Source organism: Oryctolagus cuniculus, chromosome 20, assembly GCF_051225735.1.
Source record: "Oryctolagus cuniculus isolate XC-2025 breed Fujian yellow rabbit chromosome 20, ASM5122573v1, whole genome shotgun sequence".
Classification (NCBI taxonomy): Eukaryota; Metazoa; Chordata; class Mammalia; order Lagomorpha; family Leporidae; genus Oryctolagus; species Oryctolagus cuniculus.
Genome location: NC_142886.1, coordinates 45,014,152 through 45,084,151, shown reverse-complemented (window position 1 = coordinate 45,084,151; position 70,000 = coordinate 45,014,152). Strand labels below are relative to the sequence as shown.

At 56.5% G+C, this 70,000-nt stretch overlaps 1 protein-coding gene across 1 annotated transcript; it reads right to left on the bottom strand.

Moving 5' to 3' along the window:
* Window positions 1-19,216: 19,216 nt before the first annotated feature.
* On the bottom strand, window positions 19,217-49,597 carry C20H14orf132 (chromosome 20 C14orf132 homolog). Its single transcript, XM_008249376.5, has 2 exons — window positions 49,209-49,597; window positions 19,217-24,800 (listed from the first exon to the last, which is right to left on the bottom strand). Exons 1-2 carry the CDS (start codon window positions 49,233-49,235, stop codon window positions 24,576-24,578), a joined length of 252 nt encoding a protein of 83 aa, XP_008247598.1. The 5' UTR covers window positions 49,236-49,597; the 3' UTR covers window positions 19,217-24,575.
* Between the last annotated feature and the right edge of the window lie 20,403 nt (window positions 49,598-70,000).

Here is a 70,000-nt window from a genome sequence, read left to right as displayed (position 1 = left end):
AGCTGGCCTGGAAGAGGGGCAACCGGGACAGAATCCGGCACCCCGACCAGGACTAGGACCCGGTGTGCCGGTGCCGCAAGGCGGAGGATTAGCCTAGTGAGCCGCGGCGCGGGCCAAACATCTGTGCCATTTTACACAGCTGCCTACAAAGGGTAGGTAAAACTACAAAGTAATTTTACATTACATGCCCGTGGGTGCCAGTGGCTCCTGATCCTTGCTAACACTTATTATTATCAAGTTTTGAGTTTTAGCCACTTTAACACATGTGAAGTGGTGTCTCCTGGTGCTCTCAGTAGGAATTTCCTGAATGACTAATTGTGCCAAATATTTCTTCGTGGCGAACCAGCCACTGATACATCTTCTTTTGAGAAGTCTCTGTCCGAGACTGTTGCTAGTCTCCTTTAACACTGGGTCGTAGAGCCTCCGTATAACGAGGTTTGAAGAGTTCTTTGCATATTTGGAATACAGATCCTCTGTCAGACAGGTGTGCTGAGAATATTTTCTCCTTGTCTGGAGCTGCTTTTCTTATCTTTTCTACAGATTGATAGGCAGAGTGATACAGAGAAGGAGGTGGGGAGACACAGATCTCCCACCCCGTGGTCCCCTCCCCAATGGCCACGGTGGCCAGGGCTGGGCCAGGCTGAAGCCCCATGCAGGTCTCCCCCACGGGTGGCGGGGGCCACCTTCTGCTGCTTTCCCAGGCATATTCGTAGGGAGCTGGGTCAGACGCGGGAGCCGGGACTCTCACCAGTGCTCCGACACAGTGCTGCCAGCTTCGCCCGGCACACCACAGCCTGGCCCTGTTTTCCCATGTTCTTCACGGAGTTTCTTCAGTGGTAGATGCTTTGAATTTTTATGAAGCCCAATTCATTTTTTTTAATTTTGTGGTTGTTGTTTTTTAAAATTTTGTGTTTTAATTTTTTTCCTATAAAGAAATCATAAAAAGATCCTTTTCTGCTTTCTGCTGGAAGTTAGGGTTTCAGGCCTATGATTCGTTTCAGATAGATCCTGTGTGTGCTCTGGGCAGAGGCTGGGTTCGCTTAGTTGTTGCCACTGCTTGACAGGGTTGTTGTTCCGCGTTGGCTTGTTGGGAATCACTTGACTCTCGGAGCACTGCACTAAATGCATGCGAACACTAAGGACAAGATACATTTTTCACTGGACAGGATTTTGAAATCCGTGCGTAGTTTGTCCATGATGCGCATTTTTCCTGAAATTTTGAAGCCTGCTCCTAGGCATGGATTTCAAAAACTTTTAATTCCCTTTCCCTGAACTTTCTGATTTACTCTCGTAGTGCGGTTCAGTGCTGTTCTCTACCGAGTGCGTGTCCTGGAGCTACTGCGGGAAGGACACGCGGTGGCTTCACATGGCAGAAACTTTTCTCAGGGTGTGGGCGGGGCCGGAGCTCAGGCTCAGGGTGTGGGCGGGGCCGGAGCTCAGGCTCAGGGTGTGGGCGGGGCCGGAGCTCGGGCTCAGGGTGTGGGCGGGGCCAGAGCTCAGGCTCAGGGTGTGGGCGGGGCCGCGCTCTCCCCGAAGTCCCCAGGGCAGGATCCTGCTGGGTGTCCAATGGCTTGGGGCTGCCCCACTCCAGTTTCTGCGCTGTCTTCACACGGCCTGTCCTGTTGCATCTCGCTGCCCACTTGTCTTTCTGTAAGAACACCGGTCACTGGGGTTAGGGTCTGGGTTCTTCCAGGATGGTCTCACCTTGAGGGTCTTAACTTGTTGGCGTGGACAAAGATCTTACTTCTCAGTGAAGTCACACTCTGAGATTCCAGGTAGACATGAAGGTTTGGGGAGGGAGAAGCCTGTTCAACTTGCTGTATTGCTACATTTCATTGATCTACTTACTCACCCCAAATTCCAATTCCGGTCTGTCCTACTTCACATTGTGTCTTGATAACAAGGAGCGCCAGTTCTCAATTTTCCTCTTTGTGGCCATCTGGGGAGTGACCCAGTGGATGGAAGACCCCCCACCTTCTCTCTGCCTCTGACTCTCTGTAACTCTGCCTTTCAAATAAATAAATAAAATTTTAAAAAATGTCTTGGCAATGCTGTATCCTCACATTCCTATATAAACTCTAGGCCAAGCTTGTTAATTTCCCCCCAGAATTCTGATAGAATTTTCTCGACTCTGACTCAAATCTGTAGATGGATTCTGTTACTGGCAACCTTAACCATAGCGTCTCCTAACCCACAGTGGCCTTTCCTGGATCTTCCCTGTGCAAGTAGGATCCTGAAGCAATGGCCTCTGTGTCCGGCTCCGCCACGGAACCCGAGGTCTACCATGTTGCGGCAGGCACGTCCGTTTCTGCTGCCGCAGTCGTCCGCTGCGCGGTCCTGCCCCGTCGTGTCTGGTCACCAGCTGACAGCACGCAGGTTGGCTGCAGTTTCCAACTTCCGTGGGTGATGCTGCCGTGAGAGTTCGTGTGCAAGGTCGCCCTGAGCGCACGCCTGAGCTGCTCTGGGGCGGAACTGCCGAGCTGTTGGGTGGTCCTCGGTGTCACTCGTGAGGAACGGCCAAGCTGTTCTCAGAGAGGCTTTGACTGAGTGAACATTTAATCCAAGTTGATTTCCTGGGATACCCCACACTCGGATATGAGGCAGTAGGCTGTTCTACAAATGGTTGGTTTGACCTGCTCACGCCTTCCTGAGGAGTTAGTACCTGCGTAGGTGAGTGGCAGTAGTTTGTACTTTTCTGGACGTGGTTATGTTTATTTTGGACTCATGGTAACTCTGGTCTTGTCATGCAAGTTAGGAAATATTCCTTCTTTATTTATTGTCTGAAAGAGTTTGTGCAATCTTGGCATTTTTGTTTTAAGATTTATTTTTACTTGAAATGCAGAGTGACAGAGAGGGAGAGAAAGTGAGAGAGAGAGAGAGAGGAGAGAGAGAGAGAGAGAGAGAGAGACCTTCCTTCCACTGATTCATTCCCAAGTGGCTGTCATGATCGGGGCTTGGCCAGGCCAAAGCCAGGAGCCAGGAGCTCCATCAGGGCCTCCCGGGCGGCAGCAGGGGCAGGCACTCGGCCACCTTTCAAGGCCTTTCCAGGCACACTGAGTGGGAGCTGGGTCAGAAGTAGAGCAGCTGGGCCTGCCGCCGGCACTCCGCTACAGGGGTGGGGCCTCAAGCCGCAGCTTAACCTGCAGCCCCGTGTCATGGGCCCTGGAAGGCTTTCACAGCTAACTGCGCTTCCTTAGTAGACAGGGCCCTTTGGGTTGTTTATGTAGCTGTGGAACGGTTTTAAATCCTAGAAAGTTTCTTTGAAAGACAAAGAGAGAGAGGGAGAGAATCTCCTATCTGCTGGTTCACCACCCGAAGGCCCCCAGCAGCCGGGACTGGGTCAGGCCAAAGCCATGAGCCCAGAACTCCACCTGGCCGGGACCGAAGTGCCGGAGCCATCATTGCTGTCTCGCGGGCGAGCACTGTCTGGAAGCTGCATTAGAGATGACACCAAGACTCAGGCCCGGCACTCTGGGGTGGGATGCAGGCTCCCCAGGTGGCATCTTGACCGCCCACCCTGTCCACCAGTGTTGAGAAGTTACCGATAAGTTACTGAGTTTGTTAGCATTAAGTCTTTGCAGATAACTTCTGTTTTCTTTAAATGCTTGTGATGCTTGGCTGGTTGGAACTCTGATATCCCCAAGCACCCACTTTGGGTGTTTTCATTCTGCCCTCAACCCCGTAGCGGCTACTACCAGGGAGCACCGAGCGGTCTCACCCTGCACACAGCTGGCCCAGCCCTCAGCAAAGGACTCGGGAGGACCTGAAACACAACCCCTGCCTTCCCTCTGCCCGGCTCCCTGCGCTCTGTCTCCCCAGAAGCTTCCAGCCACGACGCCCTCCCGGAAGCCTGACTCCTCTCCCGAGATCACTGGCTGTGTGGGCGGTGCTGAGACTCCTGCTGGCTGCGTCACTGTTGGGAAACTGTCCTTGGGAAGGGATGGGGCTGTAATGGGGCACAGGCTGTGAGTCTCCCTTCCTTTGGAGCGAGCATTCTTGGCCCTGCTGGATGCCCAGTGCCGAAAAGCAGCTGCCTCCTGTGTTTAGTTCACTTTTATGGTTGTTTATGGCTGGAGGATTAGCTGGGCACAGTGACTCCACCATGGCTCGAAGGCAAAATCCATATTTAAACTTTAACCTTTTGATCATGAATCTTTAAAAAAATCCTTTTAGGCAGTCATTGTAACTCTTTAATGAATCGATATTCCGGCACTCCTTTGATGCACTATGTTTTATTAAACTCTCCCCATCATGAACACCCTGCCTGTGGTCAGGAATTAGCCAATGTGAACAAAGGCTGTGTCTGAGCGTGTCACATTTGGCTTCTGTTCAGTTACATCTATGGAATCACCTCCCCAACGTGGAATCTGCAAGCCCCAGTAGGACCAGCTTCGGGGTCCTACTTACACGCATGACCCTATTTTACACATATGACCACGTTTTACATGTGTGACCACATTTTACACGTATGACCAGATTGCCTCTGGAAGACCTTGATGCAGACCACTGCTGAAAGTCGACTTCAAGAGTTGTCTCACTTTTCCATGTTTAGTCTACATTATACTGGTGTCTCGTGAAAATAAACATCTGGTCCCTCTAACTCTGTGATGTTTTCTGAGAACTTAAGTTTGGCGATGGGTAACAGACCTTAGGATTTCAGTTTTTCGCTTGCGTCTTATTTCAGTTCTGCCCATGTCTGCTGTGTCTTCTCTTAGCAAGTGCAGTGCCTTCCTCTAATGCTCTGAGAATCCCGAACGTGTCTGTCTTACGTCTTGTCTGTTTTGTGCAGGCTTCGCAAAACACTTTTGCTTCTAGATGGCAAGACCCTATTGCTTGGCGTGTTGACTCTCTTGCTTAGCGTTGTTGTTTTTTTCATATAGTTATGACATTTGGTTCACAAACTCAAAGCCAACTTCAGGCTTTTTGGGGGCGAGACTTGTGTTTGATTTTGTTTCTCCTTCCTGGTTGTGTAGCATCGCTTCCCCCGGTGCTTCCCATGGCCGTCGGAGGGGCCGTAGATCTGTAAGCACGTTTCGGAGCTCCTGCTGTCTGATGATGCCAAGGGCATTTTTTGTTCTCCCTGCCCCCCTCCCTCTGGAACTCCGAAGTTTCTAATAATGCTGTGAGGTTACAGGCACAGGCAATTTTTTCCAGCTCATTCTATGAATTGTATTCCCACCCTGACTTGGGCCAAATCCCAAGTCTTTTCCCCCTGGGGCTGTTAGCAGCTGAATGTTGTTTGCGTGCACAACCTAATTCAAGCCTGTGCTGCCCTTTTGTTCTGATGTGGAATGATTTGAGTGGATTCAACTCAACAAACATTTATTGTGGTCTGCTCTGTTTCGTTGTGGGACTGAGGATCAACAGACAGCAATAAAGCATTCTTAAGGCATGCCAAGCGCCCCTAATAAGGGAAGTAAGGGTGGCTGATTAATCCTCCCAAAATGGCACTTTGAAAATCCCTGGGGGCCTTCAGAAACCTGCTGCTTGTTAGCACTTTGCAGACCTCTTTCTCCCAGCTTCCTATTCTAGCCACACCCACATCCTCGCACCACAGTCAGTTCCTCCCTCTGTTCAGGGAGACTTTGCTTGGAGCTGGTGCAGGCTGTTGGACATCCTGGTCTTCGGGTGAGGACTTCAACATGGACATAATTCAGCCCTCAACAAGGTAGCACCTGAGCCATGAGGATGGTGACCTATGACCTTGGAGACAGAGTAGAGCAGGGGCCACCATCTCCACCTCGTGGAGCTCAATGAGCCATGTGGGCTGTAGCAGTGCTATGACATCTCACGTCATATTCTTTGACCACAGATACACTTTATTTGATTATTGTCTACATTTTAAAAAACTGAAACAGAGGTTCTTTCTCTCAATTTTCTTGCAACAAGATTCTCATTTGGCCTATCTTTTGGTTTTAGATTTTTGATGGCAGCCTTAGCACATGAAACTATTCATCGGAAGAAAACAAGCAAGGTGGGTGCTGTGGCACCTGCAGTGTGAACATCCCATATGGACGCCAGTTCGAGTCTTGGCTGCTCCACTTCCCATCCCTGCTTCTAATGCTCCTGGGAGAGCAGCAGAAGATGGCTCAAGTAGGTGGCCCCCTGCCAACCGCATGGGAGACCTGGATGGAGTTCCAGGCTTCTGGCTCTAGCCTGGCCCAGCCCTGGGTGTTGTGTTTTGGAGAGTGAATCAGAGGATGGAAGATAACTCTCTCATTTTTTCCCTCTCTCTCTCATTCCACCTTTCGAATTAATAAAGAACTACATACCAAAACAAAGCAAAACAAGTGCAGGTACCTGAGAGGCATCTGATGCCCAGCCTCACTTTGGGGTTTGGGAGGAGAGCGGCGGGGACCACAGAGGACCAGGAGCACCAGGGTGGATAGAGTGTCAGCCACTAGTCGGATTTCATAGGGTGCCACCAAGTGGCAGGGCTGACCCCACGCTGCTGGATTTCTGATATTTCAAAGGAATCAGGAGCCCCGTTTTCAAAATGGACATCATCTCCTCTTAACACATTGGCAACTGTTGCAGAACCATGTGAAAGTCAAAGGAACGCACCTCCAGGGTGTGTGTGTGGCGGGGGGAGGGACCGCCACCAGCTTCTGACCTTGGGAATGAAGGGAGGCGAGGAGACGCCCTTGAGAGTACAAGGGTCTTCACTCACTCTATGAAAAATGAGAATCACGCACGGATTTCAAACTGTTCTACCCTACAACACACTTCCACTTCTATTTTCCACGAATGTTTTGAGGTATCTCTGCATGAGTGTGACGGCGAGCACCACTCAGAGTGCACAAAAGCCCTGCCTTTGACACATCAATTAGAATTTTTCAACGTTTCATGAACGAGCTACCAGCCACGGCTGGACGCTCAGCCATCAGAGGCAAGGCTAGGAGGGAGAGCCTCGCCCCCCAGCTGTGTGCCAACAGACACGGTGCGCTCCTGGGCGGAAACAGGAAGCTCCCCACTCGCTTACGGAGGTTTTTTGCTCAAATTGCTCGCCCTGAATCTAATCAAGCCTCCAGACCTAATTTCCAGTTTACAGGAAATTCAAAGGTTAGAGGAGCCCATAAGGAATAATAAGGATGTGCCCAGAATGCAGGAAATCCTACAGGACAAACAGCCTGAGTTTTTCAGCCTAGAAAGAAGGGGAGGGACTAGTACCTATTAAAGGGGAGGTGAAGACAGGAACCAAGCCTGGATCATTGCCGGTCCTGATCCAATCAATCGTTCAAATTAGAAATGTTTGCTTTTTTCCATTGTGTTTGGAAGGTAGAGAGAGAGAGAGAGAAAGAGAGAGAGGGAGGGAGAGAGAGAGAGAGAGAGAGAATGAGAATGAGATCTTCCATCTGTTGAGTCACTCTCCAAATGCCCACAACAGCCAGGGCTGGCGCCAGTCTGAATTAGCGGCAGAAAAGCCCAGACTCAAACCAGGTGCTCCGATTTGAGACACTGGAGTCTCAAGCAGGCACTTGACTGCACACCTGACCCTAAAAGGGACACTGTTGAGACAGTTTGTGCGTTAGCAGGTGCTAAGGAATCTCTGGATTTCATTACTCATGATAATAATTTTGGGTTCATGTATTTTTAAAGATCAATAATGTTGGAAGTAGCAACTACAATATTTAAGGGTGAAAGGATATGATATCTGGGATTGGCTTTAAAACATTCGGGAAGAAATTTTAAAAAGTGAGAGGTAGGATGGATGAAATAAAACTAACACCATGTTGATAACTGTTGGGACCTATGATGGACACAGGGGGAGGGGACTGTCATTGTCTTATTCTCTCTACTTTATGCTTACGAACTGAGTGTTCCTAATCCCCAAATCCAAGATCCAAACTGCTTGAAAATCTGAAAGTTCTGAGTGGCAATGTGATGATGTAAGCAGAAGTCTGACACCTGACCTCACGACACAGGCAGCCGTCAAAAAGCAGGTGCGCTAAAACCGCCGTGTAGTCATCTTCAGGCCACTTGTACGAAGCAGACATGGAGTATAAGTGAGCTCTGTGTTCACACTTGGGTCCCCTTCCCAAGGGATCTCAGTACATACAGGCAAACTTACCAACTCTGAAAAAATCCCAAATCTGAAACCTTTCTGACTCAAGTTTTTCAGATAGGAATACTCAATTTGTATTTTTAGAATTCCCCCAATTAAATTGGCAGGAAGCTCAAAGCAGGGCGGGGCATTAGAGAGGTGGGGGACGTCCCTCCCCTCCCCGACCCGCCGGGTCCCTCCCCATTGGCTCTCTGCTCTGGCAAGCAGCGGTGACCTGCTACATTCTAACCTTCCATTCCTTCTTCCAGCAAACACCAGTTAACCACCCACTGTGTGGAACAGTTGGATGAGGTGCTAAGTAAACAAAAAAAGTCATTTCATGAAAATAAGTTTCTCTGTCTTAATTTTCTGGAAACGAGCTGGCCTTGTGTTCCTGAGTCCTTGGGGGCTCCCAGTCCGGTGGCCAGGCCCCCAGCGAGGACATGAGCCGCTGGAAGGCAGGTGCCTCATCTTGTCCTTGTGAGCTCCGAGTTGGGGCAGTTGAGAAAGAGCTGGGCTGTCCCGGCGCAGTGCTGGACACCTGTCTGCACTGCTAAACCTCTGGACGTTGTATTGTGGATTTTTTGCATGGATTCATTCAAATTTTTAAGAAACAGTGCAATTGGGGGCACAGTAGGCTAAGCTGCTGGCATCAGACTGGCATCCGTATCAGAGCATTGGATCAAGTCCCAGCTGTGCTGCTTCTGATCCAGCTCCCTGCTTATGCGCCTGGGAAAGCAGCAGAGAATGACCCGCATACCTGGGCCCTGCCACCTACCTGGGAGATCCTGGCTGCTGATTGGTCTTCCCCTCTCCCACTTTCTGTACTACTCTGCTTTTCCAAATAACTGAGTAAATCTTTTAAAAATATACAAAAGGGATCAGTGTTATGGTTTAACAGGTAAAGCCACAGCCTGCATTGTTGACATACATTTGGGCACTGGTTTGTGTCCTGGCTGCTCTGCTTCTGATCTTGCTCCCTACTAATGGCCTGGGGAAAGCAGCAGAAGATGGCCCAAGTGCTTGGGCCCCTGCCACCCATGTGGGAGACCCGGATGAAGCTCCTGGCTCCTGGCTTCAGATGGGCGCAGCTCCAGCTGTTGGGGCTATTTGGGGGGAGTGAACCATCTGATGGAAGACCTCTCTCTCTCTCTCTCTCTGCCTCTCTATATCTCTGCCTTTCAAAAACATAAATAAATCCTTTAAAAATTATTTTCCTTTATTTGAAAGGCAGAGCGAAAGAGAGAGAGAGAGAGAGAGAGAGAGAGAGATCTCACATCTCTACTGGTTCATTTCCTTAAATGCCCACAACAGCCAGGAACTCCACCCAGGTTACCCACGTGGGTAGCTGGGTCACAAGTACTTGAGCCATCACCGGCTGCTTCCCAGGCTCCATGTAAGCAGAAAGCTGGACCGGGGAGTGGAGCTGGGACGTGAACCAAGCACCTTGATGTGGTTATGGGAGTCCCAAGTGGCGTCTTAACCACTCTGCCAAATACCCACCTCCTTTTTCAAAAATTCGAAGCAAGGATAATTCATGGTGCTTCACACTCCCACTGCAACTGCTCTGTCTCACACACACCCTGAGGCCACACCTGGACGGCTGAACCTGTTTCGCACAATTCAGCCAGAGACCATGGGGGTAGTTACAGACACGGGGCCAAGCTGGTTTGGGGCTTCCTTATCCAAAAGCTACAAAGGCAAGCAGGAGAGGATCACAGGGCACGAGAGAGAGAGAGAGAGAGAGAGAGAGAGAGAGAGAGAGAGGAGGGGAGGGGAGGAGGGGAGGGGAGGGGAGGGGAGGGGAGGGGAGGAGAGGAGAGGAGAGGAGAGGAGAGGAGAGGAGAGGAGAGGAGAGGAGAGGAGAGGAGAGGAGAGGAGAGGAGAGGAGAGGAGAGGAGAGATGCATGCACAGCTCTCGTCCCTGGCCGGCAGTCGCTTCTCCACGATGGTCTTGAGTGAGTCACGGCAGAGGGGCTCCCGAGAGAGGCGAGCGGTGGCCGTCTGTGAAGGCCTGTGCAGGGCTCCCTGGCAGCCGCAGGGAGTGGTGCCCACTGTGCAGGGAGCTGCCTGGGGATCGCCGGCGCTGCAGCCTCTGCTCCATCTGCAAAGGAAAGCAAACAGCAAGGCTGGCGTGTGAAGCGCACACAGTGGCCACCAACCTGGCCTTGTCGAGAGGGGGCCGTGGTGTTTGCGATCATACACAGCGCATTTCAGAAGGCTGTGGAGGGGCCGGTGGAGGGACGCAGAGGGTTAAGTCGCCGCCTGTGAGTGCAGGTTCAAGTCCTGGCTGCTCTGCTTCTGATCCAGCTCCTTGTTAATGGACCTGGAAGGCAGTGGATGACAGCCCAAGGGTTTGGGCCTCTCCCACCCTTGGGGGAGACTCTGATGAAGCTCCTGTCTCAGCTTCATCCTGACTCAGCCCTGACCATCAAAGGCATTTAGGGAGTGAACCAGCTGATGGAAGGTCTCTCTCTCTCTCTTTCTCTCTTTCCTCTCTCTTCCCTCCCTCCTCCCCCGTTTCTCCCTCTCTCTCTATAACTTGGCCTTTCAAATAAATAAATCTTTTTATTTGTAAAACAGCTTGTGGGGGCCCGTGCTGTGGCGCAGTGGGTTAAATCCCCGGCCTGAGGCAGTGGAATCCCATATGGGCGCTGGTTCTAGTCCCAGCTGCTCCACTTCCAATCCAGCTCTCTGCTGTGGCCTGGGAAAGCAGTAGAGGATGGCCCAGAAGAAGCTCCTGGCTCCTGGCTTTGGATCGGCGCAGCAGCGGCCATTGTGGCCATTTGGGGAATGAACCAGTGGACAGAAGACCTCTCTCTCTGTCTCCCTCTCACTGTCTGTAACTCTACCTCTCAAATAAATAAAATATTTAAAAAACACCCAGCTTGTGGAAAATGGAACTACAAGAGTTTATTTTGGTGCTCCCTAAATCTTTGAAATCCATGCAGCTTTCTCAGATACACACTTTCCATGAATTTTTTGAAGCCCCCACATATACATGGATTTCAACATTTTTGGCCTCAAACTGACTTTTCATTCCATTGAACTTGATCCAATGAGAAAGCAGATTCTGGGCCGAGCGTCACGTGGGGAGGGCCGAGGTTGGGCAGAACCCTGAGGGAATAAGAAGGGAGGGGTCCAAGTCCCATGGGAGCTCTGGGCGCTGGGGGCGCTGTCTCGGTGCCTGCTGGGTGAGGAGGCACCACCCCTGTTAGTCTATGAGCTGGGGGCGTCCTGGACCTGGGAAAGTCCTGGAGATCTGCAGCGAGTTGCTCACCCTGAGGCTGGGTCACGGGGTGAGAAACACTGCAGCCCAGAGGGGTGGGGGGCAGAGCCAGCCGGGGGAAGCAGGTGCGGGTGACAGCGCCCCCACTGGGTTTATTGCTGCAGGCGGCAGCCCGGCCGCGGTGACCGCTGCTCTCACCGTGGCTGCACTTGCTCCCCACGACCCGGCAGTGTGTGAATCCCGGCCTCGCTGCAGCTGCCCGGCTCTGGGGACTCTGGAGAGGCGGGGATGCAATCACTGGAATCCCCACTGTGGCTCTCTTTGGCCTCCCGCCCTTCCTCCAGGGTCAAAGGTCACCTCTTATCTCGAGAGACCTACACTGATTACCTGACTGTTCTGAAACTAGAAGCCCGAGATCGGTCTCACTGGCTCCAACCATGATGGAGCAGAGTCGGGTCCTTCTCAGGGCCTGGGGGAGAACCGATTTCCTCGCCATTCTCAGCTTCCAGGGACCCTCCCCTGGGCTCAGGGCCCCTTCCTGGCTCTCTCTGACCTCTGCTCCCATCAGCCCCTCGCTGACTCTGCCCTCCCGCCTTCCCCGGTCACCGCACTGTGCCCAGGCCCGCCTTCTCCGGCCCCTCAGCTGCACCCCACCTGCGGAGCCCCTTTGGCCAGGGACGGTGTCGCATTCATAGATGTGATGTCTTTGGAGAGTCTATCACGGCACCGCCTGGGGAGCCGCAGGCAGTGAAGACGGTGTGCTGGGACTCGGGCATGTGGGGCTGCCTTCCTGTGCCTGCCGCCGTATACACAGCCACCTCCTCCTAAGCTCCCTGCGGGCTGCTGGCCCCACGGACACCCAGGAGGAGAGCCGGGGGAGAGAGGCTGGGGGAGGGGCCGGCCAGCCGACCCAGCCGCCCTTCAGGAATGGCCAACTCTCGGACTGACCGTCTCGGGCCAGGTTGGCAAACGCTTCCCGTAAAAGCCCAGACAAGGAAGCAGATCTGGCTGTGCCGCCTTGTGGGCGCTGTCACAGTCACTCAGCAGTTACTGCTCTTGCTAAGCCGCTACAGGTGAGCCCTGGGCAGGTGGGCGTGGCTGCGTCCCAACAAGACTTTGTTTACAAAAGGAGGCAACAGCCCTTGGACCCTTGTCCTAGGGCGTTCGGCTTTCTCTCGGCTCCTCCGGGACAGCGACCAAGGAGTCAGGTGCTCCCTGATAGACCTTAGGGAGGAACAAGGAGCTGCCCTAACTCTTCCAACAGGAGGCACGGGTTCTGATGGGAGGCGGGGGTGCCCCAGGGCAGTGAGTCCCCCACGTGGTGACGACTCCAGAGTGTGAGCAGTGTCGCGTGCGAGGCCCCGGCTGACCCCTTCTCCTGGAACCCACAGGACAGCGAGGTGAACCCTGAACAGTCCCACTGCCCTCGCCACATGCCCCAGCGCTCAGAGCCAGATCAGGTCAATCCACCCTGTACCTCTTCTAAAACCACCCTTCTCTAAAACCGAGGTTGTAACCTCAACACCTCCAGGCACCAGGAGAACAGATCAGAGCCCCGGTTCAAGTCCCAGCGGCTCTCTTTCCCATCCAGCTCCCTGCTAATGCACCCGGGAAGGCAGCAAAAGATGGCGCAAGTACTTGGGCTCCTGCCACCCATGTGGGAGAGCAGGATGGAGTTCCCGGCTGCTGGCTTCAGCCTGGCTCAGACCTGGCTGCTGTGGCCACCTGGGGAATGAACGGGCAGACAGGAGAGCTCTTTTCCCACACCCCTCCTCTTTGCACTGCCTTTCAAATACATAAAGAAATGAACCTGGAAACAAAGCAAACAGAAACAGCAATCCACAGAGACCTGCCATGGGGCTGGCTTGCAGGAGGGAGATTCTGGGGTCCTGAGTACTGAACGTGGTGTAGGAGGGGGCTGCCAGATCCCCCTGGACCCCGTGCCTCCCTGGAGGGCATCAGAGAGGAGAGGCAGGGTCCCCCTCATTCGGTGCCAGCCCCCAAGCCCCGCTGCAGCCATCTTGAGCCCCCACCCCAGGGCTAGGCAGCCACTGTGTGTCTCTTCCCATATTGTCCACAGCAAAACAATGCAAGAAACCGGAGAAATCCAGGTTTTACGCTGCTGTTGCTGTTGGCAACTAATTACAAGGACCCTTGCGGCCGCGTGCAGGCCGAGGGGCTTCTGGGTGTCCTGGGAACGTCGGCCTTGCTGACCCATCCCAGGTTTACGGGTTTCTGCGACGGCTGTGAGGATTCGTGCATCTGCACATGTGTGATGTGCGCGTCTTCCTCTTGCTGTGTGCCTTCAGCAAAAGACTTTAGCCACATGAACCAAGTGGCCTGAGAGTCGGATTTGGGCAGGGGCGGGGGCCACCGGTTGGGCCCTGGGCTCTGAGGTCAGTGTGGCATTTAACTGTGGGGGAGGGGGAAGCGGTTACAGGAGTTGCCCTTGTATTTCCTCTCTGGGACCTCCTGGTTTGGGGGCTACTTCCTGTGTGGGAACTGGACCTCCTGCAAGGCTCAGTGTGTGTATGGGGGGGGGCACAGCAAAGCTTCTGTTGGCTCTTCTGCAGCCCCCAGCGGCATCAGCTGGGCAAGGGGCCGCAGTGGGGACACCGGCCAACAGGCCTCCGGGGCTGGGGCTGGTCGCATCCCCGGCACCACACTGCCCCCTGCTGGTCCATCTCACGGTATTTTCCACTCCACAGTCCCCAAGCCTGCCATTCGCAGAGCCCTGCCGGGTCACTGTCAGGACTGAACAAAGCATCCTGGTTGGGAATGGGCTCCAGAGAGGCAGCAGGTGAGCATGTGCACAGCTGCGCCCAAGCACACAGCCCCTCCTTGGAGGAAGAGTCCGTGCCCTTGTCAAAGCCTCCTTGCAAGGTGGCCCCAGCCCTGCAGGGCCCTCCTGGTGCTCCTGGCCCAGGGGTAAAAGGGAGCCAGGGGCTCAGGGCTCCAAGTGCCCCCATCAAGGATCCCGCCTCTGACTCGGCTTCCAGCAGCTGCTCATGCCCAGACTCCCAAGGGACATTGGTCACACCACATTTTCACCGTCACCCAGAAGTGCTCCTGCCCCCTCCCCTCTCCCCAAAGCAAAAGAGGCCCTAAGCACCCTGGGAGGAGGGGGCTTGAGTGGGAATAAGGAAGCCTTGGCCAGGAGCTTTGTGTGTGGATAACAGCTGGTGTCCCCAAGGCCCCATGTGTCAGGGCTTGGTCCCCAGAGTCTGCTGCTCGTGGCCTAAAGGATGGAACTTACTCCAATCACGGTGTCTGACAGCAGGGCCGGGGCAGCCATTAGCTTGGATCGGGCCCCGTGACTGAACCGTGGCTGCTCCGTACAGGGAGGATGTGCAAACTCCCTGCCTGCCTCTGCTTCCTGGCTCACCGAGTGACCCCCCCCCCCACCCCCCGTGCATGTGGGCTGCCGTCCACGCAAATGGTGTGGCCAGATCTTGGACTGGGAACCTCCAGAACCTTGAGCCCCAGGGACACTTTCCCTTTATAAGGAGCTGCTCTCAGGCACTTGGTTGTAGCAAGCTAAGCTGCCTAACACAGAGCACTGGGGCCGAGCACCAGGGGCGTCACCATTAACCACAGCTCGGGGTGTGGAGGGGTCTTTGGAACTGGTTTGCTGGAAAATGGTGGCAGAGTTTGGAGGGGCAGAGCGTCAGGGGTGAGTCTGAAGAGGGGGACCCAGGAGGTGCGAATGCTGGTGGGCAAAGTCTTCCATGCACATACCACGTCCCGGTGTGCCCGCTCAGCCAGTGCCTCTGTTCCGCTTGCACCTGCTTGGCTCACGTTGTCCCTGACCCAGTCACCGGACTCTGGAGGGTTGGGGACACCACGGCTGACCAGGGCAGAGCCAGGCATGAGCCCACCCTTCACACATCACCACGGTCATAGCACCTTCGGCCACCGAGCCTGCGTGGGCAGTTCCAGGCCGAGGGGTGTGGCTCCCCCAAAGAATATTGGCTGCTACATCAGAGGGCCAAAAAGCCCAGCACGTGTCCTCCTGGTAAGCTGGCAGCTGAACCCGGCTCCTGCAGGAGATGGGGTCCCCGGCACTGCAGGTCTGCCCTCCCCAGGGAGAAGAAGCAGAGAGCAGCCCGGGGGCTGGGCCCTGAGCGTCTCCAGGCCAGGAAGCAGGCTGTGTTCCTGTCTGTCCAGCTGAGAAAGAAAGAAAGAAAGAAAGAAAGAAAGAAAGAAAGAAAGAAAGAAAGAAAGAAAGAAGAAGGAAGGAAGGAAGGAAGGAAGGAAGGAAGGAAGGAAGGAAGGAAGGAAGGAAGGAAGGAAGGAGAGAGAGAGGAAGGAAGGAAGAAGGAAGGAAGGAGAGAGAGAGAAAGAGAGAGAAAGAAAGAAAGAAAGAAAGAAAGAAAGAAAGAAAGAAAGAAAGAAAGAAAGAAAGAAAGAGAGAAAGAAAGGAAGAGAAAGAAAGAAGCTGTTTCCAAAGACGCTTCCGGGACCAGGCAACATTTTGTAAGAACTGGATGCAAAATTCTCCCTCTAGCGCCTGAGGGTGGCCAGCCCCATCGGTCACCTCTCCGACTGTCACCCTCACGGGAAACACTGCCACCTGGCATCCTCTGCTCCCCGCCCCCCACTGCACCCACTTCGCGTCACCCTGGAACTTGCGCCCCCCCATGCGTGGGCGTTCTGTTTCCTGTCGACTGTCGCCATCAGAGGCGGGGGTGGGAGGAGCTTCCTTTCATTCCCTGTATCTGGGGTCCAGAGGCGGGCCTTGGTGTGGCAGTTGAGATGCTCACATCCCATTTCCAAACACCAGGCTCGAGTCTCGGCTCCACCCCTGATCCGGCTTCCTGCTGGTGTGCACCAGGGAGGCAGCAGGTGAGGCCGGCCATTGGTGCGGGAGATGCAGACAGAGTTCTGGGCTCCTGGCTTTGGCCGGGCCCAGCCGGGGCTGCCGTGAGCATTTGGAGAGGGAGCCAGTGGGTGAAAGATCTCTGTCTCTCTCTTTCTCTGTTGCTCTTCCAAATAAACAAACATACATAAATGAAAACTTAAAAAAAAAAAAAAAGCAACACCTTGGCATCCAGAACAGCACCTGGCTGGTGGGCAGGGCTCAGTCACTGCTTACTGGACAACAAGCGGATGCCCTTCTGGCCGGGGGAGGTGCTCAGGGCCCCCCACGCAGGCGCTGTCGTCCCTGCTGGTGAAGAGTGGGTTCCCTGCCCCCGGTGCTGGCGTTTGGGCGACGGTTGGGCGGGGGGCTTGTGTGTGCCTGGCTTGCAGATGCCAGGGCGGCCCCATGCAAGTGTTGGGTGCCTGGGTCATTAATGCCACCTGTGCTGTTTGGGAAAACGGCCGCGGCAGCCAGGCCTGCACAAATCCGAATGGTGGGGCCGACCCGGCTGCTCTGTTAGAAGCCAGCGCTTGGCAGAAGCCCCAGCAATGAGCCAGCAACGGAAAATCCCCGGAGAGGGTTGAAGACCATGGGAAGTGAGTGGGCAGCTGTGTAAACAGGCCAGCCCCGCCACAGCCACCTGCCCGCCTCTGCCCCCAGCCCACGGGCGGCTGAGGACTGAGCCATCCCAGAAGGCCCCCGGGGAGCCTGATTTTCACCCAGCCCCTCTCATTCACTTACTCCCTCTTAGTTGGAAGAGGGCCCCGTGCCACCCCTGGCCAGGCACCGTGAGCAGGGAGGGCTTTGCCCTGTGGGGTGCACAGCTAGAGGGGAGGCAGGCTTGTCCCCTGGGAGCACCCCAGCAACACTCCAGACAAAAGAGGGTGCCGGGGGTGTCTGAACAGCCTTCCTTCACATACCCGGCATCCCAGCCCGACATTCTGCCTGGACCCCGTGTCTGTGTCTCCCATCCCAAAGCCACGAGCCACAGCCACAGGGAACAAACAGCATACAAGCGGCTGCAGATACAAACCAAACCACAATTGTAAGAAAAAGAGAAGACACTGATTCTAATGGCGTGAGATTCCAGGAAGCTTTAGCTACAGGAATGGAAATCCAATGCATGGTTGTCTGGGAACAACTGGGGGGGGGGGGGGGACCTGGGACGGGCGTGAGGTCGCTTTGCAGAGGGGCGCTGTTCACACTGGGGTGACACGGGACGGGGCTGTGAGGTCGCTTTGCAGAGGGGCGCTGTTCACACTGGGGTGACACGGGACGGCCGTGAGGTCGCTTTGCAGAGGGGTGCTGTTCACGCTGGGTTGTGATGATGCCATTGACGCATGGTCAATGACACTCGCCCACTTACGTTCTCTGGTTCCACGCCAGAGTTCCGTGCACATCTCACGGGGCGACTAGAGGGGATTTCCCGGCGTGCACTGCGCTGGCTGCAGCTCAGCATTGAGCATTGGCCTGGGGTCGCCGTCGTCTTTTCTGGAAGCTCCTGGCCGCAGCCTTCTCCTGTTTTACGACAATGCTCGTCCACCTCCGGCACCGGCACGTGGCCGTCTTCACCGGTACAGGATGGGGGGGCGGGGCAAGGGCGTGGCCATGGTTGGGCGGAAGCGCCAACCGCTGCGCAAGGGAAGACAGTGAAGGGGCGGGCTTGGGAGGCGCGATCGAGGGGTCTCTTCCCGGTTCCCTTGTGGTCGCCCTCCGCCGGACACCGTGCCCCCCTCGACTCTGAGCACCAGCCCAACTAGGGGCAGCTGGCGACAGCCGTGGCCCACCGAGGCTCCCTACACTGACATTCGAGGCCCCTCCCGCTGGCTTTATCCCCACTAGGCCTTGACCTCCAGGCCTGCGCTCCCAGCCTCTGCAGTCTCCAGGCACAGCTGAGTCTTGCCTCCTCCAGGCAGTCCTCCAGTGATGCTTTTGGCTTTGCTTGCTGCCTAGGGAGCCCCATACAGCCCGAGACAAAAAGCACAGCTCCTTCTTCACAAGCCCCTCCCCGCCCCCCAGCCTCGGTGGTCCCCCTACCTGTCGTGCAGCTGTCAGACTGGGGTTGCTCAGGCTGTGGTCTCCCCATATCCAGGGGGCTAGCCTAGGCTCCTCAGGGTTCCAAAGTCACCCACAGAGGACGCAGCAATCCCTCCAGATGCCTAAGCCCAGGACTGACCCGGAATCAGGGTCCCAGCCCTTGGCCTCGGCAGGAACCTCTGCACGCCTCTGTCTCCTCATTTGCAAAGTGGAGGCAATCACAGTGCCTCCTGCATCGAGTTGCTGCGTGTAATTTGCAGGTAAAGAGCTCGGAACCAGGGCCGGCGCTGTGGCGTAGGGGTAAAGCCACCGCCTGTGATGTTGGCATCACATATCGGCGCCGGTTCGAGTCCCGGCTGCTCCACCTCTGAACCAGCTCCCTTCTAATGCGCCTGGGAAAGCAGCAGAGGACGGCCCAAGTGCTTGGGCCCCTGCAGCCACGTGGGAGACCCAGAAGAAGCTCCTGTCCCCAGGTGCTCACTGTCATTAGGGAATGCATGCCGCAGCTGCAGACTGTTGGGTGCTGGCTCTGAACTGTGCCAGGTGCTGGGGATAAAACACTGCTTACAAGGCAGATTTTGGGCCTGGCTAAGATGCCAGTTCAGAGACTTGCAGGTGGGTTTGACCCCAGCTTCTGGGACCAGGCCCCAGCTTCCTGCTAATACAGAGCCCGAGAGCAGCAGTGATGGCTCCAGTCACCGAGTCCCTGCCCCCCTAGGTGAGACCGGGATCGCACTCCTGGCTTCGGCTCCTGGGCAGTGAACCAGGGCTAGGTGTGCCCTCTCTCTCTCTGCCTCGCAAATAACACATTTTTTTAAAAATTGAAAAGTTGAGTAAGCAAACTTCACACTCCGATGGCTCAGATGGCGGGCAGAGCAGGTGGGCAGAGGGTGGAGCTCCTGGGAGGGTCAACACAGGTGTGCCGACTGCATGCGTCCGGGAGGGGACCCCTGCCTCAGAGGGGACGGACTCCCAAGCAGAGAGCCTTAAAGATCGCACCGTTCACACGGGGCACCCATGGGGACAAGATGCGGAGCAGGCAACGTTTCTTTCTTTTTTTTATTTGTAATTATCCTAATAGAAAACAACATCCGCTTCACCAATACTAACAAAGATTTCACAGCCACATTTTTACATCTTTGAAAGTTGGGTAATTTTAATCAAAAGAGTGCATGGAAATCTTACATTAAGAAAGAGCCTTTTCCCTGTAGTAAAAGTCAGTGACCTCACGGCAACCCCAGGCGCTGGAGTAGCAAAGGACGAGAACAGTTAAAATTCGTGTCCAGGCGGCAGTAAAGTGCTCACATGTACAAGTCGAGTACAAAAACACGAGTAAGACGCAGACATGGCCGACCAGACATGGCCGATCCTCTGGCCGGGAGACGTCGCCATCGGCAGACGCAAGCTGCAGGATAAATACGGCTTCTTCGGTCCAAGTTTAAAGCAGCCACACACTCTCGGGGCCGCGGTAAAGGGTCAGAAATAAGAGGAGATGCGGCTCCTCCCAGGGTGGTCAGCAGCCCCATCCCCTGCACCACCCCATCCCTAAGCTCTGCCAGGCCACGCCTCTCAGAGGCCCCAGGGAGGGTCAGGTCCCGGAGGGCCCAGAGAGACAAAGCCACTGCTGGGACACACACAGCCTCAGCCTCCCAGCACCCACTAGGGCTCTCTCCCCCCAGCCTGGGGACCCCGTGAAAGCCCACGGCTTGGGAATGGTTGCTCGGTTTCCAAAGCACCAGCCCCACTCGCGGGCACTCCAGACAGCTGCCCTCAGCCGGAAAGATCTGAACCTGGGGCAGCGCCCACGGCCGCTGCGGCTGCTCAGAAGAGCTTTGATGTAGGAGGGAGGAGGGGGTTGGAAAACTCCCGCGGATTTGGAATCAGGGTGGGTCTGGTCTGGTGGAGGGGTCCCGAGCTTGGCACAGCTGCCATCTTGAGGCTGGGTGATTCTCCATCATGGGGGGCTGTGGTTGCTATCAACCTCATGGCCTCTACCCACAGGATGCTAGGATCCGGCCCCTCCTGCCCCAAGTTGCGACGACCAAAACCATCTCTGCCCCAGGGGGGGAGCAAAACTGTCCACAGCAGAGGACAGCTAGCTCTGCGGAGTCACCAGACATGCTGCAGGCGGGATCCTCGGGCTCGAGACCCCGCTGCCCCCTGCCAGACCCCTGGCCAAGCTCCAGGACTGCTTGGTGCCTCAGTTTCCTCCAGCGCGCCCTTCCTCCCAGCCGGCAGCGGCCGGATCAGAAGCATCCGCATTGACGACCGCGCTTGAACTCGGATGAGCGATTCTCTGGTTCATTGACGCTGGCAGAGAGACTGCTGGTGCGCGGGGGCTCAGCCACGCGGCGGGGTCCTCGGTGCACGGGGGCCCTGGGATCCCCTAAGCGCTCTACAGATGTGCCGGGCAGGACAGGTCTCAGACCTCCTCAGGGAGGCCGGAAGCCAGCTTGGAAAAGGAGCCAAGACAGAGGATGAACAGAAGCGTGTTTGGAGGGGCCGTCGCCACCGCGGGGGTCCCAAGGCCAGCATCTGCCGTGGCGGCTGTCCCCGCCCCCAGCTCTTATCTCCTGATAGGAAAACAGGTGGCGTTCACGGTGGCTCAGGACTTCACTCCTGTCCATGCGGTCGATTCTCTGTACCTCCGCCCGTTCTGCGGTGCTTACGACGGCACCATCTTCTCACGCTGGGTCCTTCTTTCTTCTGTGATAACCACACTTTACATGGCTTTCTCCTCCATCTCCCCCCATCCCGGCCCATCCCCTAAAGAAAGACGTTAAGCGCCCACTCCAGTCCCGGACGGCTGCACCAGGAGGTGGGGCGGTGCTGTCAACCTGGCCCCCAGCTTCACAGAGAGGCCGCCCCCCACCCTGTTCTTCCTGCCATCTCGGGACCCAGCCCCCACCCCACCCTCCCCCCATCGCTCTCAGAGTGACCATGGTCAGGGCTGGGCAGGAGAGGTTGCGACAGGTGCATACGGGCCATCCAGAGCCCCTTGGCCCCCTCAGGCCACTCCCTGGGCTCCCTGTCCCAGCAGCTGAGCCCACCCCCAGGACTTGCTTTTGGGACAGCAGCAAAGGGAGCTAGCGACAGCTGGCTGGGAACCCACTTCCATCCCAGGGCTGAGCTGCTCATGAGGGGGTCCCTCTGCTTCCTGGAGCCACGCATGCCCTGGGACATGGAGCCCTGGGCCCGATGCCTGGAACTCACCAGCTCGCCACTATCTCTGGGTGCCCTCGGCTTCTCTCCCCGGGGAAGCCCTGGGGAGTGCTTACCGCTGTGAGCATCCGTGGCTCTAGGCAGGATGCGTGCAGTGCCACCAGCCACTTTCCACGCTCACTGTAATGGGCAACCTGGCCACAGGCTCCCCGGGGCCAAACCTCAGCCCTAGCCCCAGAGGCCCCCACCCCACCCCACCACGGAGAGACACAGGGCAACCAGGTGACTCGTGGAGCCAACAAGCCTGGGTCGGAACTGCAGCTCCTGGGAGCTGTGGGCTCTTGGGCACATGGCCTGGCCTGAGTTTTCTCAACAAACAGGACGCCTCACTGTGTGCTCACTCCTGCCCCCTACAGGCGATCTGAGAATTACATGTGATAAGATCCAGCACACAACACCAGGAACAGTGACAATAATTCCTGACGATATTATCACACTGCTGAGGCAGGGGGCACCAGGCAGCAGTGCCAGCCGCAGGCTGCTGTGGCTGAGGGTCTCCAGGCTCTGGACTAACGAGACCCGTCGGGCACGCAGGCCTTCGGTTGAAACAGGCTGGCCCATGGCCTGGTGCACGCCCAGCTGCGTGGTGCTGGCCCTCCTCTCCATGCCCCTCCCAGCCAGCTGGGGGTCCTGTCGGGGGAGGGCACAGTGGGAGAGGAGCTGCACTCATTCTTAACCTTGACTTCATGGAAAGGGGGAGGGGCAGCAGTGACAGCCCAGGGCAGGAGGGGGCGCTGGCCCTGCCAGGCGTCCAGGCGAGGCGTCTCGGAGGCCTTGTGTGACAGCAGCACACTCCCGCCCCGCGGGTGGGCAGGAGCCCAGGCTGGGACCCTCCTGGCTCACAGAGGAGAAATGCAGGGGTGCGCAGGGGCAAGCACGAGAACATTCCAGAACGTGAAGGGGGGGGCAGGCCCCTTCCTTCCTCAGCACTGACTCAGCAGGTCACAGGGGCTCTGAGCCTGACGCACAGGGAGAAACCAGAATGGGGCCCCTGGCTGTGGTTCCAGACAGGAGGGTCCCTGTCCCTGGCTGTAGCCGGCTGACACAGCAGGGCTGTCCCCCGCCCTGACTCAGCACTTCCGGGACCCCCTCCACATGGGGCCCCTAGGGGGGCTCCTGGCTCTGAGGAAACTGGTCTCTCAGGGCTGCACCGGGCAGAACCGCAGGCCTCGGGGGTCCGCGTGCAGGGGCAGGGGCTGAGGGCGCCGGAGCACGCGGGCAGGCACCGAGGCCGGGCCTCTCCATCTCTCACTCCTGCACTGGACTCCGACACGCACAGCCCTCCTCACCGTTAGGGTGGAAAAGCAGATAAGGAGACTACAGCAGACCAAGACCAGGTGGCCCCGAGCAAGCCTTGGCCATCTGCGTGAGGCAGTGCCCCCGGCCTCCAGCACGCCTGGCCGTCCACGGCTCTGCCGCTGGGAAGCGACAGACAGCAGCTGGACTGGGGTTGGACGCCGGAGCCCCTTCCAGACCCGGACACTTCCTCTCCTCTCCCTCCACCACGGCTGGCAGACACCACTCTCCCAACACCATCCCCCCGGGCCGCCTGCAGAACGGGGCCGCCACCCAACTCTGCACGGGGCTGCAGGCTCCCCTGTGATGCTGGGGCAGGAGGTGAAGAATCAGGGAACTGGAGTGACCCCCACCAGGCAGCAAGCATCCCCCGGCCTCTGCCCTGGCCCCGGCTTCTCCACGGAGGCGTCCATGCAAGAAAGGCCCAGCTGGGGTTTGGAGGTGGGGCCTGCGGGGAAGCAGCCAGGGCGCACCTGCATGAGCCCCGGCGCGCTCCATCGCTAACCCCCAGGCAGCCTCCTGCCCTGGCCAGGATCCAGGTGTCCGGGCAGCTGGCCCCACGTCCCTTGTCCCTGCTGCAGCCCTCGGGCTGGTTCTCCCCAGCTCTCTCGGCCTCTGTTGGAACAGAAGCGTTTGTAGATGGATGTGGGACCGCAGGGTCAGACGTGGCCAACGAGGGCTGGCGGCCCAGGCGGCAATACCGTCATTAGGGCAGCTCCAGAGACTGCAGCCACCTCGGTCATCAGGGACACGCGTGTCTCCTGAGAGCACAGTGCCAAGCCCGGCTTTCCTGTCCCTGCCCCGGACACACAGGAGGGCCTCTGCACCCGCCTTTTAGGTTCCTCGCCACAGAGGCAGATGTGTGCATCTCTTAAACGGCGTGGGCAGGAGCAAGGAGGCAGACGGGGGCTGCAGGTGCACGGCTCTCAGGGGCCTTCCCCTCCTCGTCTGCCCTCTTGGGGTGGAAGCCGTGGCTGCCTCCCAGTCCCGTCCCCCCACCCTGCATCTCAACTCAGGACCCCCAGCATGGATTTGTCAGAAATTGAGGGAGCTGGCTCAGGGGAGACGCTCACACCCGCGGGAGTGTGCACGGCTGCACCCCGAGGCTGGAATCCAGGCGCGTGAACGAACTGCCCACCTCGCACCAGCTTCAAGGCCCCCTGTGGCTGCAGAGGCCCCAGCTTGCCCCCGGGCATGCTCCGCCAGGCCGAGGGAGTGCTGGGTGCACAGTTAGGAAACATGCTGGCCCGGGCCACAGCAGAGCCTGTCCCCCTCCCCTCTCCATGCCCTCCGCGGACACGCGTCTGCTTCATCTCTAAAACCCCATGATGGTCGTGACACTGAGTAGGGCAGGGGGAAGCCCTGGCAGCCCCGGATTTCCTCTTGCCTTAGCCTGCAGCTCCTGACGGGCTTGGGTCGTGTGAGAGGCCAGGCGTCTGGGGACAAAGGTACCATTTCTAAGTGGAACTGGGACAGTCAAGACGGCCATGAACAATGCCAAGGGGCAGATGGCGAATCCAAGACCAGGGTGCGAGCTCAGGATTCTGAGGGCCGCCCTGCCCCGGCCCCCACACAGTGGGTCTGAGAAGTCTGCACCGACCCAGCCTCGTCTGTCCTGCAGGACCCCGGCCTCGTGGCCTGGGGATGCTGCGGCAAAGCTTCCCTGACCACCTGCTCCTTGCAGCCCCTGCCCGGTCAGACCTCTGGGAGCCCGAAGCCCAGGTCCCCATGTTTTCTGAACCAGCTCGGCCACAGCAGGGACTCTTTGAAACCAGAGAAATTCCGGACGCCTGGAGACCGCTGCACCCAACGGGGCTGTGCGTGCATGGCCGGAACGCTCAGCCCTGGCATCAGGAAGTGCCAGGCGCAGCCACGGCCGCACTCCGTCAGAAGGTGAAGGCGTACACCACGCCCACCACCACGATGTTGCCCAGCGTGGCGATGATGGCGATCCACAGCAGGACGGCGTCGTTGGAGGACCGCGGGGGCTCGTCCGGCTGGCCCTGGCCGTTGGCGGCCGCGTGGACGTTGGCCGAGGAGTTGAACAGGGAGTACTCGGTGCTGAAGTCCTCATTGGGTGAGTCCATGAACGCCCCTCCCATCATGGGCAGCTGGGAAGGAAGACAGAGAAGATGAGCCCCGGACCCGCCGGCCTCTCCCGGCCACCTCACAACGTGGCTTTGTCGCAACACATTTGACAAAGCATTTCTGTGGATAAACGGCAGGATCCACAGCTGTCTCTTGAAGGGGACGCTGTCATCCTTGTGCCCACCTTGAGCTGGCTGGTAGCTCATGGACACGCACAGCCCCCGCCCCACCCCGCCAGGCCCTGTCCAATGCCCTGATGGCTTTGGGACTCCAAACATAACTCACACTGCTCAGCACGGGGTGCGTGGGGCATCAGCACCGTGGGCTTGCTGACAGAGCCTCTGAGTGCGTGAGTGTGCGTGAGAGGAGACGACGCAGACGTGTGGCTCCCCAAACTCAGCACATTGCCCAGCGTTCCATCGCAACAGCTGCACAGAATCCACTCACGGAGGCGGGCCGTACTCTACCCATTTCCCTAGGGTTGGAGGCTTAGGAACCAGCCCCCCTCCATCATAAACAGGTCTCCGTGCACACCGTTTGGATTTGTGTCTCCGGGTGTACACACCTCTTACAGCGGATCTCCGGGTACACAATTCCCGAGCACCTTACAGCTCCTGGCGCACAGAGAGCTCAGACTCCCCCTTCCCTGGGGGGTTCCGACTCCCCTCCACCCCCCGCCAGAGCCGCACACGTGAGGATGCTGGCTTGCTGCATCTTGGGATTGGAACTGTGACAAGGTGGGGCGTTCTAAAAATTTAAAACCTCAAGCCAGTAAAAGTAAGGTAAAGGCGTGCGGGTTGTGTTGATTGAACATCAAGGAGACAGTCGGTACCGGTACCGGAGGGCATCAGATGCGGGACACCTGGCGCCAGCCACTGACGTCAGGAGGGGATAGGTGTTGATTGCTGATTGGCTGACTGCTCCCTCCTGCTCACCTTGCCCGCACGATTAACTGCGGATAACAGAATGTGGTTTTGTCTTTAAAACTCCCCCCACACCCCGCCCTGACTACTGCAACTCGCTGCCGTCTTCCCCGGACTTGCTCTGTGGGAAAGTTAGTGGCCAGCCGGCTAATGAAGACTCCTAATTGGACCTCAAAGTCTCGCTGGGTTTTAATCGGTGCCCCGGCAACAGATCTTCCTGTATCTGCTGCCAGCACTCCCGCGTGGACGGGGAGGGGGCAGTGACCCAGGACCCAGCATCCAGAAGGCCCCTCCCTACTCCCCGCCCAGCAGCCCAAGTTCCCGCGAGAACACGGGTGTGCAGGAAGCCCCAGGGCTGGCGCTGGCCCTTGTGTGGCCCATAACAGATGTTTGTCCTGCCTGGGACCTGGGTGTGGGAGCATGGCGCAGCCAACGCCCTCGATGGGTGTGCATCTGCCAAGACCTGCAGCCATCAGCCGGAGCCCTGCGGCGGGCAGGCGGAGAGCTGGAGACAGGAAACCGCGCTCTTCCCGGCCTCAGCGTCCCACCGAGGGCATGACAGAGCGCTCACGAGAAAGGCCATCCTGAAAAAGCTGCGGATCGAGGTCAAGAGGCTTTTCTGCTCAACTTATCTCCTTCGAAAAGATTTATTTATTTGAAAGGCAGAAGGAGGGAGGGAGGGAGGGAGGAGAGAGAGAGAATCTCCTTCCCGCTGGTTCACTCCCCAAATGCCTGAAACAGCCAGGTCTGGGTCAGAAACTCCCTCTAGGTCTCTCGCGTGTGTGGTGGGAACCCAAGTGCGAGGGCCAGCTTCTACCAACTAACTCCCGGGTGCGTCAGCGCGAGCCTGGATCAGAGTGGAGGAGGAGACTCGAGCTGGCACTCCTCTCTGGGATAAGGCCACCCCAAGCGGCAGCTTAACCTGCCCAACTGTAGCATCTGCTCCCAAACTTATCTTCTCATCCCATTTTCCCCGTGAACTTAAAAAAGCTTGTTTTTACGTCTTTGAAAGGTGTGACAATAGAGTGGGAGAGGGAGTGGGAGAAGAGGGAAGGGGAGAGCTCTGTCCACTTGTCCACTCCCCAAATGCCCACAACAGTCAGGGCTGAGACAGGTTGAAGCCAGGAGCCAGGAGCTTCCTCCAGGTCTGCTAAGTGGGTGGCAGGGACCCATGTATTTGAGCCACTCTCTGCTGCCTTCCAGGGTGCATGCAACAGGAAGCTGGATTGGAAGCAGAGGTGGGGCTCAGTGCCAGTCACTCCGATTGGGGATCAGGCCCTCCAATCAGTGGCTTAACCCACTTTGCCACCACACCTGCCCCTCCATGAACGTGCCCTCATATACCCATTGCAGAGATGGGTAAGCAGTGATTACGGCCACAGCACCGATGCGTGGTGGAGCCAGGTGTGTCTGGATGGAGTGTGGATGCATCCTACCCTCACATAGCCTCCCTGGCTCCAGGGTCAGACTCCATGCTGGGCCCTGGAGCACAGGGAGGTGCACAAGGGTGCTTGATGGCTACTGTGAGGTGGTCCCAGGCTTCATCCACGCTGAGAAGTCAACAAGCGGCCCCTGATCACCTGGCTCAGCTGAGAAGGGCGACCTGAGATGGGCTTGTGCTCCGAGGAGCAGTTATGTTCCAGGGTGTAGTGACTGAAAGTGGCCACGAGGGGGCGCTGGGCCCCATGCCTTGCTGGGGGCTGCTGGCGACTGGGCGGTGCTCATAGCATGCAAATCCCTCCAGTGGCACATTTATACAGGTACATATTATAACACACCATGTGAATATAAATAGACTGACAAACACAAATGAGACTGTAACAACAGTTCACACAGGCTGAGAGCCCCGAATCCAAAATGCTCCCACATCTGAATGGAGCACCAATGTGATGCCACGCGTGGAAACTTCCACACTTGACTTCGTGTGACCAACTGCAGGCAAAGTGCAGGTGCACTAGGCATGATCCTACAGGGGGCAAGGCGTCTGGCCCAGGAGTGAAGATGCCGGTTAGGATGCACATCCCTGCACTGGAGTACCAGGGTCAGCGCCTCGTGTCCGCTCCTGACTCCAGCTTCCCGCTGATAGGGACCCTGGAGGCTGCGGTGATGGCTCAGGAGCTGGGTCCCTGCATCCACATGGGAGACCTGGACTGAGGTCACCTGGCCCAGCCCTGGCCATTCCAGGCAATCAGAGTGACCGGCACTGAGCCCCACCTCTGCTTCCAATCCAGCTTCCTGTTGCATGCACCCTGGAAGGCAGCAGAGAGTGGCTCAAATACATGGGTCCCTGCCACCCACTTAGCAGACCTGGAGGAAGCTCCTGGCTCCTGGCTTCAACCTGTCTCAGCCCTGACTGTTGTGGGCATTTGGGGAGTGAACCATTAGATGGGAGCTCTGTGTGTCTCTGTCTCTCAAGCAAGTAGAGAGTAATTGCATAAAGCGACCTTCAACTACATGTCCAAGGTGTCCATAAAGCGAAAAGAATTCTGGGTTTGGACTTGGGTCCCCGCCCCTGCTGTCTCACAGTGTGTGGGAATCCTGCTCCCAAGCGTCTCAGGTAAGGGATATTCGACCTAGCAATACTACACGAGAGGTACAATCGAAAGCCGAACCTCGCACTCATTTTGCCCACAAGCTGGTGGAGCGAGTCAGATGGAGTGCCCCCTCCCTGACCCGGGGCCTGCAGGGCCATGTCCACCCACGCAGCCTCCGCCTGCCCCCAGGGAGCAGAGCTGCTCCGAGGAGGAGTGGGCCAGCCCCCGGGGCCCCTCTGTCACTGCGGGGGGTGGGGTGCAGCTCACAGAAGCCTCCCCCGTGTCAGAGCAGGGTCAGAGGACATCTCTATCGCAAAGCCTCCAGACGAGGGCTGGGCGGGTGTTTCTTGCACAGTGAGGAGGGGAAGGAGAGAGAAGGGACGTTGTTCGTGGGGTTCTGTGTGGTGGGCTTGCTGCCGACACCCGGGGCCCCCTTGGGTCCAGGCTTGGGTCCAGGCCGGCCCGCATGGCCGGCGGCCTCCTGGCCCAGCCGCAGGTGGGATGCGAGGCTTCTGGGCGGTGGGTTTTGCGGGTGACCTCTGAGCGGCAGAAGCATCCGCATTGCTCCCTGTGGGCTTGAAGCTGCCGCCTGGCTCTGGGCCCCAGACTTGGGTTCTGGCCCTGCTCCAGCCCACCCCTCTCTGGACCTTGCTTACTGGGGAGCCTGGTGCTCAGAAGTCCTTGCTAAATGCAGAGAGGCCGGAATCCGTTACAGGGGGGCCTCCAGGGAGAGCCTGCGAGGCCGGGACTGTCAGAGAAGCCCTTGGATAAAATCCCCAGGGAAAACACAGGCTGCCCAGTTAAACCGCAGCAGCCACGGCGTTCCCAGAGTAAGTATATCCCATCCCTGCACTGGACGGAGCAGGCTACGGGCTGCTCACAGCCCACCAAGAGTTCAAGTTAAACCTGGCGCCCTCCATTTTCCTCCTCCACACCTGACAACTTCATGCAGGACCTACCTCCCACCTGAGAAATGCCGCTGTTTCAGAATTTGTGCGGGCTCCAGGCCTTGTTTTTTTTTTTTTTTTTTTTTTTTTTTTTTTTTTTTTTTTTACAGGCAGAGTGGATAGTGAGAGAGAGAGACAGAGAGAAAGGTCTTCCTTTGCCGTTGGTTCACCCTCCAATGGCCGCCACGGCTGGCGCGCTGTGACTGGCGCACCGTGCTGATCCCAAGGCAGGAGCCAGGTGCTTCTCCTGGTCTCCCATGGGGTGCAGGGCCCAAGCACTTGGGCCATCCTCCACTGCACTCTCTGGCCACAGCAGAGAGCTGGCCTGGAAGAGGGCAATCGGGACAGAATCCGGCGCCCCGACCGGGACTAGAACCCGGTGTGCCCGCGCCGCTAGGTGGAGGATTAGCCTAGTGAGCCGTGGCGCCGGCCGGGCCTTGGGTTTTAGCTCTTCTGAGAACACCATCTGTGGCCCCTGCCATCTGGGTGACCTAGTTTATCAGGAATTCCAGAGAAGCCTCCAGCCAGAGCCCAAATGTGGTAACTTCTCTCACAGACAAATTCTTGGAGGGTCTCTATGGCCTAAATATAAAGAATGGATCAACGCAGAGTGCCAGCCATCCATTGGATAGTCATTCAACAAACGCCGAAGGCCCACTCTGCAGCAGGAGGTGTTAGACAGACCCTGGGGAAGCCAGGGGGTTCCCAATGACCTCTGGCCTTGAAGAGCTTGACCTTTACAAAGCTACAGACTAAGACACACAGTCATAGAGTGGTATCGCGTGCCCCTAAACGCAGGATGAAGGCGGCAGGATCGCTGTGGTGCAGGCAGGCATTCACGCAGGACAGAGTGGGGGTCATCACGTGGGCTGAAGAGGCAAGCGTAGGATGAGGCCCCGGCCTGGCTGCCAGTGTGCAATGCACACACGTGGTCCTCGGAGGCACCACACTCACCGGCTGCCCGGCTGCCAGTGTGCAATCACACACGCGGTCCTCAGAGGTGCTGTGCTCGCTGGCCCTGCTGCGTGGAGCCGAGTTGCCCAGGGCGGGGAGCTGGACCTGCCACCTCCCCAGGTCTCACCACACAGGGCTCTCCCCATCTTCTTTTTCCATTTTTTGGATCTGTTTAGTCATTTAAAATTTATTTGAAGGCAGAGGAGATGGAGGGAGATACCTCTCATCTGCTGGCTCTTTCCCCAAATGCCTGCATCAGCCAGGGCGGGGCCAGGTTGAAGCTGGGAGCTGAAACTCCATCTTTGTCCCCCATGTGGGTGGCAGGGACCCAACTACTTGAGCCGACACCTGCTGCCTCCCACAGTGCGCATCAGCAGGAAGCTGGATCAGAAGCAGAGCAGGTGCTCTTACACGAGATACAGGCGTCCCGAGTGCCATCCGACTATGTGCAAACACCCAGATCTGGCTGATTTGATGTGAGTTCCACCAGGGACACGAGGGAAGGAAGGGAGAAACGGTGGGCCCTGCACCGCATCTGAAGCCCACAGAGCGGAGGACCAGGCACGAGCCAGATTGGCTTCCGAGCTCCTGTCTCCTCCCTGTGGATTCAGGTCGGTCCAGGCTCCTAGGAGGCAGCGTGAATGGTGTCCAGGGTCTCCCAGCCTGGGGAGGGCAGTGCTGTGTGGCCGTGAAGGAGTGCACAGCACCTGCTGTCGGTTTCCCGCAGGAGGAGGTAGCGCTGGTTCTGGCCCAGCTGTGCCTCCTGGCTGGGCCGCTTCCATTCCCGAGTCGCTTCCTGTCTAAGTGTGAGGATTCTAACCCTGCACCCAGGGGACCAATACACAAAAGTAAAAATAAAAAAGTAAAAACAAACAAACAAACAAACAAACAAAAAAACGGAAGGCCTGCTGGTGCCGGCCAGATGGAGCAAGCCTGTAACAGATCATAACTAAGAACCCCACAGAATTCCACCAACTCTGACAGACAAGCAGCAGGTGGATCAGGAGACCTGTGGAGCCGGCTGAAGCCCCAAAAGTCATCCTACCTGCCCACAGTGCGGCCCCAGCCCTCACTGCCCCTGCTGCGGCCCCAGCTCCCACTGCCCCCACATGGTCACACAGGCCCCCATGGGCCGTCTGCCCCCTCGGAGACCGGGGAAAGCCATGGTGTGATTCAGTTGGCGCCAGAAGGCCTAGGGACCAGGGGAGCCGATGGTGCCTATCCCAGTCCAAGAACAGGACAAGACCCAGGTCTTACCTCTAGCAGGTGGGCAGCAAGAGCCAAGTCCCTCTCTCCTCCACCTTGTCATTCTATTCAGGCCCTGGACAGAGAGCAGGTGGCCCGCCCACGGCAGCGAGGGCAATTCACCTGCTTTACTGAGTCCAAATGCTAACCTCATCCAGAAACAGTCACGGATGCCCCGGAAACAGTGCCGAATCGAGTCACCCCCGGCGCAGTCAGGTGGATGGATCACCAGGTCTGCTAGTGCTTGGCTCAGTGCCTGCGCACAGAACGCACGGCAGGAGGCGCAGCGCCCGTGGACACAAAGTTGCTTTTCTTTGGAAGCCTGGTGCACAGGCTCTGGCTGCTGGCTGGGGCTGCGCCATCCCCACCAGTGCCAGCAGAGCCTACCGGCGGTGGGCCCTCCATCGTACGCGTGCTCATCCTGATGGACCCTGCTTTGATCTTGTCTGGAAGGGAGAAGTCCCTTCCTGCTCCCTGGGAGGGCACCTGCCGGTGGCTTCCGCCTCGTTCTGCAGCTGGGGAGGCTGCCAGCTGGAGTGAACACCACGGAGGCTGGCCTGAGAGTCCCCCAGGCCCAGGTTCTGGGCATCTCACCCAAGATCACTCAAATCCCACTCCTGGGAGTGGCGTCCAGGCCCCCTCCCTGTCCCCAGTCCCCCCCGAAGGCTGAGCCAGCCCTGTCATGCTTTGGGCGTAGCCCTGCAGAGAGCTGGGCTCAACTTGGCTCTGCTGTTGGAAGAAGGCGATTCTGCCCTTCCATGGAAATGCGCAGCCCCCTCCCCCCACACAAACACAGCCCCAGGCCCCCTCGTAAGCTGCCCTTCTGGGCTCAAGCTCCTGTGCTGGAGAGCCCGCCTTACAAAATGAGGTGAATGCAGGCCAAAGAAAAGCCGGTGTTCAGCGTCAGGCATGTGTGGGCGCTCCGTGCTTCTCCTGGGCACCACTGGCAGTCTGCTGAGGTGGGTGCTGCCATCATCATCCTCGTTTCCAGGCAGGGAAACTGAGGCACACGTGGGAAGGAAGCGCATCACCCCACAGCGCATGCCAGAGCCACAGCACGTGGCCACGTCTGCATGCCAGCATCGCAGTGGACCGAGAGAGCATTTGTGTGGGCAGGGAAGGCGGGTGGCATCGCCACGGCAGCCTAGATGCGCCCGGGCAGGAGGACACCGGGACGCCCACACACAGGGAGACTCCTGGAGCCATCACACGTGGTTACAGCACATCGCACATAGCCCAGTTCACGGTGACTTGATCTTTGACACCGTGAGCTCGTCTGGGATGGGAGCAAAGTCTGGGTTCTCTTTGGTCCCAGTGCCCAGCAAGACAGATGTTCAGCACATTTCCTATTTTAGAAAGTTTGCTCAATTACTTGCCGTGAGCAAGCCGTTTCTGCAGCAGATACACACGGGGTGGGGGCAGCTCTCCGCTGTGTGCCCCACACGCCCGGACCCACAGGACTCGGGAAAAGACGAATATTGTTGGAAAGCCTGAGAGCATTCCAGAATCAGAGGGAAAAGCAAGTTCACCCTGCTGGAAACCGTTGCCGTAGTAACAGCCGACGCAGCAGGAGAGAACGCGGTCGCTGCAGAGCGTGGCTGTGATCAGCGATGATAAACGGACATTTGCCCAGCGGGGAAGACAGGCACGCAGGGGGGTGGGCTGGGCAGACCACGGGCCACAGTGAGACCTTGGGGGGTCTTGGGGGCCCAGAGCCCCAGCTTGGTTTTAGAGGAGTCTGGCGGAGACCCTCTGGAGATGACTCCACGCCCCCCACTGCCCCAGTGAGCTCCCCCACATGCCGTGGCTTCCTGTGCGAAGGCGGCCACGCCTTTGAGGGTTCCACCCCTGGGAGCTCCTGCCGTCCTCACTGGTGGCAGCAGTTAAGCAAACACAAGACAACAGGAGTGGGCCGGCGCCGCGTCTCAATAGGCTCAGCGTCACTCACGGTCATTCTGGTGCCACAACAGGGTCAGAAGCCGGAGAAAGATGGCGTCCAGGCCCCACCCCCACCCCCCACCCCAGCACGTGGGAGGAGCAGGAGAAGGAGGCGACCAGCTCAGCAGAGTGGGCCTGGGCCCTGGGCAGGATCCCGGCAGGGAGGAAGCCAAATGCCAGGAAAACGACTTGGCTGTGCCTCAGAAAGGATGCCAAGGTCAGGAAGGACTTTTTTTTAAAACAAAGTCTTGCTTATTTGTTGGAAGGTAGAGACAGAGAGAGGGACAGATCTTCCATCGACAGGCCCCTCCCTCCATGCCCACCCCAGCAGGTGCTGGGCCAGGCCAAGGCCGGGGGCCTGGAAATCAACCCAGGTCTCCTCGGGTATTCACTGGCAGGAAACTGACTGGGAAGCAGGGGAGCCAAGACTCGACCCAGGACTCCGGTGAGGGATGCAGGCGTCCCAAGCGTGGGGTGGGGGTGGGGGAGCTGCACCAGGGACAGAGAGGGTGGAGCCAGGAGCTGGAAGAGCAGAGACCATGACCCACAGCGGCAGCTTTGAATCCCACGTGACTGATGGCCCTGCCTCACCACCTCCTGGACCTTCTGCAAGCATCCGGTAAGAAGCTCTTTCCTGGCAGGGGGTAAAGGTCATATTTTTGTGTGCTGACACCACCCCCGCGTGACTCAGGAGGAACTGCACTGTCTCTTTGATCGTGCATGCTTTGCATACAGCAGGCACTCAATAAATGCTCCCTGGCTCGTTTGGGTAAAACGAAGCCCTGGTGGAGAGGAAATTCTCTCGGAAGCTCGCTTGTCTGCCTCTCGAGAGTCTGCAGGGGCATCCCCAGATGAACGTGCTTGCCAGCCCGGGTGTAGACGGAGCTGGGCTCCCCGCGGGAAAGCCTGGTCCAGCCGCACCTGGAGAGGATCTGGGGCTCTCCCGGGGGAGTCTGAGAGCGCGGCAGGACGCTGTGGCTGCCCGGGCTGCCGGGAGGCATTTTCCCCGGGAAGAAGACGCCTCCTTGGCAGCTGAAAGCTGGCGCCTCCCTGGCCCAGAGGCGCCCCCAGGAGGCTGTGATCACAGCCTTGGCCCTTGTGGAGGGGTTGGGGGGGGCGGGGGAGGAGGGAAAAGAGCAGAGCTCCCTGCCTGGGTCTGTTCACTCTCGATTCACCAGCAGCAACTGCGGCTGGCGACATTCAGCGTGTGGTTCGTGGAGGGCAGGAGGCGCCAGGCTCCGTCCCCTGCCGGGGGGGCGGACACAGTCGCGTTGCGTCACTCCCAGCCCCTGCCCCTTACTTGACCTGGGGGAGCACAGCCCAGCCCCGGACTGTGGGCATGTTGGGAGGAGACCCAGTGAGTGGGCAGGGAACGCAGCCTGCAGCTCTGACTCCACACGGGCGGAGGGCCAGGTCAGCTGGAGGGAGGCTCCACCCTCAGCTCTGGTCACCTCCTCATTTGAGCGAGGCGTTGGAACAGAGCTCCCTTGAGGACTGGCGAGCGGGCTGCAGATTTACCCTAAGAGTTCATTGCCTTGAATCTTACTCAGCCAAAGGCATCATTGGTCACAGGCAGGTTACCTGGTGCCTAATAAGGAAGCTACCCATGTGTGCACGTACCTCAAGGGGACTCTCAGGGACTCCCACCTCCCGCGGTGGCCCACATGCCCATCCCACACGCTCTGTCCTGGTAGTCACACACGCTAATCACTGGAACAAGTAGCTCCCATGTGAACTTGTGCATTGAAACGGGGAGATGAGCTACACGTGTGCCGACCTTGACGCATGCAGAGGTGCATGGGGAGGAGCTGGGCCACCTGCTACCAAGGGGTTGCGTGACATTTCCCAGGTAGCCATAGGTGAGCAGACAGTAGGGGCCGTAGGCTGTCACCTTTCACGGGAAGTGACGGGGTGTCAGGACAAGGCACCTCCAGGCTCCAGGGAGGGCAGGAACTTCAGTGTTGCTCCGCACTGTTGCGGGGCCCAGGACAGGGCCTACTCCACACTCGGTGCCTGTTTGGGGAGATGAATGGAGCAGAGAAAGCGCTCATTCCAGGGACAGGTCCCACGGCCCCACGCATTTTACAGAGCAAGAGTAGGAGTGAGCTAAGAAGGGAAGGGAAGGGAAGGGGCGCCACGCCCTGGCAGAGCGCTTCAGCCTTCCAGCAGGGATCCCAGAGCCCTTCCGAGCCTCGATGGCCTCCCACCACAGTGACCGATCGTCCCAGCGACCTCGGAACTGTCCTGGTTTCAGCACCGAAAGTCTGAAGTCGTGCAAAGTCCCTCAGAGCTGCAAGGGCCACAAGCAACGCCCCACGAGCCATCGGCCGCAAGACCTCGAGCGAGCGTCCACCTCTCTGGGCTCCGTCTCCTCACTGGCCACCTCGCAGGTTCACACCACGGGACTGGTCCCAGGATGAAAAAAATGCAGCTGGGAAAGCCCAGAGCGCTGAGCCCCGCACGTGGCGCACCCTCTGCACGGGAGGAGCCGGGAGCTGGCAGCGCTGGGGCTGGGAAGTTTCAGGGACGGGACGCGGGGCGCAGCTGGGGCTGCTGGGTCATGAGCTGGTGGCTCTGGGCAAAGCCGGAGCACAGACCCAGGGCTGCTCAGCAAGGTGGCACGAGACCTGACTTCGATCCAGTCTTCTCCTGCTTCCACTGAGCTCTGCCCGCCCCTGAATCCCTCATTAAATATTCATCAGCTCCGGCCCTGGGCTGGGGGGAGTAATCCTGACATAAACAGTACAGTAGCCTTGGCCTTCCGGGGGCCTTGGATGAGAGGACGGCTCCGGGGAAAGCGGGCAGGGCACCAGGACTGAGGGGCAGGCTCCAGGGAACGCGGGCAGGGCGCCAGGACTGAGGGGCAGGGACGACTCCTCTCCCAGAGGAGCAAGCTTCCCTCCTCCAGCCTTGGGCACCAGCCTGTCTGAGCCCTGGGACAGCCACGTCCGCCGGAGGCCACTCTGCCCACACAGGCTCCAGGGAGGGCCGGGCCAGACACGGCCGCTCAAATCGGTTTCGTCCTAACACTTTGCGATCCATCAGCTGTCGCTGCTGGACCATGAGCTCTTGGCTCAGACCCAGTGTGGACCCCAGCTTAGCCGCCTCCCACCTGGGTGGCTCTGGGAAGACCCCAGGCTCTGAGCCTCAGAGCCCCGCTCTGTACAGTGGGTGTGCTGGCAGACCTGCACTTCCAGGGTGGGTGTGCAGGACCCCCGCCCCGGCTGCGGCAGGCCTGCCTCACTGTTCACGTGAGAGGGTGCCGCTCCATGCACCACGTGTGTTGGTGCCACGTGGGTGACGCTGACGAAGATGACGGAAGGCCGTGATCGCTTCTTTTTGGTCTCTCCACACTCCCAACACAGCCTGTCTGCAGGGCCAGCCGTGCCTGACTGATGTGGCTATGGGGACACACAGCAGGTGCAGTGGGACCCCCCCATGGTGGGGGGGGCGGGAGGCAGGGCTGGCAGGAAGTCGAAGAAGGGTGAGGAGATGCAGGAGGTACTGCTACAACTTGGCAAAGAGGGGGTGCAGGAGGCCCTGGAGAGCTCACTCGTCACCTCCATGCTGCTGGAAGGCGGCTCTCAGTGCATTTCCAATCAGCTGGCAGAGCTTCCTGTGGGGAGAGAGACAGGGGTCCCCGCGGGGTCCTAGCTGGGGGCTGAGTGGGGGGCTGGAGCCAGCTGCTCCCCACCCCTCGCCTCCATCCTTTCCTGAGTGAGGCATCCCAGGGGCCAGGGGCCTGGCAGGGAGGGACCCCTTGGGGAACCCTGCCCTGATCCCGGAGCTGCCCGTTTCTGGCGGCCAGCACAGAGCCTACCCCGGCTCCCAGATGTGCGCTGTCACGGAGCACTTGGAAGAAACCCAAGCAGCCAAGACAGGCGGCAAAGGAACCCAGCAGGTGCGTGCATGACTTGGCTTTCTAACTGCCACCTGCAGCTCACCTGTGAGGCCTGTCGGCATCCCGAAGACAGGAAGCAGTGTTGGAGCAAGGATCCAGAGCCGGGACACGGGGGCCGTGTTCCCAAGGGATGCGTCACATTCCTTTTCCCAGGAGGGGCGGAAAGATGGTTGTTCAGAACACAGGCTTGGGGTGGGTGGTTTGCATCTGGCTAGGAGGCCCATGGCTCGTTCAGAGCACCTGGCTCAAGTCCTGGCTCCGGCTCCTGACTCCAGCCTCCTGCTCATGCCAACCCCGGGAGGTGCCAGGGACGGCTCAAGCAGTTGGGCCCCTGCCACCCCCGTGGGAGACCTGCGCTATGTTCCCGGCTCTCGGCTTTGGCCCCCTGGCCATTGTGGGCATTTGAGGAGTGAACCAGGAGATGAAAGTGCTCTCGCTTGCTCGCTCGCTCGCTCGCTCTCTAATAAAACAACAATAAGAACAGCAACACAGGCTGAAGAAAATCTGCTTCGAGACAAGGTGCAGCAAGAGGGACCGGATTCACTCTCCCAACTGAAAACAAAATCAAATATTGGAACACGTTTTTCAATACTATGGAATCAGGCAATAAAGGGCAATGACCTTCAAGAGCCGGGATATAGACAAGGTGAGCCTTACACCCAGCCGCTTTACTGCCTGGAGAAGGCTTCCGGGCTGTGCTGCAGGGAGCCAGGCAGGCTCACACATGTGGCCCAGGACTGACAAGCACGTGTGTGCACAGACAGCACACCCGCTCTCGGCCCAGGACTGACCAGCACGCGTGTGCACAGACAGCACACCCGCTCTCGGCCCAGGACTGACCAGCACGCGTGTGCACAGGCAGCACTCCCACACGTGGCCCAGGACTGAACAGCACGTGTGTGCACAGGCACCGCTCCCACACATGGCCCAGGACTGACCAGCACACGTGTGTGCAGAGGCAGGAAGAGAGTCACCCAGGGCACCACAGAGAGCAGTGCCTGGCACCCATACAGGGCAGAAACAGGGCCGGTCTCCACCAGCCACTTGGAAAATCTCGGCTCCCAGGACACTGGGTAGCATACGTAGAACAGCCTCGCCTCCGTGGAGGGAGCAATAAACCCTAGACTAAACATAGCTCTGGTCTTGCCTGATAAAAGCAACACCTGACCACACACACACACACACACACACGCTCACCCGGGCAGCTGAAAACAAAGCCCGAGAATGTGTACAGGAATACAGAAACAGCTCGCATCGAACAAGGTGCAACTCCCACGCCGGGCATCAGTCCAGAATCATGACGCACGCAGAACAGCAAGAAAACATGAACACTGGAGGAGACAAGACAATCAGTCAAAACCACCCAGAGCTGATAGATTTAGAATTAGCAGATAAACGTTGAAACAGCTGTAGCCATTCCAAAAAGCTAGAGGAAGCACTGAACATGTTAAGAAGAGAATGGAAGACTTTTTTTTAAAGACTCAAAATCTTCTAGAGGGGCCAGTGCTGTGGCGTAGCAGGGAAAGCCACCGCCTGCAGTGCCAGCGTCCCATATGGGCACCGGTTTGAGTCCCAGCTGCTCCACTTCCAATCCAGCTCTCTGCTGTGGCCTGGGAAAGCAGCAGAAGATGGCCCAAGTCCTTGGGGCCCTGTACCCACGTAGGAGACCCTGAACAAGCTACTGGCTTTGGATCAGCCCAGCTCTGGCCATTGCGGCCATTTGGGGAGTGAATCAAAGGACAGAAGACCTTTCTCTCTTCTGCCTCTCTCTAACTCTGCCTTTCAAATAAATAAAATAAATCTTAAAAAAATCTTCTAGAGATGAAAGCTACAATGTCTGAAACGAAAAACACGCTGGCTGGAATTATTAGCAGACTAGATATTGCAGAGATTAACAGCTCTGAATTGGAATAATGAACAATAATAACTATGCAAATGAAACATTAACAGAAAAAAAGATTTTAAAAAATGAACAGAGCATCAGTGGGCTGTGAGGCAGCCTCAGGCGGCCTATATGTACAAACAGAATCACCAAAGAACAAAGAGGGAACAGAAAAAACTGTGTGTGGAATTTCCAATCATGTTGCAAAATATAAACCCAGAATGCAAGAAACTCCGCAAATCCCAAATCCAAGACACATGGCGCTAAGGGAGCTCAGACTCAGATTACTCAAAGCCAGTGACAAGGAGGAAACCTTGGACAGTCAGAGGGGACCGGCAGTGTGGCATAAGTAGGCTAAGCTGCAGCCTGCGATGCTGACATCTCTATGTGCAACAGTTCAAGTCCTGGCTGCTCCACTGCCAATCCAGCTCCCTGACAGTGACCTGGGGAAAGCAGCAGAAGATGGATCAAGTGCTTGGGCCCCTGTCACACAGCTGGGAGATCTGGATGAAGCTCCCGGCTCCTGAATACGGTCCAGCCTTGGCCGCTTTAGCCACTTGGGGAGTGAACCAGCAGATAGAATACCTCTCTCTCTCTCTCTCTCTCTCTCTCTCTGTCTTTCAAGTAAATGCGATTTTTTAAAATAATAGATTGGAGGGGCCAGTGCTGTGGTGTAGTGAATAAGGCCACCACCTGCAGTGCTGGCATCCCATATGGGCACCCGTTTGAGTCCTGGCTGCTCCATTTCTGATCCAGGTCTCTGCTGTGGCCTGGGAAAGCAGTGGAAGATGGCCCGTGTCCTTGGGCCCCTGCACCCACATGGGAGACCCGGAAGAAGCTCCTGGCTCTTGGCTTTGGATTGGCTCAGCTCCAGTCGTTGCGGCCAACTCAGGAGTGAATCAGCGGATGGAAGACCTCTCTCTCTCTCTCTCTCTCTCTCTCTGCTTCTCCTTCTCTCTCTGTGTAACTCTGACTTTCAAATAAATAAAATAAAATTTTAAAATAAAATAAAGTAATAGATTGGAGAGGCACTGTGAGTTTGATTCCCAAATATGTGCTTTGGGCAAGTAATTTTGTCTCCTTAAGCCTCAGTTTCTTAACCTGTAAAATGGATCTGCAAAATGATAAACTAAAGCAACAACAGTCCAGTATGCGATTTGTAACATACTAGGGCGCTTTAAAACATGTGTGGGAAACAAAGAAAGGTGAGGTTACTCTGGTATAAAAGATCCTGATATCTCTCTGTTTTTTCATCCACTCCCCTGAACGTTTAAAGATCCCTCATATGCATGGATTTCAAAACCTTTTGGGACCAAAATAAACTTGGCTTTTAATGCCATCGTCGCTGGCTTTTTCAAGTGCCCCTGTGCGGAGAAGTGAGACGTGTGACAACAGGAGCAGGAAACCGAGTGGGGAGACCCAGCAGCCTGCCGCGACCTCCCCGCTGCAGGTCAAGTGCGTGTCTGCCCCTGGAGCCAGCGCAGACGCTAAACATATTATTATCTCAATAACAGAACATAATATTATCTCAATAATAGAAGAGTTATGTGTGATAAGCTAACAGAGGGGCCAGTAGGGGGACACTGTCGCAATCCAAAAGAAGGCCAAGACGAGCAGAGAACAGATGAGGAAAACAGGAGACAGCTCCAGGAGCTACCGCGGGCCGTTTACATCCAACCGCCCCTCTGAGCACACGCGTCCAGTGCACACGACATGAGCTCTGCATTGAAGAGCAGACGGGCAGAGTGGATTTTAAAAATAGGCTCTGCACCGTCTGTCCAGACAAGAGCCGGCTCTGCAGCACTTTCGGCAGCTTTACTCTCGAATGGCAACCCGTGAAAGCAACCAAGATGTTCTGTGCTCAGCGAACGGATACATAAACCGTGGCCCACCCAGAAGACTGAGCGCCGAAAACAAATGAGCGACGGAGCCACGCACGAAGAGACGCAGAGGAAACCCAAGTGCACACGGCTAAGGGCAGGAAGCCAGTATGAAACGGCTGTCAGCGGTTTGAGTCCAACCACAGAGCAAAGGGTAAAACCATAGGGATGGCGGACAGGTCAGCGGTCGCCAGTGACTGCGGGGGAGGAGCGATAAGCAGGTGCCAGACCCTGAAAATACACACGTGAGGCCCCCGCATTACAGGGCTGCCCAACCCAGAGCGCGGCCACCACCACGGGTGAGCCCCACAGGGCCGCGTGGGTGCAGGCTCCTCAGCGGAGGCAAAAAGTACTGCACGGTGAGGGATGCTGATGATGGGCAGCCTGCCTTCCTGAGAAATCACGGTGCCTTCCTGCCCGTGTTTCTGTGACTTTAAACTTATCTGAGGGGCTAGTGCCCCGGCGCAGTAGGTTAAGCCTCTGCCTGTGGTACCAACATCCCATATGGGCACTGGATCGAGTCCTGGCTGCTCCACTTCCAATCCAGCTCCCCGCTAATGCGCCTGGGAAAGCAGCAGAGGATGGCCCAAGTGCTCGGGACCCTGCACCCACGTGGAGATCCAGAAGAAGCTCCGGGCTGCTGGCTTCCGCCTGGCCCAGCCCTGGCTATGGTGGCCATCTGGGGGGCTGAACCTGTGGATGGAATATCTCTCTCCTCCTCTCGCTGTGACTCTGCTCTCAAATAAATAAAAAATAAATATTTTTTTAAAAAGAAGCTGCGGGAGACACCCACATGCGTATCAGAGCGCCTGGGTTTCAGTTCACGGTCCCCTTCTGACTCCAACTTCCTGCTCATCCACACACGCAGGAGAATCAGACTGAGCTCCCCGGGTTCCTGACTGCGGTGTGGCCCATCCCCAGCTGTTGCAGGCACTTGGGTGGAAGATTCTCTCTCTTACTCTCTCTCTCTCTCTTACTCTCTCTCTCTCTCTCTCCCTCTCTCTCTTTCAAATAAATAATTTTTTTAAATAATAGGTTGAAGTGGCACGTGAGTTTGAATCCCAGATGTGTGCTTTGGGCAAGTAATTTTGTCTCCTTAAGCCTCAGTTTCTTCACCTGGAAAATGGACTTGAAAAGTGCCGGCTCCAAGGGGCTATCGTAAGAGTTTGGTGAGATCCTGGGTCTGGCCGAGAGCCTTCCCAGCACGTGGTAAGGGGCAGTCCTGAGTGAGGGGCCGAGGAGGGGTCACCACAGCTGGGTCTCCATCTCTTGGGGGTGGAGGAGCCCCCACACATGGCAGAGCACACAGCAGGTGCCCACAAACACTCCAGCCTCCCTGGAGACTCGCCCCAGTGTCTTAGCTCAGAGACATAACCCCTGTCACCAGCCAAAGGCCCAGAGGCTTCAGACACCGCCTGGGAACCGGCCTACGAAATTTCTCTAGATTTTTGTTTCCTTAATGCTCACACTCCCCTTACAAAAATGCAGCCTTGTGACGTCTCCCAGGAAGACCTAATCAGAATAAAATATTTACATCTTCTCAGTAAGGATTTCAAGCAGAGGGGCCGGCATTGTGGCGCAGTGGGTTAAGCCACCACCTGCAATGCTGGCATCCCATATGGCTGCTGGTTCAAGTCCCGGCTGCTCCACTTGAGATCCAGCTCCCAGCTAATGTGCCTTGGAAAGCAGCAGAGGACGGCACAAGTGCTCGGGCCCCTGCACCCACGTGGGAGATCCAGGGGAGACCTGATGAAGCTCCAGGCTCCTGGCTTCAACGTGGCCCAGCCCTGACTGGGGAGTGAACCAGAGGATGGAAGATCTCTGTCTCTGTCTCTCCCTCTCTCTGTAACTCTACCTTTCAAACAGATAAATCTTAAACTTTTTTTTGAGATAATAGACAACTTGTATTTTAATGATAATTCTTTAGGAAAAAGTAGCAGATTGCCAGACCCCCTCCCGTTCAGTTCCGGGGCCAGCAGTGGGGACCGGAAGCTTTTGCTAGTTCCTTGCAGCTCCGTCAGATCACCCACCAGGCCCTTGCTTGTAACTATGGCCATTTCAAGAGGTACCAGATTCACCTCTCAGCTACTACCAGGTGCCTTCCATGATTTTTTCCCTCATAAAAAAAATGATTAAAATGCAAATTAGCATCCTAGGGGTTAGGACACCTGCACATCAGGGTGTCTGGGTTCCATTCCAGCCTCTGGCACCGGACTCCAAGTTCCCGCCAGTGCAGACCCGGGAAGTGGTGCTCACGGCTCAAGCAGCTGGGCTCTTGCCTCTCACAAGGAGACCGGGCTAAGCTCCCACCTCCCAGCCTCTGCCCCAGCTCAGCCCGACTGTTGTGGGTGCTGGAGAATGAGCCAGCAGACGGGAACTCCCTCCCTCTCTCTCTCTTCTCTCTCTCTACCCCGACTCCTCTCTGCCTCTTAAACAAATAATAAGCATATTTAAACATGCAAATTAACTGAGAGTCTCCCCTGGTCCAGGGGTGAGAAGAAGGGGGCTGACAGGGGACCTGCCAGCGGCTCAGCCACTCTGAGACCTGCACAGGACATTCTCCCGGGAACACAGGCCCGGCGTCACCGGGGCGCTCCAGGCGAGACTGTACCCCCTCACCCAGAGCTGTGCATTGAGGACAGAAGTGGTGGATTCCCAGCCCTCAAGCACAGGAACCTTCCACTTCCCATCCAGCTCTCTGCTATGGCCTGGGAAAGCAGTAGAAGATGGCCCAAGGGCCGGCGCTGTGGCTCATTAGGCTAATCCTCTGCCTTGCGGCGCCGGCACACCAGGTTCTAGTCCCGGTTGGGGCGCCGGATTCTGTCCCGGTTGCCCCTCTTCCAGGCCAGCTCTCTGCTGTGGCCAGGGAGCGCAGTGGAGGATGGCCCAAGTGCTTGGGTCCTGCACCCCATGGGAGACCAGGAGAAGTACCTGGCTCCTGCCATGGGATCAGTGCCGGACGCGGAGGCCATTGGAGGGTGAACCAACAGCAAAAGGAAGACCTTTCTCTCTATCTCTCTCTCTCACTGTCCACTCTGCCTGTCAAAAAAAAAAAAAAAAAAAAAAAAAAAAAAAAAAAAAAAAGAAGATGGCCCAAGTGCTTGGGCCCCTGCACCTGTGTGGGAGACCCAGAGGAAAATGGTCCCACAGCAGCCATTCCACAGGGCACAGCCTGTAAGGAGATGGCCCCTTCCTCAGTAGTCGCTGGATCCTCTCCCAGCAGCAGTGCACTGGGCTTGGCCAAGATCTACAGACACCTGTTTGCCCTAGAGAAAGCCACTGGCAGCCCCAGGATGAATCCAGCCGGCACCCCTGTTCTGTTTGGCCCATGTGGTCCCAGTCTCCAAAGACGGCCCTGTCCAGTCCTCCCTCCCCTCCAGACACCTGTGCCCCCAGCTCCCCCATCGACAGCTGCAGTCCGAGTCCCCTCCCCCTAACCTGGGCTGCCCTTAGGCCAAGAGAACACTGGGGGACGCCCAGGGCTCCCAGGCTGGGTCCTAGGAAGCCTGTATCTTTGTGACTTGTAGTTGCTGGGACGGTCGCTGTCGAGGAAGCCGGTGCTGTGCAAGGAACAGAGACCCTGAGACCTCCGAGCTGGGAGGAAGCCCACGCCACTGGAAGAAACTGCTTCGCGATGGCAGCCGGGGGCCGAGTGGCCTGGGGGCACCAGACACGCGCCCAGAAGCTGTGTTCTGCACGTCTGGGCGCCAGCGTCTCCAGCTGACCCTGCTGGCGCCACCGCTGCAGAATCAAACCGTTGAGCCGAGTCCTTCCCGGATTCTGGCCCCATAGAACCGTGAGCGGAATCTCGATGGCCGTGAGCCACTAAGTAACAGAAACGACAAGCAGCAAGGAACTCAACGCGAGGGACTCACTGTGGTCGGAGCTCTGTTCTAATTAGCTTTGGCCAGCGCTGCAAAACCCAGGCTGCACGTGAACACAGGGGTTCAGGTTTCTTTAAAAGCCAGAGGCACCTGCAGCCCCGGGCCTGTGTGTGTGTGCACGGGCAAGGGGCTGGAGCTCGGGGACAGCTCCCAGTGCCCCCTCCAACCAGGCCCCGCATTCCAGGCCAACACAGCCTCCCACCCTACTCTACTCCATTCCACGGGGTCTCTGCCCACCCCACCCCAGCCCAGCTCCCTGGCCTTGTCTCCTCCTCCCTCGTCACCTGCCCCCTCTGCTCCAACCACACAGCACCTGCACCTCCCACCTCCCACAGCTCCTGCAAGCTCCGTGCCTCCACTTTGCCTGGAATGCCCTCACTCCTACATCTGCATAACAGCAATGCAGCCTTCAAATTCAGCTCGAGCCCCACCTCCAGAAGCCTTCTCCGACCTCCTGAGTGGGGTCAGCAGCTCTCCCGGGCCCCCAGAGCACCTGTGTTTACCTTCCTCCTGTCATGTGTCACAGCACAGCGCCTCTGTCCCACCTCGTCACCCAGCATTTCATGTAGGAAGGGCCCAACACACAGGAAGCATTTGCTGAATGACTAAATGAACAGTTCCCTAAGGAAGGCAGTTTTGTGCCCATTTCACAGATGGTGAAACTAAGATCAAGAGAAGTGGACTGTTCACTGCCTCTCTATGAACAATGGTCACTAACCCAACAGCCAAGATCTTTATCTTTTATGAGTCATCAGACCCCCAAATGGGTAGAGTCGTGTCCCTTGCCAAAGATATGTTGAATTCTAACCCCCGTCCCTTTGCACGTGACCTTATTTGGAAACGGAATCTCTGCAGTTGCCACCGAGATGTAGCATGAGGGTTGGTCCTGGGCCACTGTGACAGGTGTCCTTATAAGAAGAGGAGTTGCAGGGCCGGTGCTCTGGCGTAGTGGGTAAAGCTGCCGCCTGCAGTGCTGGCATCCCATATGGACGCCGGTTCAAGTCCTGGCTGCTCCACTTCTGATCCAGCATCTCTGCTATGGCCTGGGGAAGCAGTGGAAGATGGTCCTAGAGCTTGGGCCCCTGCACCTGTGTGGGAGACCTGGAGGAAGCTCCCGGCTCCTGGCTTTGGATTGACGCAGCTTCAGCAATCGTGGCCATCTGGGGAGTGAACCAGCGGATGGAAGACCTCTCTCTCCCTCCCTCTCTCTCCCTCTCTCTCTGCCTCTTTGTAATTCCACCTTTCAAATAAATAAAATATTAAAAAAGAATTGGAGCCACCGCACAGGCAGAATGCCACGTGACGACAGAGGCAGAGGCTGAGTGTGGCATCCACGGGCCCAGGAGCTCCAGGACTGCAGGCATCACCAGGACCTCAGAGAGACAGGCCTGGGAGGATCGTCTCCCAGTGCCTTCAGAGAGGCCTGAGGGTGGGCTCCTGGCCTCCAGGACTTGGGAAGAATACATCTCTGTTGTTTTAAGGGGTCATTTGTCACCCAAAGGAATGAATGGGAACCTCTTTAAGATTTTGTTTCAGAATGCACATGAGCACAATATTCTGCAAAATCGGTGGATGGATGAGCTTCAGCCGGCCTGCAGAGGGCCTCTGGTGCCCAGGTTCCTGGACTGCCCTCGCAGTCGAGCATGGACCACGGAAGGAGGCGTATGCCCGTCCGCTCCATCCTGGTCCTGGCTGGCAGCTGAGCCACCCTGGCTCCCCACTTCTCCCCTGACTCCGATGGGGACGGTAAAGGCACACCTGCCCAGCACAGGTTCCCACCTGCAGCAGGTGTGTTTGCTTATTTATTTATTTATTTGGCAGGCAAAAAGACAGAGTGGGAGATAGATACAAAGACAGAGTGCTCCCACCTGCTGGCTCATTCCCCAAACGCCTGCAATGGCTCCCGTTGGGAGGCTGAAGCTGGGAGCCAGCAACACAATCCAGGTCTCCCCGGTGGGTGGCAGGCACCCAATTACTTGAGCTGTCACCTCTGCCTTGCAGGATCTGCACTGACAGGAAGCTGGAGTCAGCCGCAGAGCCGAAGATGAATGCCCAACCTGCGAGGCACTGCATATCTCACACTGTCTTTCCCTTTACTGTCTGTTTAACATGATTACTATTATTAGCATCCACCTGGCCTTGATCCCACCCATTCTTCTAAGAAATGCTTTTCTGAAGACCTACTACGTGCCAGGCCCCCAGCTTGGCCCCACATCTGGCCCATTCGCTGCTGCGCCTTGGCCGGACCCAGCACTTCTCCGGCACTCTGGAATCACCCAGAGAGGAGAGCCACGCCCCCGCACCTCGGTCTCCCGGATCCCCTTCCCGGTGCCTGCTGCAGGGCAGCCCATCAGCGTTTGCTGGACACGTGGACGGGCTGCACTAACCTTCTCTGCAAGCTGCCCTTTGCGCAGAGAAGGAGTGCCTGCGGGGACAGCGCCTGACACCACGCCCGGGGCTCTGGCCACACACTGCCCCCACCCGAGGGTAGACGGGACAGACCAACGCCGGAGAGCGACCCACAGGGGTACGCCCACTAGGAGCTTCAGAGACCACTTTCCACTTTCCACGTGGCGGGGGAAGAGCTGTGTCACCCTGGAATCTGTCCAGCCCCTTCCTGTTCTGTGTCTTTCTTGGGGTGACACAGAGAGGTGGAGACCCCAGTGGCTCGGCTCTGAAGTCCAGCTGTCCTCCTTACTAATGGCACGCTGAGGCAAATCCTCTCATCTGGCTGATGTGAAGTGGGGGCGACAGGCTCTGGGTCAGAGACTTGTAAAGAGTTACTGGAATAAAGGGTGCTGAGTGCCTGGCACCGGGCACACAGTAGGCGCTCACCAAACCTTAATGTCTCCTGCATCTGTGTGCACTTCATGCTTCTGTTTCTTGCACCAGCAGAATACCAAGCGTTTAACAGGCGCTAAGCATCTGCCAGCAGCAATAAACTGACCGAGTGACATTTGAATTGTAAACAAACGAGAACAGAAAGAAGCCGGTCTCTGTGCTGGTTCCGCCTGCAGGTGTTGAGCAAAGCCTCGTGTTACCATAGCAACTGAGATGCTCTAGCCAGCCCAGGGATAGCAATGATCAATTTATTTTGTAACCATGGAAATGGCAGCAGTTCCCTGGGTTCCAGAGCCAGCGCAGAGACTTCCTGTGCACATACAGTGTGGATTCTGCTGCTCTTTTTTTTTTTTTTTTTTTTTGGTTATTTTAAAGTGACACATGAAAACTGTATATATTTATGGAGCAGTGTGCGATGTTTCCATCCGGGTATCCATTGTGTGATATCCAAATCGGGTAAACACATGTATCTCCTCCAACATTTACCATTTCTGTCTGATTAGTGGGTGCTAAGCCATAGTTAGAGGGGAGAGAAGTTCAAGGGTGCTGTAGCGTAGTAGGGTGTCCGTGGGTGATGACAAAGTATTACACAAAGCTTGTTAGAAACCTAGAAGAAAGGACTCTGCGCATTTTCACCATAAAGAAATGATAAATGCACTTAGAGGCTTCCACTGCAGGTGACGCCTGGGGACCAAGAGAGTGTCCCCTGGACTTCATTCTCTGCAGCAGGTGGGGTCCCCGCTCCTGCCCAGGGCACACGAGGGAGCCTGGGCCTTCCCTGGCCCTCTCTGGCCCTCTGCTCCCAGCACAGCCAGCCCACAGGCCCCCAGAACCCAAAGTCTGATCGGGTGGACCAAGGCTTCCTCCCCCAGACCCCATGTGGCTCCTTCTGGAGCCAGATGCAGCAGTCAGCCCCTGGCGTTCCCAGGGGCCACGTTGGGCTGGAAAAAGGCGGTGTTTCCCTTTGTTCCAGCTCAGGAGAGTTAAGGCACAAAGACAGGGATCCCCGAACTCAGAACTCGAGGGGGGCACAATCAGGTGGCGAGAGGTCTCTTGGGAGCCTGCTTTGTGCGGTGGGCGGGGAAGAAGGTACTCATGGCTACACGGACTCAGCACAAAGCAAATACGGAGGAGGCCAGCATGGCCGGGCACAAAGGGTCGGTCTCCGCTGCGAGGCGGAGAGGAGCGAGGCTCGCGAAAACAAGGAGTGGGAGAAGCGAGTCCGTCCACACCCAGGTTCGCGTAGGGGGCAGCCGGTGGGGGATGGGTAGGGAATGCTGCCCGGGGTCCTCTCAGCCTCCCCCTAGCCAGCAGGGCCTGGGTGGAGCAGCTCGGTACGTGGACTAGCAGGGCGCCTCGCCCGCCCCAGCCCGGGCCGCGCACCAAGTCGGGGTGCCTGGCTCGGGACAAAGCGGATCCCGGCGAGGCGCCGCGGCCCCAGCCCCAGCCCCTCCCGCCGCGCCCCGCCGAGGCTCGCGGTGGGGGGGAAAGGCGCCCGTTACCTGCGCGGCCATAAAGGACAGGTCCATGGTGTCGCTGCCGCCGCGGTTCCTCGCTGCTGTTGCTCCTGCTGCTGCTGGGGGAGCGGGCGGAGCCGCGAGCAGGCGCCCCCGGACCCCGCGGCGGCGGCGCACACCTCGCAGCCCCAGTGTGGCTTCGCGTCCCGAGCCTGCACCGCGCTCCGCGCTCCGCGCTCCAGACAGCGAGTGCGCTGGGACCCCGAGGGCGGGGCGGGGCTCGAGGGACCCGCGCCCCTGCACGTGACCAGCCCCAGCCCCACCCCGGGGTGGGGCCCGCAGAACCCTCGCGCGCTGCCCGGGTGGGCCGCGTGGGGAAACTGAGGCTTGGCGTCGCGCAGCTCGTTGGCGCAAACACGGGCCTGGAACTCGAGTCCAGAGCTCTGGGAGCCCAGCCCGGGGCCCCGGGGCCTAGGCTGGGGGCGGTGCTGCCTTGCAGCTGGCGGGCGTCGACCGGACACCTAGCATCTGGCAGGCACGGGGCCCCTGGCTTTCCCGCCGTGCTGCTGGCCCCAGCACTGGACAGAGCAAGGTGTGACTGCACTGAGCCTCCGTGTCCTCATCTGTAAAGGAGGTGACAGCGATGCCCTAGGTCAGCGAGAGCGCCAGCTGTGGATGGTGCAGCTGGCACGATGCTGCGACGTTAACCACCCGGTCACCCCCGGTGAGCGTTCAGGCCACCCCGCTGCGGGAAGTGGTAGAACCGCTCAGCCGCTGGGTGTGTCCCGGATGGGAAGTTGTGTCCAGGAGCCTCACTGCGGAGACCCACCCGTGCTCCCAGGGGCCAGGGTGACATTCCCACAGGGATCAACATTTGTCCCCCAGCACAGCCCTTCGGAAGTTCTTCCGGGTCGTTGGGCTCATGTACGAGTTTTTGCGTGAACCAGTCTTCATTTCTCTGTGAGCAGTGGCCAGAACTCCGGCTGCCTGAGCATACGGTGGCTGCAGTTTTTGCCTTTAAAGAAACCGTTTTGCACCGGCTCGCATCCCACCAGCAGTGAGTAAGAGACGCCTACCCAGCCTCCTCAGCACTTGCAGCGTGATGGTTAATTTTGGGGTCAACTTGGCTGCCCGTGGGTGATGGGGGTAAACATTACTTCCAGGCCCAGCCACGAACGTGTTTCTGGATGGAGTCGGCAGTGGACACAGTAGTGAGCTGCTCCCCGTGGGCAGGCATCTTCTAATCCAGGCCCAGGGCAGGAGGAAGAAGGAACTCACCTTTCAGCCTGCCTGGCTGCTTGGACTGGGACATCTCATCTCACCTCTTCATCTTCTGCTCCCGGACTAGGAGCCTCACCCTGGGCTCCCTGGTGCTCAGTCTGTGGTGGGTGACATCACTAAGCCCCTGGCATGCAGACGGCAGACAGTGGAATGTCGCAGTCCCCACAAACGACCAGAGCCAGTTCTCTCCAGCAAACCTCCTCTCCGGAGTGGGCAGCTGGCCTAGCAGTTTCGTTTTGTTTTGCTTTTGATTTATTTATTTGACAGGTGGAGTTATAGACAGTGAGAGAGAGAGACAGAGAGAAAGATCTTCCTTCCATTGGTTCACTCCCCAAATGGCCACCATGGCCGGCGCCACGCCGATCTGAAGCCAGGAGCCAGGAGCTTCTTCCTGGTCTCCCATGCAGGTGCAGGGGCCCAAGGACTTGGGCCATCCTCCACTGCCTTCCCAGGCCACAGCAGAGAGCTGGACTGGAAGAAGAGCAACCAGGACTAGAACCCGGCGCCCATAGGGGATGCCGGCGCCACAGACGGAGGATTAACCAAGTGAGCCACGGTGCCGGCCCCCCTAGAAGTTCAAACAACACTTGGACTCCCACACCTCAGAGCCCCTGGGTTTGCATCTCAGCTCCACTTCCCATTCCAGCTTCCTTATACTGTGCATCCTGGGAGGCAGCAGATAACGGCTCAAGTGTTTGGGTTCCCGCACCCATGTGAGGGGCACGGGTGTGGGTCCCAGGCCTGCTGTCAGGGGCATTTACAGAGTGAACCAGTAGAGGGAAGATCTCTGTCCAACTGTCTCCCTGCTTTTCTCTCTTCCTCTCAATAAATAAAATCCTAACAGTGAAATCTGCTCTTATATATCTGTGTATTTCCTGCTGCTTCTGTTTCCCTGGAGAGCCCTGGCTGACACAGGCCGGGTGGGTGATGATGTGGTGATGTAGCCACTTGGAGAGCCGTGTAGGAATGGCTCACTGTGGGTTTACTTGGCTTTTTCCTAATGGCTAATGATGGCAGGCAGCTCTCCAAGTGCCCGTTTGCCATCTGTGCATCCTTTTTAGTAAAATATGGAGTCAAGTTTTTCACACTTTTCTAATTAGATTATTTGTTTGTACCCTTGAGTTTTCAGAGTTCTTTTTATAGATTAGAAACAATTCCTCCAACACAGAGTGGTGGGCAAATGTTTTCTCGCAGTCCATGGCTTGTCTTTCCAACCCTTCAGAGGATCATGTACAAAGCCATCCCTCTACGTCTTCGTGAGTCCAGTCTATCCATTTGATTCCTAGGGACTGTATTTTGTGCTGTCAAGTGTCAGAACTCTTAGCCTAGCTTGAGATCCTGAAGATTTTCTCCTTTATACTTCTAAAAGATTTATGGCTTTATGTTCTGCATTTCGAGTTAAGTTTTACATAAGATGTAAGATTCAGCAGAGGTTCCAATTTTGCCTGAGATTACCCACCTGCTGTGGCACCAGTTCTTGGAAAGTCTTGTATCTTTCCTGCGCTGAGTTGCTTTTACATCTATGTCAAAAATCAATTAGGGGGCCGGCTCTGGGCCGTAATAGGTTCAGCCTGCAGTGTTGGCATCCCATGTGGACGCCAGTTCGGGTCCCGGGGCCTCCACTTCTTTTTTTTTTTTTAATCTTTTTTTTTTTTTTGAAAGGCAGAGTGGACAGTGAGAGAGAGAGACAGAGAGAAAGGTCTTCCTTTGCCGTTGGTTCACCCTCCAATGGCCGCCGCGGCCCGTGCGCTGCGGCCAGTGCACCGCGCTGATCCGATGGCAGGAGCCAGGTACTTCTCCTGGTCTCCCATGGGGTGCAGGGCCCAAGCACTTGGGCCATCCTCCACTGCACTCCCTGGCCACAGCAGAGAGCTGGCCTGGAAGAGGGGCAACCGGGACAGAATCCGGTGCCCCGAGCGGGACTAGAACCCGGTGTGCCGGCGCCTCAAGGCAGAGGATTAGCCTAGTGAGCCACGGCGCCGGCCGGGGCCTCCACTTCTTATCCAGCTCTCTGCTAATGGCCTGGGAAAGCAGTGGAAGATGGTCTAAGTCCTTGGACCCCTGCACCCACATGGGAGACCTCGAAGAAGCTCCTGGCTCCTGGCTGCTGGCTCCTGGCTGCTGGCTTTGGATTGGCTGAGCTCTGGCCATTGCAGCCATTTGGGGAGTGAACCAGCACATGGAAGATACCTCTCTCTCTGTCTCTCCCTCTGTCTGTCTGTAACTCTGCCTCTCAAATAAATAAATAAATAAATCTTTAACAAATCAGTTAGGCGTTTGCGCTGGTCTCTTTCTGGCTCTTTGCTCTGCTCCCTTGATCTGCGTGTGTGTCCTTCGGCTGACCCTGCGTCTTCGCAGTCTTGACTGTTGTAGCCACGCAGTAAGTCTTGAAGCGGGGCAGGCAGATTCTCCCCTCTCCATTCTTCTGTTTCAAAAATTTTAGCTATTCTGGTTGTTTTGACTTTCATGGGCGAGTAAGAATATTGTCTATATCTACAAAAACCCCTGCTGGGGTGGAACTATGTTAAATTTATGTGTCAGATTGGAGAGAAATTGCATCTTAACTGTGTCGAGTCTTCTAATACGTGAACACAGTATGTGTCTCCATTTATTTAGAATTTCTTGCTTTTTCTTTTTATCAATGTTGTGCTTTCAACATGTAGGATCTAGACACGTTTTGTTAAATTTATACCCAAGTACTTCTACTTATTTAGCGATTATTTAAGCTACATACACACCTATATATTATGTATAGTCACATACATAACAATATATTATACTAACATTATGTATTAATATATTATATATATTTATACCCAAGTACATCTATTTAGCAATTATTTAAGTTACATATATACCTACATATTAGATATAGTTACATGCATAACTATACATTACATATAATATATAATATATTTATATAATGATGTGGAATGGAAGGGCGAGAGAGTGAAACCTTTTATAAGGACATTAATCCCTTGAATGACCTAATCACCTTCCAAAGGCTCCACTTCTTTTTTTTTTTTTTAATGAGTTATTTTATTTATTTGAAAGACAGAGTTACAGAGAGAGGTAGAGACAGAGAGAGAGGTCTTCCATCCGCTGGTTCACTCCCCAGGTGGCCGCAATGGCCAGAGCTGCACCGATCTGAAGCCAAAAGCCAGGAGCTTCTTTGGGGTCTTCCACATGGGTGCAGGGACCCAAGGACTTGGGCCATCTTGCACCTCTTTCCCAGGCAATAGCAGAGAGCTGGATTGAAAGTGGAGCAACCAGGACTCGAACCGGCGCCCATATGGGATGTCGGCACTGTAGGCCAGGGCTTTAACCCACTGCACCACAGTGCTGGCCCCAAAGGCCCCACCTCCTACAGCCATGACCATGGTATTTAAGTTCCAACATAGGCGTTAGGAGCAACCCAAACCAGCCCAAACCAGAGCAAACTTGTACTTCTGACTGGCGTTCCCATGCTCGTTGCTAGTGCATGGCGACCTTGTCGGTTCTGTATGTTTATCTCGCATCCTGTGACCCAGCACTAAGTCTTCCTGGAATCTCTGTAGATCCCTTGGGACTTTCTACACAGACAGTCAGGGTCACCGGCACATGGGGACCCTTTCATTTCTTCCTCCCTCGTTCTGTTGTTCTTAACGTCCTCACCTGGTACAGCACTGACTAGAAGCTCTGCACTAGAAGTGACGAAGGCAGGTCTCTGGGTTTCCCTGTGCTCTGTGGGGACCGCAGGGGCGGGGCGGGGGCTGAAGCTGGGAGAACTGCAAGCAGCGGGGGCTCTCGGCCCCTCACTGATTCCCGATGACCGCCCTGCTGGGCAGGCGTCTGACCTGAATGTGCCCTGTCATTCAGTCACCCCTGCACGGTCACCTGGACCTTGCCCAGGACTCAGCTTGAAGAAAAAGAGCGTGGGAAGGAGGCAAGTAGTTGGCTTGCTTTGCTCTTACTGCTTAAACCCAGACTTCCCTAAGTAATACCCTGTGTCCCGCGTCAAGATGTGTGTCCCCTTGGTCAAGCCATCCCCTTTCTTTCTTGCTTTTTAAAGATTTATTTGTTTGAAAGGCAGAGTTACAGACAGAGAGAGAGGTCTTCCATCTGCTGGTTCACTCCCCAAATAGGCACAATGGCTGGAACTGTGTGGGTCCGAAGCCGGGAGCCAGGAGCTTCTTCCAGGCCTCTGACATGGGTGCAGGGGCCCAAGTACTTGGGCCACCTTCCACTGCTTTCCCAAGTGCATTAGCAGGGAGCTGGATTAGAAGTGGAGCAGCCAGGACTTGAACACTTGAAGTGGCACCCATACAGGATGCAGGCACTGCAGGTGGCCACTTAGCTTGCTATGCCACAACACCAGTCTCCAGAAAATTGGTAATACTTTAGTTATTTCTTTAACAACTCTGGCTTTTTTACTTAAGCTGCTCAACACGATGCTTTGATGCATTTGTCTTGCTTTACATACAGCACAGTGAAATGATTGCCAGAGTCGACAACATTAGCACACCCATCATCCCCTAGTTTCCTTTCTTGCCTCTGTTTTATTGATTTTCTCTCGGTGGTGAGAATACCTAAAATCTCTCCTCTCGGCAGGTTCCCAGCAGGCGACGCCATCTTCCCAGCCTCGGTCCTGGGGCTCCTCCCTGGCTCTTGAAACTCCCTAGCCCTCCGGAACCGCAGCATTGCGCCCTGGGACCCACGTCTTCCCCGGTCCCGCTCCTCCTGGTGCCCCTGCTCTGCTCGCCGCCTCCGTCTCCTCGTCTTCTTTTCCATCATCTTTCTGGACTTGACAGTGAGATCAGCCTGTGTTTTTCTTCTCGTCTCTGGCTTACTCCACTTGCCCTGATCCCCGAATCTCCCGCTCATTGTCACAGCTGATTGCTTCGAGACAATCGCCGTCACAGCCACCTGGCGATTGCTTGTGCCTCATCCGTGGGCTGTTCACCCCCTCTCCTCCGTGGGCTGTTCGCCCCCTCTCGTCCGTGGACTGTTCACCCCTCTCATCCGTGGGCTGATCGCCCCCTCTCCTCTGTGGGCTGATTGCCCCCTCTCCTCCGTGGACTGTTAACTCCCTCTCATCCGTGGGCTGTTCGCCCCCTCTCCTCCATGGACTGTTCACCCCTCTCCTCCATGACTTTTCGCCCCCTCTTGTCCGTGGGCTGATCGCCTGCCTCTCGTCCGTGGGCTGATCGCCTGCCTTCGTCCGTGGACTATTCGCTCCTCTCCTCCGTGGATTGTTCGCCCTCCGTGGCTGCTATAAAGGATGCGGCCAGCACAGCGGCTCTCCCCGAGGTCCCGAGCTCAGCCCTCTCCAGAGAGAACCAGAAGAGCAACGGCTGGGTTCTGAGGCCGTTGGCGTCTTAATTTCTCCGTTTCCATAACCAACCCACGTTTCTACCCCTCCTCCCTCTCCTGTGTGTCCTCGCCAACACCTGTCTCCTCCGGTCTGGGACCTTTTTTTGTTTTCTGAATGACGTTTTCCAACAAGCTCTCAGCCACCATCAAATCCGGCTGGTGCGTTTTGTCCTTTCCCGGTTCCGATTCTCTGTGCTCTACCTGGGCTACTCTGGCTCGCTCAGGGGCACGAGGACTTTCTCTGCTTCTCTGAGACGTTTCCGTTACATCTTTTATGTGTAGGGTTGAGACCTATTTCCATGCTTATGTGTGGTACGAACGAAAGGTTCAGGTTTTGTTTTCTTCACCCAATGGACGGCCGATTGTTCTGGCAGCACCTACTGTAAGGACGCCCTGTCCACAGAACATCCGGGGCACTCACTGTGGTGCCAAGTTTGCATGCCCAGAACGCTGGCTGCGAGAGCCTCCTGAGACCCTGGCTCTGTGCACCCCACTGGCCTCACCCACCGCGGGCACACACCTCCCAGGCAGACACGCTCGTCTCCTCCCCCGACCCCCATGTGCTCTGCCCTGTGGCCTCCGCGAGGTGGAAAATGGCCCGAGGATACCCAGAGCCCTGTGTGCTCTGCAGCCGTCCCGTGGCCAATGGCATCCCCTGCTGAACCTGGCCAACCCAGGCTGCGCTGGCCCCTTCCTCCTGGCTCCATCAACAGCAGGGAAGGGGGCCGCCCGGGTCCTCCATGAAGGACTCCACAGGCTGCAGTGGAGTGCCCACAGACAAGGAGGAGTGTGAAATCCAGCCCAGGCAAGGGGCTGTGTCCACCCAGAGGAAGTGGTGAGCAACGCCCTGTGGGGGCTTAGCAAAGGGTCCAAGTCTCCTCCCCGTCCCAGCCCCCTCTCAACCCAGGACTCTCCCGCTCACTGAGCTGTGTCAGCCTCTTTCTGTCCAGGAGCAGCCAATGAAGTGCCTTCCCAGCCCAGGGGACGGGCCTTTGCTGCTCTTTCTCTAGATCTTTCTCTTTTTTTTTTTTTTTTTTTTTTTGACAGGCAGAGTGGACAGTGAGAGAGAGAGACAGAGAGAAAGGTCTTCCTTTGCTGTTGGTTCACCCTCCAATGGCTGCCGCAGCCAGCGCACTGTGGCCAGCGCACCGCGCTGATCCGATGGCAGGAGCCAGGTGCTTCTCCTGGTCTCCCATGGGGTGCAGGGCCCAAGCACTTGGGCCATCCTCCACTGCACTCCCTGGCCACAGCAGAGAGCTGGCCTGGAAGAGGGGCAACCGGGACAGAATCCGGCGCCCTGACCGGGATTAGAACCCGGTGTGCTGGCGCCGCTAGGCGGAGGATTAGCCAAGTGAGCCACGGCGCCAGCAGATCTTTCTTCTATGATTCAGCTCTCGCTTCAAAAGCTACCACCTCCAGGAAGCCCTCCCCCATCACCCCAGCTTAAGAAACACCTATTCTCTATCGTGGCCTCATATTCCATATTTTTCCAGCGCGTCTCTCATGGTTTAAATCACTCTTGGAAGAGGCAGTCTGCCACCGGCCTGGGCACCTGCGAGTTCCCAGAGAGGAGGGCAAGACTGCCAGGCTCTGGGGGTTTGGGCTCTGGGGGCCATTTTTCAGGACTGTGTTTGCAGCAGGTGACCGAGAGCAAGGGGACGTCTCTCAGCAGACTTGCTCACTGCCTGCAAAGCAACCCACGGCCTGTATGTCACTCGTCACTCCCCAACTCGTCACCCCCCCCACCCCCTCACCCTCCCCCTACCACCACCACCACCACCACCACCACCACCCCGTGTCTGGATCACCAGGGAACTTTGTTAAAGGGCCCAGGGGCATTTCCTCCCTGACCCCACCCCAGCCCCAGAAACACAGGAGCGTGGAGAAAGGTCAGGGTATGGGCTCCTGCGCTCCTGCGTTCCGAGCCCTCGCTCTGTGCTGCCTGATGGCTGCTCCCTCCTTTCAGGCTGGCAGCCGCAAGGCGGGGGGGCTGTAATCACCGGTCCTGAGGCCAGGAGCAGACTGGCTCCTGCAGGCTCTGGGTGCTGTGGGGGAGGGGGAGGGAAAGGCAGGGCCGTGGGGTTCCCGGGACAGTCTCGAGGCGGCTGCTCTGCCAAGTGCTGGATGCATAATTCATGTGTGCTTGGGATCCAGGATGAGGACACTGCGTTCCTTTAAAGACTTCGGGCTGGGAAGCCACGGGGGGGGGGGGGGGGGCGGGGGGTAGACTTGTCACTGTGTCTGGGACCCAGAGGGAGAAGGGAGGGGCCACAGAAGCTGGGGTGGACGCCTGGGCTTCCTGGGGAACCTCAAAGAGGACTAAGAACGCAGGAGCCTCCCGCACGTGCTGGATGCATTGTCACGGCCTGTCCCGGGTGATGTGGCCCAGGCCCAGCCCTGTCCTACAGGCTGGAGGAAACGAGGCCACGGGCCAGCAAATGCACAGGAAGTGCTGCTGCCACGCCCTCCTCTGGGACTCAGGGGAGACCGGTTTGTTTTCCTTCCTCTCTGCCCCCTTTAGAAAGACTCCCTACCCCCACCCCACCCCGCACCCCGGCCTCTGGTGTCTGGATCGCCAGGGAACCATGTTAAAGGGCAGGTTCTCTGGAAGTGGGCTGCGCACTCTGGATTCCACTCGGTCCCCGGTGACCCTCACCCCTGCTCATCTCCTCCCAGCCAAGATTAAGCTGGCTCCTCCCAGGGCTCCCTGGGCTCTGCTATGCAGTTACAGTTCAACTGGAGTCAATTTCATGGGCACCGTGGAGCACCTAAGCGGCCACGCTCGGGCCCAGCAGCTCACAGGCATTGCCTCAGAGCCACAGAAGTCAGGCTAACAGAGGTTTACCAGGTATGGGTCACTCAGCGGACACGGGCAGTGCCAGGACCTGAATCCAGATCCCTCTGAGTCCAAAGTCCGTGTGTCTTCTTTTCTTTTTTCCCTTTCTTTCTTTCAAGATTTATTTTGTTTATTTGAAAGGCAGAGTTACAGAGAGACAGAGAGAAGAAGAGACAGAGAGTGAGGGATCTTCCACCCGCTGGTACGCTCCCCAAATGGCCAGGACGGCCAGTGCTGGGTTGTCCTGAAGCCAGGAGCCAGGAGCTTCATCCGAGTCTCCTACATGGGTGCAGGGGCTGTGCACTTGGGCATCTTCCACTGCCTTCCCAGGGGCAGCAGCAAGGGAGCTGGATCAGATGTGGAGCAGCTGGACTGAAACCAGTGCCCACATGGGATGCCAGTGCTGCAGGCTTCAGCTTTACCCACCATGCCACAGCACCGGCCTCCAAATCCACCAAATATTGTATCCCTTCATCCACGCATATTTCCTGAGTGCCTGCTATCAGCTGGGCACCGGGAGGGATGTAAGTGTAAAATGTCCACAGGATTTTGGAGACGGCGGAGCTGTGCAGTTTCAATCAACAGCGGTGACAAGGAGCTGACCCCTGGCCGGAGCAGCCCGTCTGGGGAGAGTCAGCTTTGCATTGGCTCCGCCGCTTGCTGCTGACGTCAGGAGAGCTACTTAACCCTGCAGAGCCAGGACCTTCTCATCTCGGGAAGCGAGGACTGACCGAGGCGGTGGCGAGAGCACCTCGCGCTGTCCCTGACGCACAGTAGGTGTTCTGTCGCTGGAGGAGAGAAGGCGGGTTAGGTCAAGTCCACGGGGGAGGCCGGTTTTTATGCAGGGATCACTCATGCTCATATGCTTACGTCTGCTCCTGCTTCCACAACTCTAAGAACAAGCAGCCCGGGGATTGCCCAGCGAGAGGGGGCACGTGCCTGGGTCAGCACTGGCAGGTGCCCAGCACCAGTGGAGTGCTCTGACCGTGTCTCACGGATGCACAGACCACGACGCTCCTGAGCACCTGTGGCTGGATGAGCGAATGGATGGAATCTAGTAGGAGGACGTGGGGAGTGAGATGTCCCCCTCCACCCCGCCCGGCTGCCATGGCCGCACCGGCTTTCCTTTGCCCAGGTGCACACAGCAGGGCTGATTCTGAGGTGAGTGAAGGCCCGACGGGCAGAAGTTTGCTTTTTGGTCCTGCCTTTTCCTCGTTGGTGAGAAGAAAAGCAAAGGGAACTTGGAGCAGGATTCCTGGGCCCTTGCCGTGCCCGGAGAGCGAGAGAGCCACATCTCCCGTCACTTCCCCGTCTGAAAGCAGAGAGATCCTCACGTCGGATCATTCATGCACTCCACAACAGCTCCTAGGCTCCTCCCAGGAGCGATGCAGTCTCATGGGTGGAAAGCGTGCCAGGCGGATGGGTGGAAGCAAGACCCTCACCCAGCACAGACAGGCAATACAGATCTGCGCCAGCCGGTAAGGCAGCCACTGACCGCACGCGGCTGCTGAGCCCCTGAGAGACGGCCGGTCTGAATTGAGGTGCAAGTGCAAAATGTACACAGGATTTTGCAGACTCAGTATAAAAATCTCAATGATTTTTAATACTGATCCGTGTTAAAACAGCAATACTTGGGATATATTGGGCTAAATAAAATCAATTCTGTAAAGTTATTTTGCCTGGGGCTGGTGCTGTGGTATAACAGGTTAAACAGACACCTACAGGGCCGGCATCCAATATTGGCACCGGTTCGAGTCCCGGCCGTTCCACTCCCGATCCAGCTCTCTGCTAATGTGCCTGGAAAAGCAGTGGAGGATGGCCCAAGCGCTTGGGCCCCTGCACCTATGTGGGAGACCTGGAAGAAGCCCCTGGCTCCTGGCTTCAGATCAGCCCAGCTCCAGCCATTGCAGTCATTTGAGGAGTGAACTAACGGATGGAAGACCAATCTCTCTGTCTGTCTGTCTGTCTCTCTCCCTCTCTCTCTCTGTGATTCTTTCAAATGGATAAATAAATCTTTAAAATTTATTTGCCTTCTTCTTTTTACTGTTTTATGACGTAGCTACTGGAGCATTTTCAGTTGTGTGCATGACTTGAATTCAATTCCTCCTGAAGGGCAGTGGCATAGACAGCCATAAGAGAAAAGTTCCGAGATATCCTAAATTTAATTACAAGGGCTGGAGGACAGAGGAGGGGAGAGATGAGGCAGAGAAGCTGCCGACCGCTGCAGGTCAACCCAACAGAAAGCGATTCCACGTGACTGCACGTATGTAAGAGCCTCGACTCAAACCCCAGGCCCCAGCGCCTCCTGCAATCCCAACCAGGCAGAAGCCAAGGACTCCCCTGACAGATGGATGTCCCCCCGGCCAAAGCTCTTGTCCTCAAATCAAGTTATCCCAGCCTCTCACCTACAGCCAATGCGAGGTCAGTGTAAACAGCTTAGCGCCTCCTTCCCCAAAAAATCTCATGATAAAAATGTCCTTGGCTTACTTCCAAACGCCTTCCAGCCTGTGCTGGCCCTTGCGCTGGCGAACATCGGAGATGGTCCCTAAACGTCAGAACCCTCTCGGTCTCAGGAGTCCTGATTTAACCGCAGCTGGGAGGAGGAAGCCCAGCAGGGGGGCTGGGATAGCCTGGGTGGCCCTCTCGGCCTTCAGAGATGGGCGGTCTGGGGCAGGTGCCCCAGGTGAGACAGGTGCTGCAGCCAAGTAAGGGCCCTGATTCCCAAGCCCACAACACAGGAGCCATTTCAAACTCTCTGGGGAAGGAAACAGCTGGTGCCACCCCAGATCTGTGCCCTGGAGGGTGGAACTGTCACCCCAGGAACCCCGCATCCCCCTCAGAGAGCAGTGTCCTGCGCCTCGCAGCCTGTCCCCCCGACACACACAGAACCAGGTGTCTCCCTGCCACCCCCACTCCTGCTTTTCTCCTGGGACACTTGCAGGTCTCCTGGCCCAGCCCTCGGAAAGCCGTTGCTGTTTTTGCGTCCTTTATTGGCTGCACCTCCACAGCGTGATCAGCTCATTTTAATTAAAGCACTGATTGCTTTGGGAGGAGGCGGCGGGGGAACATGAGGTCTGCAGGGGAGGGTGGCAGGGTGGGGACGCGGGAGCTAAGGGGAGATGCCTCCTGCTCCAGCCTCCTCCTCCAGCTCTGCCTGCCCAGGAAGCTGCCTCACTGGTGTGCGCGCAGCCTCCAGGCTGCTCCTGTTTCCCGGCTGGCCAACTGCCCAAGCCCCTCGGCACCCTCCTTGGTCACTTCCCAGGCCAAGGGTCTGCCTCGTAGAGACCCCGTTCAGAGAGGAGAGGACCTCTCCCTGAGTCACACAGCTGTGGAGGGGAAGGGCCAGGGGAAGATGAGTCCCTTGGGGACCTGCCAGGTGATGGCTCAGCCCAGACTCTGCCTCTGCCTTCAGCCCGTTTAATCTCTGGGAGCCTCCATTGCACCCCAAGCTGCATAAAATGGGGTTAATAGAACCGACTCCACTGGGCAGTGAGGAGGTGATGAACTCCCAGGGGCCTCCTACATGTGGCTCCCTTGCCTGTGCTCCCACGGCTGCCCCAGCACCCAGGGCCTGGCGTCGTGGTGTTGGGACATGGTGACGTCATGACATCACGACGTCCACGCTCCTGTTTGACCCTGCAAGCCCCTTCAGTTCGCTCTGGATGTCCCCTCCCTGACCTCCCTGGCCCCTGCTCCCGTCCTTGTCCTCCTGCTGCCTCCTCCCCCAGAGCCTGCCCCACCCAGGGGCCCCCCGACCCCGTGGGAGACCCCACCCAGGGACCCCCTGACCCCGTGGGAGACCCCAGGGGCTAGAGGTGAGTGGGGACTCAGCCTGCCTGGCTCTGCTACTGTGTGTGTGCCCTGGAGTCTGCTAAACCCCAAACCCCATCGCTGTGGCCTCGTGCAGATGTGATCAAGTTAAAGTAAGAGCATCAGGGTGGGCTCTAGTGCACGGCCGTCCACGGTCCCCAGAAGGGACAGCCGGGGGGCAGGCCGTGGGGTGGCGAGAGCAGACTGGAGCGGCGCCACAGCTGGGGACCGCCAAGGCCCAGCAGCAAAGGGAAACTGGCCCCGCCGACACCTTGATCTTGAACTTTGAGAAAGATGTCTGCTCTTGGAGCCCTCCACCGCTGGTGACACTTTGAGCAGCCCTAGCAAAGCCGTGGTACAGACCTGCGGCTCGACAGCGCCCGGGGTCGTAGGTGATTCGTTTCTGCTTGGGTGATTTGCTTTGATTTCCTGTGAGAAGAGGATGCTCAGGCTGCACGCGCCTGGTAGAGCTGTGCGGATTAAGTGAATTAGTGTGGAGTTCAGTAAGCAATACGTCCGCTCAAGAATTGGCTGTTGGTGTTCTTTGTTGTTGTAGGTGCTCGGCCCTTTAGGTTGAAGAAAGCCAGCGGCAGCAAGGCACAGAGCAGGTGCAGGTGTTCCGGAACTGCTCGCTCCTCCTTCGTCCTGATCCTGAGTCTGGACACGACGGTGGCCGGGTGCCGGCGGTGCCGACCAGCATCCGGTCTCCCTCCGTTGCTGACAGTGGCGCTGTTCTCCCCGGCTTCAGCTCTCTGTCCTCTGGCCTCAGCCAGGAACATTCACACTTAATCCCGTTTGTCCAGTGAGAGTTCGCCGGGAAAGAGAAGCCCCTTTCGGTGGAGTTGATGTGTTGGCTGCTGCTTGACTTCAATAAATCCTCACAAGAAAGAGGTGAGCTTTTTCACTTTTCAAATATTTATTTACTTAAGTATTTGGTTTGAGAGAGAGAGAGAGTGCACCCATGCCCTGGTCCATTTCCCTGAAGTCCACAATGGCTGGGACTGGGCCAGGCTAAAGCCGGAAGCCATGAGCTTGGTCGAGGAGGGTGTCTGGGGCTGAACTACTTGATCCCGCACTGCGTCCTGGGGTGTGCTTTAGCAGGAGGCTGGAACCAGGAGCGGAGCCAGGATCAGAACCCAGGCCCAGGCACTCTGATATGGGATGCGGGCATCTTAGCCACTAGGCCAGACGCCTGCCCTTATCTAAGGTTTGTTAAAATTTGTTTATTTCTCTATTTGGGGGAGCTGGGAAGAGAGAGAGAAACAGAGAGCGCTCATATCTGCTGGTTCACTTACCCAGCAAATGTCTGCAATGGCTGTGGCTAGGCCGGGAACTCCAGCCAGGGCTCCCGGTGCGTGACAGGAAGCAAATGACTTGAGCCATCGCTGCCACCCCAGGGTCTGGTTGGCAGGAAGCTGGAGATGGGAGCCTGAGCAGGGATTCAAACCCAGGCGCTCTGATGTGGGACGGCAGCGCCTTAACCGCTGGGCTGGGAGCCAAGTCCCAGGAGATAAGCTTTGGTGGGTGCAGACCCTCCCCCAACCCAGGGCCAAGAGAGAATGAACTCTGGGTTTCTCTGCCTCTGATCAGTAATCCAAGCTGACGGAGAGTCAGATAATCAGCCTTTTTAAGGAATTAGAAAAGTCAACTCCACCCCTCAACCAAGTTCACCTTGGGGAAAGAAGCAGCAAGACAGCTGACAAGGGAACAGCTGCTGCCCTGGATAGGGACATCGCTGGGATACAGCCCGCACTCGGGAGTAAGGACCAAGAGTAAGGGAAGGCAGGGGCCTGCGGACAGCGGACAAGGCCTGGATCTGACCTGTGGGATTTCCCAAGCCACAGCCTGGGTGCAGGGACGACACTGTGGGCACAGTTCCAGCTTTGGGTGCTGGTCCAAGGAATCGTCCTGAAACAAATACAAGACCAGGACCTGAGTGCGTCTGCAGGCCGCTGCACTTCTGGAGGGAACCCCAGTCCTGGCCTACAGCAACAGGAAGCGGATCCCAGAGAAATGTGGCTTCCAAAGGAGCAGCCAGCAGAGGCGGGGACGGCGGAGGTGGCTGACCCAGGACTCTGTCCACTGCCAGGGGGCGTCTTTGCTGGCGTGCACGAGAGAAGTGATGTGAAGTGACAGTCTTGAGTTGTTCCCCTTCCCCCGAGGGGGTTTTCCCTGTAGCTTTGCTTTTCTTCCTCTGCCTGCTGTGGTACAGGAGATGCGTGAGGAGGGAGAGTTGATTCAGAATCCGTGCGGATGTGGCTGGACCCTGGAAGCTACATTAAGGTCTAATCAAGGGGAATGGAATTCACCTGAGCTGGGGACCCGCGCCGGCACACGGATGTGACTTGAGGTGGTCTCTGCTCTGAGATGGGGAAGACGGCGTTCACTGGTTCCAGGGCCCCCCGCTTGGTTACCAAACCCCATGGCCCACGGACGCGCGAGTCCCTTTTGTAGGATGGCGTAGTTTCCCATGGAACCTGCTCCCGTCTCCCGTGTACTTTGTCATCTCCAGATTATGTGTAATACCCAATACAGCACAAAATTAGTTGTTACACTATATTGTTTAGGAAATAATAACAAGAAAAATGAATATTTTCAGCTTTGACATAATTTTTAAGATGTTTTTTATTTGGAAGGCAGAGTCGCAGAAAGAGGGAGAGATCTGCTATCCTCTGGATCCCTCCCTAGAGGACTGCAACACCCGGGGCTGGGTCAGGCCGAAGCCAGGAGCCCAGAACTCCATCTGGGTCTCCCGCATGGGTGCAGGGGCCCAAGCACCTGGGCCATCTTCCACTGCTTTCCCAGGTGCATTAGCAGGGAGCCAGATCAGAAGTGGAACAACCAGGAGACAAACTGGTGCCCATATAGGATGCTGGTGCCATTGTAATTTTTAAAAAATATTTTAGATCTGCAGTTGGTTTAACTCTTTAATGTGTAACCCGCAGGCATGGAGGGCCACCCTTGCGTGAGTTTGTTGTGTGCATTAGGAGCAGGTGTCTCTGAGGGTGTGGGAAGACCGCGGTAGGTGGGACTGGGCACCGACAGGGCAGGATGGAGTTGACATCCGGGTCTCTGCCTGGCATCCGTCCTGGTGCTCCCTTCTCTGAGGGGTCTGCTCTTGCTTGGGGAACACAGGGGTTAGGCCAGGCTGACCGCTCCTCCACCTCCCAGCTTCTTAGCCTCAGGAAGCTATCTTCCCATGACCCAGACCCGGACACTCAGCCCTTACATCTGACAATCCAGAAAGAACAGATGCGTGCTGCCACAGGAGCCAACCAGTACTTCCTCTGGAAGCCCTGGGACCGAAGAGCACCCCTTTCCCTTGAGGCCCCGAAACTGGCCGCATCCTGACCCAACGAAGGGGGCGTCTGCGTGGAAGCTGCGCGATCTGAACTGCAAGACAGAGTGAGACAGGTTCACAGCAGCACCCTCTGGGCCCCTGACCTCTGGACGCCTGGAACGTCAGCCAAGTAAGCCAGGAAACTGACCTCCTGCTCTGCCGCTGGGGCTGAGTTGCTGCCGTTTGCTGCTGACCGCCTTGACTTCCAAGAACTGGGGCTGAGCCGGCGCCGCGGCTCACTAGGCTAATCCTCCGCCTTGCGGCGCCGGCACACGGGGTTCTAGTCCCGGTCGGGGTGCCGGATTCTGTCCCGGTTGCCCCTCTTCCAGGCCAGCTCTCTACTGTGGCCAGGGAGTGCAGTGGAGGATGGCCCAAGTGCTTGGGCCCTGCACCCCATGGGAGACCAGGAGAAGCACCTGGCTCCTGGCTCCTGCCATCGGATCAGCGCGGTGTGCCGGCCACAGCAGCCATTGGAGGGTGAACCAACGGCAAAGGAAGACCTTTCTCTCTGTCTCTCTCTCTCTCTCCCTGTCCACTCTGCCTGTAAATAAAAAAAATAAAAAATAAATAAAAAAGGACTGGGGCTGGCTCTTGAGGCCACAGCGGTTGGCATGTGGGAGCGCTGAGAACTGCCCTTGGTCTACTCAGCGTTCCCGGCTCTCATGTACCTGAAAATGGCTCGACAAACTCCCATCAGCCACTGCTAGCTCTGTAGCTGTGTGAGCCCAGCAGAGTGTAGACGTGTCAGTCACAGAGGTGTAGACGTGTCAGTCACAGAGGTGTGGACGTGTCAGTCACAGAGGTGTGGAAACCACCACTGTCGGACTAAATTCAGCTCTTGTTGGTTACTTGGGAAGTGTGTGGGGGTGAATATAATCATCACTGGCTTTTGTTGTGTAGCTTTATTTTGAGACCAGTGCAGACACTAAGATCTTGCGAGATACGGCGGAGAGCTCCCGCATACTACACACCCAAGCTCATCAGTTATTAACACGTTGCTGCGTTTCATTTATCATTCTTTTTATAGCACGTATTTGTATTGGTTTTTCTCTGAACCATTTGCCTAAGCTCTCCAACATCACACATTCTTACCCACAGTTATCATGTACATTTAAGAACAAGGACATTTATTTTACAGTATAATTATCAAAATCAGGTAACTTAATGTTGATATTCTGGAAAAAAATCATTCAAAGTTCACCAATAGTCCCATAACGTCCTTTAGGGTCATTTTGATTCTAATGCCAGGTCCAATTTGGGGATTTAGTGTTACATTTCATTTTATTTGCTTTTTAGTCTCCTTTAGTCTGGAACGGCTTCTTAGCTTAATTTTCTTGACATTGGTATTTTTATTTTGCAGACGGTCCCTTAGCTGGGTTCATCTGATGACCCGGCATGTTAGAGGCACGGTACACATTTTGGGTGTGTGCTTGTCAGGGTGCCACATCATCCCACTGTGGATGGGTCACTTGGCTATGGAGTTAGCTCCCAGGCTCCTGTACTGTAGAGCTGCCACTGCCCCCTTTGAATTCACAAGTAACGGCGAGGAGGTCCCCTGAACAGCGTGTCTTGTTCTCCACTGAACTTGCGCACTGTTGTAGCGTCCAGCGATGATCCTGGCCTGACTCGGGCAGCACTAGGACAGCCCCAGAAGGCAGCTGACCAGAGCCATCATCCTTTCCACCTCTACCAGTCAGGAGCTCTTTCCTTGTCTTGCACCTCCTGGAACAGGAGAACTGGGTCCTTTCTCCCTTGGAAGTTTGCTGGATTCCACCAACAGAGCTGTATTTAGTGTAGGGGCTTCTTTTACAAAAGGTTTTCTTTACCTTTTTTTAAGGACTTATTTATTCATTTGAAGTGGCCTCAGCTCTCTTGGGGTCACCTGGGAACTTAGAGCTCGCCCAGCATTTGTCAGCAGAGATTGGCTGAATCGCAGTGTAGCGAGCCCTGCCTCCAGCTACAACCATCAACTCAAGACCCCTTCCAGGTCATCTGTTCCTGCCCCACTTCCTCCCACCCTAGTGGGTTGTTTTGCAGCAAATCCTACACACATGAAGTTTCAGACACAACATGTAATTATCAGATCGATTTGAGGTCAATTGATACATCGCAGCTGTAAAAATACTTCAACGTGAACTCATCCATGCGTGTGCACTGTGTTTGGCTGAAGTCTGGAAAAGAACACACAGGACTCCCGGTCCACGTGGGGTGTGGGCGTGGGCGTGGGGTGGGTCAGGGTGACGGAGTCTTCTCTGTGACTTCTTTCTTGTGAGGTTGTTACCCTGGGCTATTTGTGTAATTTTAAAAGAATGAAAAGAGAAAAAGGAACAAAAATAGACTTTGGAATTCAGCATAGGTTTGAATCCCAGCTCCACAGCCGACCACGTGTGTGAACTTGGACAAGACACCACAGTGGGGAGAAGTTAGACCACGTGTGTGAACTTGGACAAGACACCACAGGGGGGAGAGGTTAGACCACGTGTATGAACTTGGACAAGACACCACAGGGGAGAGAGGTTAGACCATGTGTGTGAACTTGGACAAGACACCACAGGGGGGAGAGGTCAAGTCTTGGGGTTGAGATGGGGGAGGCAGATGGGAACCCCTTGTGGGAGTAACTGCAATAGATTAACTGAATTGCTCATATAGACTTTCTGGCATACAGCAGGCCCTTAATAAGTGTGGGGGTCCTCATTTCCTTCTGTGTCTGGACCCAAAGTAGAATAAAAACAGGTGTATACTCCTTGTGGAAAATGTTTAATTATAATGAGCTTCTTCTGCCCCCGTGTGGTGGGTTCAGGTCACTGCAAGTATTTCTTGCTAAGAGCATCAAACTGAATATTAGTTATTTGTTAAAAGATTCATTTACTTATTTGAAAGGCAGAATGACAGGAAGGGAGGGGGGAGGGAAGGAGACACACACACACACACGGAATCGTGATATCTTCTATGTGCTGGTTCACTCCTCAAACGGCCACAACAGCCAGGGCTGGACCAGGTTGAAGCCGGGACCCAGGAGCTCCATCCTGGTCTCCCGCATGGTTAGCAGGAGTCCAAGTACTTGGTCCTCCATTTGCTGCCTTCCTGCAGGACACTGGGCCAACAGCAGAGTAGCTGGGACTTGAACTGACCCTTCCACATGGACACCAGTGCTGCAAGCTGCAGCTGAACTCACTGCACCGCGACACCGACTATCTGTCCTAAATGGAGTTCAACTCTTCATCTTTTGCTCCCGAAGCTGATTCTGCAGTACCTTATTGAGGCTTCTCTTACGGCCAAGAGCTTACAGTAACTGTTTAATTCTGTTTCTCCCCCTCCCGGTCTCTCCTTTGTTTCCAACGTAAACTGGGGCATTGCAGTAGCCTGTAGGGTTAATGTGATGATTAAACAGTCGCAAGTCTGGGGACACATTTGGTAGAGTCCAGAGTGCTCCCCAGACCTACCCATTTGTTCATCCACAAACATTTGTTGCAAAGCCTAGCAGGTGCACCTGGCACAATTTGAAGGAAAACCTTGTAGCCCTGGTGGCCTTGTAGGTGGTACAGAGGAAGACCAAGGTTGATGGCGGACTCGGTCCTGTGGGGACCTGGAGAAGAGGGGGATCTTCTGCTGGGGACAGAAGCCTGGGGACCATCTCAGGCTCTGTGTGGTCCCCGGTATGGTCCCCGTCCCACTTAAAGGGGGGGGGGGAATATGGCTGGAAATGAGGCCAGAGCCAGCGGCTGATCAAGAATACACAGAGGCCCTGAGTGGTGAGGATGATGGGCACAGAGCTCCCCTCCAGCAGGTGGACATCAGCAGCTGCCCATGCAATTGAATTAGCCACGTCCCTCTCCATCGCCGCCATCTTGAGTGTCCTGTGGTCTGCTGGCTTAGTCATTTTTAGCTGCAGCCACATCAAGTCTGTTTTGTCAGTAAAACTTCTCCAAACGCTTTGACTACGCTGCACACATAACTTACATTCATTATAAAGAAAGGTCTTGAGTCTTGACCACAGGAAGATTTTTGTCTTGGAAAGTGGTCCTTAAAAAGACACAGCTTTCACTAAGGAGGTTTGCACGGGTGCACTCTGCAGGGATACGGGAGACCCGGCAATCGTGGTTAGATTTCAGAACGCCTAGACAGGGCTGCGTGCTCTTCTGCTCAAAGAGGAATTTCAGCAGTTGTCAGCCAGTCTTCATCAAAGACGCTACAGTCAGGCTTCTAAGGAAAAGGAAT

Coding starts and splice junctions, on each gene's coding strand:
- C20H14orf132 (XM_008249376.5), bottom strand. CDS start 49,235: ATGGACCTGTCCTTTATGGCCGCGCAG. Junction 24,801..49,208: donor TGTCCTTTATGGCCGCGCAG/GTAACGGGCGCC, acceptor CTTCCTTCCCAG/CTGCCCATGATGGGAGGGGC.